This window comes from Hippopotamus amphibius, chromosome 9 (assembly GCF_030028045.1).
Source record: "Hippopotamus amphibius kiboko isolate mHipAmp2 chromosome 9, mHipAmp2.hap2, whole genome shotgun sequence".
Lineage (NCBI taxonomy): Eukaryota > Metazoa > Chordata > Mammalia > Artiodactyla > Hippopotamidae > Hippopotamus > Hippopotamus amphibius.
The window spans coordinates 117,123,076-117,177,897 of record NC_080194.1 but is presented as its reverse complement, the minus strand read 5'-3'; the positions used below and the strand labels follow the sequence as shown (position 1 = coordinate 117,177,897).

The 54,822-nt window shown below is 39.9% G+C and overlaps 1 protein-coding gene and 1 long non-coding RNA gene across 3 annotated transcripts; one reads left to right on the top strand and one right to left on the bottom strand.

Annotated features, from left to right (window-relative positions):
• Positions 1-24,302: 24,302 nt before the first annotated feature.
• LOC130829326 (uncharacterized) lies at positions 24,303-29,821 on the bottom strand. Its single transcript, XR_009047486.1, has 3 exons — positions 28,616-29,821; positions 25,557-25,732; positions 24,303-24,542 (listed from the first exon to the last, which is right to left on the bottom strand). It is a non-coding gene; the product is annotated as an uncharacterized LOC130829326 (long non-coding RNA).
• Positions 29,822-30,011: 190 nt separating this feature from the next.
• Positions 30,012-53,809, top strand: CDR2 (cerebellar degeneration related protein 2). 2 transcript variants are annotated; one of them, XM_057750425.1, is made up of 5 exons: positions 30,012-30,424; positions 38,258-38,370; positions 50,101-50,249; positions 50,507-50,671; positions 51,879-53,809. In XM_057750425.1, the coding sequence occupies exons 1-5, from the start codon at positions 30,346-30,348 to the stop codon at positions 52,741-52,743; spliced, it is 1,371 nt and encodes a 456-aa protein (XP_057606408.1). In that variant the 5' UTR covers positions 30,012-30,345; the 3' UTR covers positions 52,744-53,809. The 2 variants fall into 2 exon arrangements, with proteins under 2 accessions (XP_057606408.1, XP_057606409.1); XM_057750426.1 differs by lacking the exon at positions 30,012-30,424 and adding an exon at positions 47,649-47,744 and having other exon boundaries at positions 38,318-38,370.
• The last annotated feature ends 1,013 nt before the right edge of the window (positions 53,810-54,822 follow it).

Genomic DNA, 54,822 nt, shown 5'->3' with positions numbered 1-54,822 from the left:
GAGTTAAAGTCAGTATTCTTTAATCTGTTATTTAGAGAAAAGTCATTTCCTAAACTTTTGTTGCAAGTTTAATTTGGGAAGTATCTATTGTGAGGCTTCCAGACAAAAGAAAAAGGAAAGCTGCACCTATAGTATTTAAAAACACACTTGTATATATAGCAGATTGATCTAGAAGACTATTCTTGTGTGTGTGATGGATTTTATTTAGGCTTCCTGCAAAGTCTTTACAGATGACACTGTAGTTCAACAAATAAATTGGCAGACTTTGACCACCAGGAAAAGGTATCCTTTTTTTTTTTAATTAATTAATTAATTTTATTTGTTTATTGGCTGCTTTGGGTCTTCGTAGGCTTTCTCTAGTTGCGGTGAGCGGGGACTACTCTTCATTGTGGTGCATGGGCTCCTCATTTTGGTGGCTTCTCTTGTGCAGCACGGGCTCTAGGTGAGTGGTCTTCAGTACTTGTGGCACACGGACGGGCTCAATAGTTGTGGCACACGGGCTTAGTTGTTCCTCGGCATGTGGGATCTTCCTGGAGCAGGGCTCGAACCTGGGTCTCCTGCATTGGCAGGCGGATTCTTAACCACTGAGCCACCCAGGAAGTCCAAAGTTATTTTTCTAATGCAGAATGTGCAGCCAGCAGCAGGAATCTGGCCAGGACTAAAAGACAGTGCTACCACGTCAGTGCAATGCCAAGCCACTGAGGCCTGAGTCTGTGCTCCTCCTGCATTATGTGCACATCTCAAACCTGGACTTGGCTCATTGCACTGGACTTTCCCATCTGCCTCACCCACTAGTGCCACGTGAGCTCCCAAAGGCAAAAAGGCAGCATGTCTTATGACTCTTTTATCTCAGCTCCCAGCTCAGTGCTAACACCCAGTAGGTACCCCACAAATGTTGACTGATAAAAGCATGCAAGCATGCTTAATTGACCAAATAGACAGAGCAGTCCTTTTTCTATAATATACTAGAATTTCATTATTGTTGATTTTGTAGTAAAGTGTGGACTTTGTTGCAATTTTTAATAGACACTACTTGTATAAACTAATTAGGTGATCAATTTCTAATATTACTATATGAAATACCTTATCCCCTATAGTTAGAAGAGATTACAAGTTGGTTTTCTTGCCCAAGTACCTCCCTTATGAATCTCCATCAACCGTAAGTTTAACCATTACATTTACAGGCTGCTGAATAGATCTACTAAACTTAAAAAAATAATCTATCCTGCAGAACAAACGTTTCTCTAACTATATCAAGGAATCACAGACTGTCTTTCAAAAATCGCAGGGAGGAGAATAATACCCCTGAAGCCATACAATTCGGTATATTGTAATAGTAAAATATTAATCAGATATTGGAAAACTCACTTGAAAGTATGAAATTTATTTCAGATAAACATTTTTGCTAAAATTTGTCATACTGGTGACTCTCAAAGCACTCTCTGATCATCAGACCACATCCTGCTAAGTATACAGTTAGCCTCTGGACTTCAGTCGGACAGTTTCACATTGGCCTTAACTATGTGAGGCCACAGGATGCCAAACGCTAAATTATCAAAGATAAGTGATACTTGAGTGCCCTGAATAAGTTTATAACTCTAAAAATGCTTATAGTATCATGACACTAGACTGCCAACGTGTCTGGTTGTCAACACATTTATGCCTGAGTCAACAAGAATTAGCCTCCAGAGCCTCTGTTTCCAAGGAAGTAAATGTCCGTGTTCTCTACATTGGCTGCACACTAGAATAAACTAGAGAGCTTTAAAAAAAATACTGATGCCTGGATCTAACCCCAGAGATTCCGACTTAACTAGTCAAGGGTATGGCCGGGGTATCAGGACTTTTTCAAGCTCCAAGTGATTCCAATGTGCAACATGGTTAAGAACCATTACTTTAGAGCTTCTGTTTCTCAAAGAAAATTTAAAGGGACACAAGCTAAGCACACCCTTTCTTCCTCCATTGCCCTCACATCTGCCACCAAATGAGCTTTGAGTCCTTTCTACCCCAGAGTCTGTTCCTCTCCCCTTTCAGTCACCATGGTTTTCTTCTACAACATTGCTTGAGGCTTTTAATGCTGCTTGGATTTTCAGCAGCTTCCCTATTACAGGTGGAAAACATTCACTTAGTAGATGCAGAAGCTAAGACTGAGAAAGAATTTCTTCAAGTTCTGCAGAAAAATGTGTTCCAGAACAATCCACATTCACTTCTTTCATATACTCAAACTCAATTCTTAACACACAGTTACCCAATTATCACTCATGCCTCCAAATCCAAGCATCACTAAAATCTGTTAGTTCTAATGGCTTTATCTCTCTTGTGTCGCTCTCCTCCTAGCCTTCCACATTACATTGCTTTAGCTCAGGCTCCCACCAGCGTTTCCCATAAAAAACCAACTCTGGTCTTCAAACTGTTCTTTCTCTGTGATTTGGCTAACCGCCCTTCAAACCATTCTCCACACTGCAGGGTGATGTATTCAAAGGCAAGTATGCTATTATTATCCCTTAGTTTAACAGTAATATCCCGTTCCTTTTAGGATCAAATCCACACTCCTCAAACTCTGCTAAACCATGCACAGTTCCTCCAGGCTTGTCACGTGATCTCATGCCTCTCTGTACTTGCACAGATTCTTACTACATTTTCACAGTTCATCTGAGAGATCATTTCTTTGCTATCCAGTCTGAATTATACACTCAAACAGTATACACTTCCACAGCATCCCACACGTACTTACATCATTAACACCTAACACATAGCACTGTGATTTTCACTATAATTGACTGTGAGCTTATTCCGAGCTGGGACTACATCTCTTGTCTTTTTGTTCTTTGGGCTCAGCACAGGAGCTGGTATATAGTTAAGTGCTCAGTAAATATTTGTCGAATGGACGCCCCATCACTTCACATGTCCACACTTTGTGATACTGTTCCTCTTCCCTGGGTACCTCCAATCTTCATTCATAGTATTAATGCCTCCACTGAAATAACTGAAGCATCTTTTCCTGTGTACAGCCTTCCTGGACTTGGCTTCTGAGGAAGTGTCTATCATGCCCACCTTTTAGCTGTTACATGGTGCATATATTTCTAATCACAGCACCTACCACTCTGTGCTGCAATTACTTGTCTTATGTCTGTCACCCTTACAAGACTGTAGGCAACCTATTTTATCTATCACTGTATTCCGAGCACTTTTTCTATACTAGGTGATTAGTAACTAGGCTTTAATTCCCACCCCCATCCTTGTTTTATACCACTGCCAGAATACTCTAAAACAAAATCCAGATTATGTCTTTCCCAGGTTTAAAAATTGTCAACGACTTCCTTTACCTACAGTAGTCTTACTCAAAGCACAGCATCTGTACTCCTGGTAGTACGTGTGATGATTTTCAGATGATACGTGGTAGTTCTTTTTAATTTAATGGTTAAGTATTTTAACTGTGTTAGAAAAAAATGAAACCCACTTTTTAATATTTTATGTATACTTTTTAGTATTTTATTTATTTATTTATTTTGGCTGTGCTGGGTCTTCGTTGCGGCACATGGAATCTTTTTAGTTGTGGCACGCGGGCTTCTTAGTTGTGGCATGTGGACTTCTTAGTTGTGGCGTGCAGACTTTATTTATTTATTTATTTATTTATTTTATTGGCTGCGTTGGGTCTTTTTGCTGTGCGCGGGCTTTCTTTTAGTTGCGGTGAGCAGGGTCTACTCTTTGTTGTGGTGCGCGGGCTCCTCATTGCTGTGGCCTCTCTTGCTGTGGAGCACAGGCTCTAGGTGCGTGGGCTTCAGTAGTTGCAGCACATGGGCTCAATAGTTGTGGCTCATGGGTTCTAAAGCGCAGGCTCAATAGTTGTGGCACACAGGCCTAGTTGCTCCGCGGCATGTGGGATCTTCCTGGAGCAGGGCTTGAACCCATGTCCCCTGCATTGGCAGGCGGATTCCCAACCACTGCCCCACCTAGGAAGCCCCATGCAGACTCTTAGTTGCAGCATGCATGTGGGCTCTAATTCCCCAACCAGGGATCAAACCTAGGCCCCCTGCATTGGGAGCATGAAGTCTTAACCACTGGACCACCAGCGAAATCCCTATACTTTTAAAATAATTTAACTTAATTCAATTTTGGGGGGCATGCTGCATAGCATGCAGGGATCAAACCCATGCTCCCTGCATTGGAAGCATGCAGTCTTACCACTGGACCACCAGGGAAGTCACAATTTAATTTTTACTGCAGTATAGTTGATTTACAATGTTGTGTTAGTTTCAGGTGTACAGCAAAGTGATTCAGTTATACATATATATCTTGTTTATGACACAAGATTTTTCTAAGTTTGTGATTTAAAATAAAGAAAAATATTAACTAAATAATAGTGCAGAGAGTACTCATATAACAAAAGTAAAAAAGTCATCACATTTGGGAAACCCTGATGTACAGGATTAAGAAAATTTAAATGCAGCATCAGTCCCTGACCTTTCCAGCCTCACTTCCCTCCAGCTGCCATCAAGCACAGTATACCATACGTTACTAAAGTACAGGTTTCCCATGTCTTACTCCCCTCATTCATCTATTCTCTCACAGCAGCCAGAGGGATGCTGTTAAAAGATAAGTCAAATCATGTCATTACCGTGCTCAAAAGTCTTCAATCAGAATGCTTTTATTTCTAGGAGATGTAAGCTAAAGTATAAGATGTACATAAGCTATAAGATGTACGACATGCTACTATATCTAACTTAACCTTAAAATGGTTCAGAGGACAAAATACATACATGCAGATAAAGCTAATATGGCACAATGTTAAAACTGTTAAATCTAAAAAGTGAGTGCATGGATTTTCTCTGTATCTTTCAATTTCTCTTGTGTTTAAAATTTTTCATAATAAAAAGTTGTGAGGAAAAACAAAATGACGATATATAGAGAGAGGGATGGACACCTTGATCAATATGGGCTAAAACCAATATAGTAAGATATAAATAGTTGAATCTAGGTGGTAAATATATGTCTTCACTATACAACTTTTTCAAATTTTTTGTATATTTGAAAATATTTATAATAGAAAAATGGGGGGGTTGTAAGAAAAACTTTAAAAAATAAATTCTTGTCTACGTAGAAAATCCAAAAAAAGCTAACAGCCAAAAAGCAAACAAACAAACAAACAAACAAAAAACCAACTTCTGGAACTAACAAAGCATTTATAGCAAGGTTACAGGATACGAGGTTAATATACAAAAGTCAACTGCTTTCCTATACCAGCAATGGAACTTGAAACTAAAAGCATTACACCATTTACATTAGGACCCCCACCCCCAATGAAATACTTAGGTATAAATCTAACAAAATATGAAAGAAATCAAAGACGAACTAAACAAATGGAGAGATATTCCATGTTCATGGATAAGAAGACTCAATATTGTCAAGATGTTAGTCCTTCCTAACTTGATCTATAGATTCAATACAAGCCCTAACAAAATCCCAGAAGGTTATTTTGTGGGTATCAACAAACTGATCCTAAATTTTATATGAAAAGGAAAAAGTCAAAAATAGCCAATACAATACTGAAAAAGAACAAAGTCAATGGACTGATATTACCTGACATCAAGATCAAAGCTATAGTAATGAGACACTGTGTTGTATCTATATGACATAATGAATGTTCATGAAACTTATTGTGGTAATCATTTCATGTTGTAAATAAGTCAAATCATTTTGCTCTGCACCTTAAACTGTATAAGTGCTGTATGTCAATTATATCTCAATACAGCTGGAAGAGAGGGAGTGGCTAAGACTCCACACTCCCAATGCAGGGGGCCCAGTTTTATCCCTGTGGTCAGGGAACTAGATCCCACATGCCACAACTAAGAGTTCGCATGCCGCGACTAAAAGATCCCACATGCTGCAACTAAGACCTAAGCCAAATAAATAAATAAATAAATAAATATTTTTTAAAAAACTGGAAGAGAAAAAATACATTGTCATATTGGCAAAAGAATAGACAATTACATCAATGGAGCAGAATGGAGAGGCCAGAAATAGTCCCATATAAATAGAGTCAACTGATCTTTGACAAAGGAGCAAAGCCAATAAAATGGAGAACAGCCTTTTCAACAAATGATATTAGAGCAGCTAGACATCTACATGCCAAAAATCAACCTAGCCACAGACCTTATACCCTTTAGAAAAATTAATTCAGGATGGATCACAGAACTAAATGTAAAATGCAAAACTATGAAATCTCTAGAAGACAGGAGAAAATCTAGGTGCCAATGACTTTTTAGATACAACATGAAAGGCACAATCCATGAAAGACATCATTGATAAGCTGGACTTCATTAACATTAAAAACTTTTGCTCTGCCAAGGACAGTGTCCAGAGAATGAGAAGACAAGTCACCAACTGGGAGAAAATATTTGCAAAAGGCATATCTAACAAAGGACTGATATCCAAAATACACAAAGAAATCTTAAAACTCAACAATAAGAAAACTAACACCCTGATTTAGATATGGGCAAAAGACCTGAACAGACACCTCACCAAAGACATACAGATGGCAAATAAGCCTAGGAAAAGATGTTCCAGATCATACGTCATGAGGAAATTGCAAATTAAAATGACATACCACTGGATACCTATTGGAATGGGCAAAATCCAGAATACTGACAACACCAAATGCTGATGAGGGTGTGATGAAACAAGAACTCCCATTTCTTTGCTGGTGAGAATTCAAAATGGTACAGTCACTTTGGAAGACAGCTTGGCAGTTTCTTAGAAAAATGGAACATACTTTTATAATATGATCCCACAATTGTGTTCCTTGGTCTTTACCCAAAGAAGCCAAAAACTTATGTGCACACAAAACCCTGCACATGATGTTTACAGTAGCTTTATTCATAATTCCCAAAACTTGGAAGCAACCAAGATGTCCTTCAGTAGGCGAATGAATAAACAAACTGTGGTACATCCAGACTATGGAATATTATCCAGTGCTAAAAAAAAAAATGAGCTATCAAGCCATGAAAAGAAGTAGAAGGATCTTAAGTGCATATTTCTAAGTGAAAGAAGCCAATCTGAAAATGTATGTTTCCAACTATATGACAATCCGGACAAGGCAAAACTATGGAGACAGTAAAAAGATCAGTAGTTGTCAGGGTTGGGGGGAAGGAGGGATGGATAGGCAGAACACAGAGGATTTTTAGGGCAGTGAAACTGTTCTATATAATCCTACAGTGGTGAACACACATCATTATACACTTGTCAAAACCCGCAGAATGTGTAACACCAAGCATGAACCCCAATGTAAACTATGGGCTTTGGTGATAAGGATGTAGGTTTGTGGATTATAACATATGTACCACTCTAGTGGGGGATGTTGATCTCGGAGGAAGCAGTTTGTGTGGGAGGGCAGAGGATTTACAGGAACCCTGTATCCTTTCTGCCCAATGTTGTTGTGACCCTAAGACTGCTTTAAAAAACTAATGTCAAATAGACAAATGAATAAATCCTCCACTGCCTCGCCATCACCATTTACCTCCTAGTGAAACCAAAGTAACAGAGGCGGGCTGCAAGGACCTATGGGATTTGGTCTCCTGCTCACTCTGTTCCAGCCACGCCGGCAGCCTCCTCGTCAGACCTAGTCCCAGGCATGCTGCACTCAGTGCTTCTGCTTTCACTTTCTGCCGCGAATGCCCTTCCCTGAGAGCACCCTGGTTCCACCTTCAGGTTTTTATTCAAATGTCACCTACTTGGCTGTGAGCCTTCTCATTACTTTATTTAAAAATGCAGCTTTCCCCAAGCCTTCCTGTTTTTGTTTTATTTTTCGCCAGGGGACTTCTCACCAACTAATACACTATGTATTTTACTTGGCTAATTTCTTGTCTGCCTGCCTCCCTCCCACTAGAATGTAAGCTCTGTGAGGGCAGAGGCCTCTGTGGCTTTGATCCCTGATGTTCATTGCCTTATCACGGATCCTAGGATGTGGTAGGTTCTCGACAATGTTTGTTGAGTGAATAAGTGAATACCTTAGTGCGACTTCTCTCATGCTTCCAGACATATGCCATGCTGTTTTCTCTGCCTGGAACGTTCAGGAGAGAAAATCCAGCTCAGCCTCCAAGATTCAGCTCAATCATATACACACTACGAAATGTAAAATAGGTGGCAAGGGGGAAGCTACTACAGAGCACAGGGAGATCAGCTTGATGCTTTGTGAAGACCTAAAGGGGTGGGATAGGGAGGTTGGGAGGGAAGCTAAAGAGGGAGGGGATATGGGGATATATGTATACAAGTGGCTGATTCACTTTGTTGTACAGCAGAAACTGACACAATACTGTAAAGCAATTATACTCCAACAAAGATTTAAAAAAAGGGGAGGGGGGGAATGTCAGTGAAGAAGCCACTGAAGAGTCAAAGCAAACAAAACAAAACAAAAAAAATAAAATTCAGCTCAAGAAACCCTGCTTCTGCTGGGCTCCTGGACTTTAGGCAGAAGGAGGCAGGAACCTCTTCCTGCATTTGCACAGTGCCCCATTCTCACCAAAGGCTGGTGGGGCCTTACCCAGGATTTCACAATCTGTGGGGCTCCTTGCAGGCTGCTTATTCATTTTGTATCCCCAGCACCTTTGAACCTGGCAGATAAGAGCAGGCCCTCAGAAACATTTGTGGAATGAAATAATAAATGAGTGAATGACTTAGAAAAGCAATCAATACGTAGCTTAGTGTGAATTACATAGACATTTGTAGCATACACCATTTAAAGAATATCCTTAAAGATATTCCTATTGAAGTTCCTTTGACATTAATACTTTTTTTTAAGAACTTTTATTGAGATACAGTTAACATACAATAAACTGCATATATTTAGAGTATACAATTTGGTATCCCAGTCTCCCAATTTATTTCTCCCCAACCAACCCCACTTTCCCCACTTGGTGTCCATATGTTTGTTCTCTACATCTGTGGTCTCTATTTCCGCCCTGCAAACTGGTTGATTTGTATCATTTTTCTGTATTCCACATATATGTGTTAATATACGATATTTGTTTTTCTCTTTCTGACTCACTACACTCTGTATGACAGTCTCTCTAGGCCTATCCATGTCTCTACAAATGTCCCAGCTTCATTGCTTTTTACAGCTGAGTAGCAGTCCATTGTATATATGTACCACATCTTCTTTATCCATTCATCTGTTGATGGATATTTAGGTTGCTTCCACGTCCTAGCTATTGTAAATAGTGCTGCAATGAATATTGGAGTGCATGTGTCTTTTTGAATTATGGTGGTCTCTGGGTATATGCCCAGTAGTGGGGTTGCTGGATCATATGGTAACTCTATTTTTAGTTTTGCAAGGAACCTCCATACTGTTCTCCATAGTGGCTGTATCAATTTACATTCCCACCAGCAGGGCAAGAGCGTTCCCTTTTCTCCACACCCTCTCCAGCATTTACTATTTGTAGATTTTCTAATGATGCCCATTCTAACTGGTGTGAGGTGATACCTCATTGTAGTTTATGTTTGCATTTCTCTAATAATTAGTGATGTTGAGCAGCTTTTCATGTGCCTCTTTGCCATCCGTATGTTTTCTTTGGAGAAATGCCTATTTAGGTCTTCTGCCCGTTTTTGGATCTGGTTGTTTGTTTTTCTGATATTGAGCTGGATGAACTGTTTATATATTTTGGAGATGAATCCTTTGTCTGTTGATTCGTTTGCAAATATTTTCTCCCATTCTGAGAGTTGTCTTTTTGTCTTCCTTATAGTTTCCTTTGCTGTGCAGAAGCTTTTACGTTTCATTAGGTACATTTATTTATTTTTGTTTTTATTTCCATTACTCTAGGGGGTGGATCAAAAAAGATCTTGACGTTAATACTTTTTATTGTAGTTTACCCAACATCTGTAAGCTAATGTCCGAAGTCCAAGATACTGCCTAGTAATCAATGCAGAAGGCTGAGTTTGTGTTCATATTTCTATTACATTATTTCAAAGTATTTTTTACTTTACCTTTTGTTTGGGTTTCCATAGCCATACTGGCTTAGCCTAGAAAGTGTCACCATGGGAGCTAAAGACTGAGCAGGTTTGGTAAATAGAGCATTGATGCCAAAGACCATTGACGAAAGGGGTGACCTGAAACAGAAAAAAGTAGCATGGCTCTACATCACATACAAATTACATGTGTGTGTATATATGTATGTTTATATGCATATATATGTATACGTATACAAGAATCAAAGACCTTTTCGTCTATTAAGTCCTCCTTGAGTCTAAATAGACAATAATAGAAATAGTCTGAAAAATGTTAACCATCATCTGATGATGCAGAGTTGCCACAAACCTGCATTGAACAAGTCTATTCGCATCATTTTTCCAACAGAATTTGCTCACTCGGTGTCTCTGTGTCACATTTTGGTAATTCTTGCAATATTTCAAATATCATTATTATTATTATATTTGTTATGGTGATCTGTGATCAACGATCTTTGATGTTACTATTGTAGTTGTTTGGACATTTCATTTTTTAAGCAATAAAGTATTTTTAAATTAAGGTATGTACAATTTTTAGACATAGTGCTATTGCACACAATAGACTACAGTATAGTATAAACATCACTTTTATATGCACTGGAAAACTAAGAAACTTATGACTCGCTTTATAGCAATATTTGCTTATTTGTGGTGGTCTGGAACTGACCCTACAATCTCTCCAGTACCAACAAGTATTATTTCATTTAAGCGCCACAACAATCCCATGGGGAAGATAGATATTGTCACTCCTATTTTAGGGACGGGAGGACAGACTAACTTGTTCACAGTCACACAGCTAGCAACTAGTCCAACTGGAATTCATATCTAAGACTTTATGCCCAGATTTTATAAAGGATTATTTTAGTATGTTCTCAGAATCCTGCCACATCGTTTTTTGATAGCTGTTATGTCATATAAAATAAATCAAGTGCATTGACTGAATAAACTGAAATTTTGTCATATTTCAACTAACAATGGAAACTGCCACTAAGGAAGAAAAAGAGAAGAAAAGGGGGAGGTGAAGAAAGGGAAGAAAAAAAGGAAAGAAGATGAGTCCAGAGAATTGGAAGAAGACTGATTTGATAGTAAGAGCTTGAGTTTCATTCCCAGTTCTTCAATCTGCTGGTTACATTACCTTGGGAAAGTTAACCCCCCAAGAGTCTTAGTTTTCTGAAAATGGGGATAATTATGGTTTCATGATAATATAATAATACAACTGCCATCTGTATCCTCCACTAGACTGTCCATGCCATAGGGCAAGGGCTACATCTGCTTTGGCTCCCTGCATTAAGCTCTTATCTGACATGATCAGGATGACAGTTGACTGACGCCAAAAAATCATTTTCAGAAGAGACATTGACCATTCTATTTCCACATAACTATACTAATTCACCAATCTTCTCTGTGAGTACAGGTCCACTGATGAAAGTGCTTTGTCATCTTTCTGACATGTACAGTATCCATAGGACATGATCTACGGTTTCTAGTGTCAGTTATAGAGAGAACCTAAAGTTGTTTACAAGGCAGTCTGACCACAGAATACCTTTAGATTTTTATGACTTTTCTCCAAAACATTTACAGTTCTCATCACATCGGATTTTATAGTAATTTTTTTACTTAATCTTTATTAACTCTTTCTAAAGCATTCAACTTAGTTTTCATAGAAATAACTTTCATTTCATACTTATGTTTCCTAAGTTTATAAAATATAAGTGTAATTAAATGTAATTATAATAACAATTCCATCTGACATTAAGCAGTTTGAAACAGAAAGTACTGATTCTAGGTAAGGATATAACTTACAGGAGCAGAAAACATGTGTCTTCAAGAGTTAGCCATTGAGCCAGAAACATTACAGCATGTGCATAGGAGAGTATGTTTTTAGAAGGAATGTGTTACAAGAACTGCTGTGCATAGACAATGGTCTTGAGGACACGGGGGAGGAAGGGAGGGGAAGCTGGGACAAAGCAAGGGAGTAGCATTGACATACATACACTACCAAATGTAAAATAGATAGCTAGTGGGAAGCTGCTGCAGAGCACAGGGAGATCAACTTGATGCTTGGTGATGACCTAGCGGGATGGGATAGGGAGGAGGGAAGGGAGACTCAAGAGGGAGGGGCTATGTGGATATATGTGTAAATACAGCTGATTCACTTCGTTGTACAGCAGAAACTGCACAACACTGTAAACCAATTATACTCCAATAAAGATCTGAGAAAAAGAAAAAGCTAGCTGTATTGTATCCCCAGCATTGACCACTATGCCTGACATATAGGAAGCAATCAATAAATATTTGTTGAGTCAGTAATATCTACCACACATGGCTGGTGTGACACGTGAATGAGCGAAAGCCACACAAGTGCTTGCACACACTGGCACTGGTAAATGTCGGTGCCCTTCCCTTTCCAACTGTTTAAGGCATTTTATTCATTTGTACCCAGTCTCATTCAAAAAGAATTTGAGGGTTATGTTTACTGACGTTTCTTCTGGTTAACTTTTTCATTTTTTTTTAAGTGATTTGAGCTGGTCATTTTTCTAGGCACTAGGGACACATGATCCTGAACTGTAAGGAGTTCACCACCTTGCTCATCACTCCAAATATGACTTAGCAACAAATCCTGAAACAGGAAAGAAATTATATAAAGAAGAAACCACCAAGCTGGATTGGTAAAGCTTCCTTCAATGTAAGTTGCATTAAAAAAAAAAAAAAAGCCATGCAGTTTCTACAAAGCTAATAAAGACTGTGCCGGTCTTAAAATAATACATTCCTCTGTAATCCATAAAATACGGCACACATCAGAAAATATTTGCCAATCAAGTGAATTTTATAGCTGATCTAAAGTGCTTACCATAACCATACCAAAGAACAAAACCTCTCATCATCAGCTTACACTTTTTCAAGTAAAAGAGGATAAGATGGACTTTGATTTTCAGTTTCAATTCTTGTGATGTCACAGAGCAAAGGTCGTGTTGCCTGGTCATCCAGTGTAATAATGCATATTGCAATATTATAACATAAAGCTATCTGAGATTTCACTTTGGTTTCTGAGATTTAACCTTGTCGTAGCATTGGCTGTGTGAAGCTGAGGGGTAAAAAATTACAATGCCCTTCCTTTTTTTTTTTGTTTTTATTTATTTGGCACACAGGCTTAGTTGCTCCGCAGCATGTGGGATCTTCCTGGAGCTGGGATCAAACCCATGACCTCTGCATTGGCAGGTGGATTCTTAACCACTGCACCACCTAGGAAGCCCTACAATGCCCTTTCAAAAGCAGGGAAAAGTTGCCCAGGGTGACCAATGATGAATATACTATCATGTTCTGCTCTGATTCCCAATGGTGGCTCTCATGATCATCTCTTAGTTATGTGATTTCTAGTGGCAATATAACTGAGATATGGACACTCTGATAGGTCCTACCTCCATGTGATATTTGCATAGCAAATATTTAAAAAAATATACTTACTGCCGATTGAACTTCAGTAAATCTGCATCAACCATGTCAGCAAGTGGCAGGTTAAATAAGCAAAAAGAAGCTTGCACAATCACCCTAGAAACAATTTGAACATACACATGTAAAAATTCTATAACTAGGAGGCACAGATTTGTTTAAAAACCAAACATCAAATGAAAGTTGACATTTGGTTTGCAAAAAGGAAAAATGAAATAATATACTATAAAAGTAAAGATATATTAGGCACACTTCTATCCTCCCAAAGTATATCTATGAATATGTAATTCTCTCTTAAAAATAAAATAACTACATTTTGAAAAATTTACTATGCTTTTCCTTATTCCCAAATGACTACCTGCTCATTAAATCTGCTTAAATTATGGGTAGGTTCTAAAGAACAAAACATGCCAGGGAAATTCATCAGACATTTTTTCTCTTTATTTTTCCTGTTTTTCCCTTTTATTTCCTATAGTTGATCGCTGCCTTAATTAAAATGAACTTTCTAGCTTTATGACCATGGTAATAATGACATGGTATTTTGGTTTATATTTCAAACAGAATAAATATTTTGTAAGCTGCACATTAAAACAGAAGAAATGAGAATAGATTCTCTCATTAACATAAACATATAATTTTTAAAATTATCTTTGATAACAGAAGGCAAGTATAGCAGATATTTTAAACTTTTTTTTTCAGTTGAAATTTATAATCTACTACTTATGTTTGCTAATTCTTTACCATAAGCTAAGGGAAGGTAGAGTATCTTCTTATACTTCTTTTGCAAGATCTTTATCCCATGCAAAAAAAAAAATTGAGCTAAGTAAAATATTATATATGTAATAAGTATTTAGTAATATAAATTCCAATATATTTTAACTGGAGATGCATTTAGAATATCTTCTAGTTCAATATCACATCCAATACAGAAATCTCTTGATATCAAGATAGGAAAATTAAGAACTATAAAAGGACATATAACATTTTGATTATGATAGAAGAATAAAAATGGGGGAATAGTTTAAGTTAAAAAAAAGCATATAAAATTTTTCATTCTAAAAATCACTATAAAAATGTCCTTTTAAATGAGCTATAGCCAGAGCCACCATTGTAGATTTATAGAATAGTTATCTATGTGGAGTTCTAATATCTTGAAGCTTCACAGAGATTCAGTCCTTTGGGTTAATTACTATACTCTCCACTACCAATTTATTCAAAATGCAAGTAAGTCTGCATGAAAAAATTCTCAAATTGTTCTAGTGGGGACCTGGAGTAAGAATTTATTAATTCATTCACCCAAAACACATTTTCTAAGGACCAACTATGTGCAGAAACTATAGCAGGTAATGGGGCCACAGTAATAAGAAACTAGACCTTATTCATCATAAGCTCAGTCCGGTGGGGGCACAGACAGTCACAGACAGGGGGATAAATGCTACAGCAGAGGTAAGCATCGGGTATTGGGGTCACGTAGGAGGGACAACCAACCCAGATGAGGAAATCGAGGAAAGCTTTGCAGAAAACACATCCCTGAGCTGCAGCCTAAAGAAACACTAGGAGAGAGCCATGTAAGAAACAGTAAAAGCTTTCCAGCCACAGAATGCTGCATGTTAGACGTGGGGGTGTTTGAATCAGTCACTGATGGCAAGGAGTTCACTGTAACTAGAGGAGTAACGAGAAATGAGGATAAAGAGGTAAACAGGGCCGGCATAACAAAGGACCACGTAGGTCATCATTTGCATTACATCCTGAAAGCAATGAGAAGCTACTTAAGATTGTTAAGCAAAGCAATGACACGTGATTCTAGAAGCAATATGGAAGAAGGGGTTGGAGGGACTGGGTACTAGAGGCTAGGGGACCATGTGGGAGGCTATATGGAAATCAGGTAGGAGACAATGAGGACCTGGGCTAAAGGAATGGCAATGGAAACAGGGAAGGGATGGATTCAGGACATATTAGAGAGCTAAAACTACTAGTAATTGGTAGCTTATTGGATGTAGAAGACAAGAAAGAGATGGCAAAGACAACTTCTCAGTCTCTGACTTGGGCAACTAGATAGATGGTAGAGCCATTTTCCAAGATGGCAAAGGCAAAGAAATTTTGGGGGGAACAAGATTATTATTTGGCAGCAGCATTTACTGAATGATGCTCTTTCATAGGTTAGAAAGAGGAACTTTGCTACAAAATTTAGCATTCGAAATCTCTGCAAAAAAGGAGTTAACATTCCGTTTGACAGAAAGGTATAATGACTCCACCTAGACGTGAAAACTAAACACATTTCAGATCAAAGATGTTGCATCGCTTGAAAGGAAATGGCAAGACCTACTGTAATTCTGGGATTGGCACCGGCATTTACTTACGTGATAATAGTGAGATAAAGAGCCAAAAAGTAATAGCACTGCTGTCCAACAAGTAACATGACGATGGAGGCTGTTCCTTCTAGGTAGAATGAAAACAAGATAATTCTATAGTAACCGAACTTCCTCAGCCAGGCCTGGCTGGTAAGCATAAGGCACTGAAATGGAAACAGATCAGCATCCTGTTAAGATGGTATCCCATGGTGATGCTTACTCTTCCTGACAATGAAATAAATGTTCTCAGCAAAAAATAAATGTGCTTCTTAATTATAATGTCAGTTGAAACAGCTAATACCTATCTATCATGGTTAGGAATATTATCCATTTATATCTGTAAAAGTTGACTAATAGCCTAAAAGTAACAAAGAAATAGCTATTATTTCCTATAAAATGAACAAAGTGGGAAATGGTTTCATGCATTTTTGTTTTCACACTAACACGAGGAGGTTTTACTTAAAACCAACTCTAAACGAACCATCACTTTGAAACAACCAGCATGGCTTTATTGTAATGTGAAAAGGCCAACTCAAATCGAAAATAAAAGATTTTAAAATTTGGAATTAAAGCCCAGAATTCACCTAGCACACAATAGTAAATAGTAAAATAAATACTTTACTATTCTTCTTACTGTAATATGTCTAAAATGTACTTTTTAATCCTAAAATCAAGCACCAGAGATAAATAATAGTTTATGATTCTATCTACATTTCTTTTGGTTGTGTTTCCTTCCTAATCTTATATACCTTCATAATTCTCATAGATTCAAGTTGAGAGCTCAATCACATTTTTTCCTGCATTTCTTGCTACCAATGAAAAAGTTCATTGTTTCAGACCCAAAACTTAGTGCTAAATATACATATGTACATTAACAAAGATTAGAAGATATTCTTCACTTTCAATTTTAAAAAAAGGTAAGGTACATTGTTTAGCCTTGAACAGTTTTCACTAACCAAATGTACATACATTACAGTTAGAAGAGAATTTTTAATGATGTACGTATAATACCAATATTCTCTAATAAACTAAGAGGTGTTCCCCCTGACTGATTTTTTGGTTTACTTCTCTACTTTCAAGGAACAAGAGCACTTTTTTTTGGATACCAAAACAATGGCTCAGTGACTGATGGGATCCCAGGCATTTCTTAGAGTTTTATCCGATAAAGTATGTAAAACACCCCAGCAAGCCCCCTTATATTCCTATATATAATAATAATATTGTAAATTTACACAGTTCTACATATTGAAATGAAGCTTCTTGTTCTCAATCTCCATTACATAAATATTATACAAAATATAAGAAAGTAATAATGTAAGAAATACGTGGTAAAGTGGAAAGTGAAAGATTTTGAAATCAGATGTCCCTAGGATTGAATTCCAGCTTTGCCACTTTTACCAGCTGTGCGTTCATAGACAAGTTAGTTTACCTAAGAGGCATTTCCTCCCACTAGCACTCCCTCCCCGTCTCTGTCTCTGTCTCTGCCTCTCTCATCATATAAAGGACTTAATAATTATTAGTTACTATTATTCTGTCCAGTGTAAAAAGATATGAGCTAATGATGAGTAATATAACAACAAAAAATAGAGACGTTTTCTTTTACTAAAATAAAGCCTTCTACAAACTGATGATTTTGGTTCTCCATTCATGTGTTTATTGAGCAGAAGCTTGTGAATAATGTGTCCCATCACAAGTGCCGGCAAACAGATGCCAAAGAAGCCTAAATCAAAACAGAGATAAAGGCAGTGCAGTGTTTACAGTAAAAGTTTAATAAATATTTGCTGCACTGAGATTTAATAATAAAAGCTAACATTTCTAGAGTGTTTATTTTGTGCCAGGAACCATCTTAAGTACTTTGCATGTCTTCATTCATTTAATCCGCATAAGAATTCCAATCTTTAGGTACCATTTTTATTGTCTTTTTACAGAGAAGGAAACTGAGACACAGAGAGCTTCAGTAACTTACCCAGGGTCACACAGCTAATAAGTGGGGAGGCAGACTTCTCCCTGGCAGGCTCCATGCCCCTAACCCATTTACTATTCTGCCTCTTGGAGGGGAGTAGGATGTGGAAGTCACAGACCTATTAAAACAGCTATCAGAGAGAAAGAGCACTTGCTCGTTCTTTTCTCCTTTATTTTTTATTTATTTTTTGAAATTTTTATTGGAGTATAGTTGCTTTACAATGTTGTGTTAGTTTCTACTATACACCAAAGTGAATCAGCTATAGGTACATATATATATATAACCCCTCTTTTTTGGATTTCCTTTCCATTTGGGTCATCACAGAGAATTGAGTAGAGATCCCTGTGCTATACAGTAGGTTCTCATTAGTTATCTATTTTATACATAGTATCAATAGTGTATATATGTCAATGCTCATCTCCCAGTTCATCCCATCCCCCTTTTCCCCTTGTATCCATAGGTTTGTTCTCTACATCTGTGTCTCTATTTCTGTTTTGTAAATAAGAGCGTATATACCAATTTTTTCAGATTCCACATATATGCATTATACACGATACTTGTCTCTTTCTGACTTCACTCTGTATGACAGTTTCTAGGTCCATCCATGTCTCTACAAATGACTCAATTTCATTCCTTCTTATGGCTCATATTCCATTGTATATATGTACCACATCTTCTTTATCCGTTTATCTGTTGATGGACATTTAGGTTGCTTCCATGACCTGGCTATTGTAAACAGTGCTGCAATGAACATTGGGGTGCATGTGTCTTTTTGAATTATGGTTTTCTCTGGGTATATGCCCAGTAGTGGGATTGCCGGGTCACATGGTTGTTCTATTTTTAATTTTTTAAGGAACTTCCATTCTGTTCTCCATAGTGGCTGTATCAATTTACATTCCCACCAACAGCACAAGAGGGTTCCCTTTTCTCCACACCCTCTCCAGCTTTTATTGTTTCTAGATTTTGTGATGATGCCCATTCTGACGGGTGTGAGGTGATATCTCATTGCAGTTTTGATTTGCATTTCTCTAATAATTAGTGATGCTGAGCATTTTTTCATGTGTTTGTTGGCCATCTGTATGTCTGAAGCTACTGGGAAGAGAGCCTGAGAAAATGAAAATACAGTACTTAGCCTTCATTACCAAAACCAACAGGTAGAGTGTTAAAGTGACTTAGCCAAATAAATAATAACAAGTTCCAAAGGCTGTCATTTTTTTTATTCCAATATGTGCCACTTCTCTAGAAATTAAGAATAAAATTTAAGGCAACTTTGGATTTTCATTTTATAATGATTTTTTTATTGGGATTAACAGAAATTCATATGTTACTATGAAGTCTTAAGAAAAAGGATCGTTGAAATCTTTTGGCCATACTTCTCTTAAAATTTAATAGCCAAGGGACTTCCTAGGTGGCTCAGTAGTTAAGAATCTGCCTGCCAATGCAGGGGACACGGGTTCAAGCCCTGCTCCAGGAAGATCCCACATGCCGCGGAGCAACTAAGCCCATGCGCCACGACTATTGAGCCTGCGCTTTAGAGCCCATGAGCCACAACTATTGAGCCCATGTGCTGCAACTACTGAAGCCCACGTGCTGCAACTACTGAAGCCCACGTGCCTAGAGCCCGTGCTCCGAAACAAGAGAAGCCATGGCAATGAGGAGCCCACGCGCCACAACGAAGAGTAGCCCCCACTCACCTCAACTAAAGACCGTGCACAGCAAAAAGGACCCAACACAGCCAATAAAATAAATAAATTAAAAAAAAAAAGTTAAAAAAAAAAATTTAATAGCCAAGAGAGACTGAGAGTAAATATTGCTGAATATATAACCAACAAAGCAATTTTATCAAGAATACATAATATGTTGAATATATAAAGTACTCTTACAATTCAACAATATACAATTCAATTAAAAAAATAAAGATTTGAACAAATAACTCACCAAAAAGATATGTGGGTGGCAAGCAAACACATTAAAAGATGCTCAACATCATTAGCAGTCATTAGGAAAATGCAAATCAAAAGCACAATAAGATACTGCTACACACCTACTATTATGGCCAAAATTAAAAGTCTGATATAGTATTGATGAGAATGTGGAGCAACTAGAAAACTTATATATGACTGGGAGGAATATAAAATGGTACCACCAGTTTGGAAAACAGTTTGGCATTGTCTTTAAAAGTCAGACATACACCTACCACGCACTCCAGCCATTTCACTCCTAGGGGTTTACCTAACAGAAGGGAAAGCATACGCCCATACAAAGACAAATGTTCATAGCAGCTTTATTTGTAATAGCCCCAAACTGGAAGCAACCTAAATGCCCATCACAAAGTGAATAGGTAAAAAGCTATGGTACAATGGAATGTTATTTGGCAATAGAAAAGGAATGAAATATTGGTACCACAACAACATGACTGAAGAATTCAGACCAAAAAATAGTGCATATTGTATTATTCCATTTATATAAAAATCTAGAAAATGAAAACTAATCTAGAGTAACTAAAAGGAGGTGGGTGATGACATGGGAGTGAGGGAGGGTAGGGAGGGATTAGAGGGAGGGGTTACGAAGAGGCAAAAGGACAATTGGGAGAGGGATGAGTATGTCTACTGTTTAGATTGTGGTAATGGTTTCATAGGTCAAAATGTCCCAAGTCATACAGTTTAAGTATGTGTTGTTTAGTGAGAGTCAATCATACCTCAATAAAACCGTAACCAAAAAACTACCTTATTTCAACTCTTACTTTTTTTTCGGAGATTATGAAATGTTCTAAAATTGACTGTGGTGGGAGTTTCCTGGTGGCCTGGTGGTGAGGATTCCTGGCTCTCACTGCTGTGGCCCGGTTTCAGGGAACTGAGATCCCGCAAGCTGTGCAGCACAGCCAAAAATTTTTTTTAAAATTAAAAAAAAATAAAATTGTGGCAATGATTGCACGTGTCTGTGAATTTACTGTAAACCACTGAGTTGTATACTTTAAATGGGTGAATTAATTGTACAGTATGTGAATTACATCTCAATGAAGCAGCTTAAAAATATCTATCTATTTAAAAAAAAAAAACTTACATAAGAGTTTAACAAACTTGTTTTTACCTGGAGGAGAGGAGATACTACAGGCAAGCACATGATTAAAAGTGGGAATGTATACATAGCCTAGAATCTAACAATAACAAGTTGAGACAAGAACTCAAACAGCTCCCCTTTCTGAGTCATTCAACACAGCAACAAACAGCTTGAAAAATCTCAAGCAGGGATGCAGGGAGAGCATCATTTTATTATGTACACACAGTACCTGGGACTATACCGATAAGCCAAAAATGATACTCTATTTGGTAAACTCTGCTAAACAGACCATGTAAACACAACACACTTTAGAGACAGAATCTTAAAAGTGCAAGACTCTAAAGGCCTCTGAGCCTCCCTTTTCTCATTTGGAAGCATTAGAGTTTTTCTCTTGAAGGTAGTTTTCAGGATTACATGAGATAGTGTATACAATGTACTTGGTATAGTCCATGGTACATGGTAAGCACTCAGAAGATGTGAGTTATCAATATTATGGTATAGACAGTAACCAAAGGATCATAAAGGCCTTGAGCTAACAGCAGAAAGGCAAAGTCTAACCTATATAGCAGGGTGAGTCAAAAATTATCTGTACTCTGGCTGTAGAATTTATTTTAATTAACTTTTAGAAAAGACAAATACATCATTTTTTGACATAATCTCCTTGCTTTTCAATACACTTTGTCCATCTGTCAACGAGCTTTCGTATTCCCTCATTAAAAAATGTTTTAGGCTGAGCTGTGAGCCACAAATGCACTGATATCTTCACTTCTTCATCAGAAGTGAATCTTCATTCTCACAGGGATGCTTTCAGGGGACGAAACAGGTGAAAGTCCGATGGAGCAAGATCAGGGCTTTAGGAAGGATGCTTTTAGCACCTCAAAATGAAGTTTTTGCAGAGTGTCGACAGTGTGGGCAGAAGCGTGAGGATGTGTGTTGTCATGCAAGATCACAACACCCTTGGATAGCAGTCCTCTGCGTTTAATCCGAAGTTTAGGCTTCAGCTCTTCAATAAACATCTCACTGTAATGAGCACTCTTGATTGCTGAAATTTTTCCTGATAATGTTCCAATACTGGCCCTTGAGAATCCCAGAAAACTGTAAGCATCAATTTTCCAGCTGATGGTTGACTTTTGAACCTTTTCTTGGTCAGCAATTGAGGATATTTCCATTCCATACTCTGCTGTTTACTCTCAGGCTCAAAGTGATGAATCCATGTCTTGTCACCAGTAATGATTCTCTTTAAGAAACTTTCACCTTCCTTAGAGTATCAGTCCAAATTTTGTTTGCAGATATCCAAACACTTCTGTTTATGCTCTCCATGAGTTGTTTTGGTACTTATCTCACACAAACTTTTTGAAGCTTAAGTCTGTCATGGATTACTTCGTTTTGAGGTGTTAAAGCATCCTCCCTATAGTCCTGATCTTGCTCCATCGGACTTTCACCTGTTTCGTCCCCTGAAAGCAGCCCTACGAGGATGAAGATTCACTTCTGATGAAGAAGTGGAGACAGCAGTGCATTTGTGGCTCACAGCTCAGCCTAAAACATTTTTTTTAAATGAGGGAATATGAAAGCTCGTTGACAGATGGACAAAGTGTATTGAAAAGCAAGGAGATTATGTCAGAAAATGATGTATTTGTCTTTTCTAAAAGTTAATTAAAATAAATTCTACAGCCAGAATGCAGATAATTTTTGACTCACTCTCGTACTTTGCTTAAGAAAGTGTGACAACACAGAACATTTCAGAACTATTTCTACCCCACATGGTTTAAATCTTTTTGAAAGTTAGTAAACAGTAAAAACTTTGTCTATCTAGAATAACTTATCCTGTGAAGAGCAGAGATAATAGATTTTAATTGTGAAAACAGGAAAAATCCATATCATAGGTAGGTTAAGTCATATTTTTGGAGGATATATTTAGGTTAAGGGAGGCAATTTTGTTCACCAACTCTCCAAATCATGTAACAAACAACAAGCTGGTATGTTTTTTGAAGGAGGACACACCCTCTACAATAATGGTCATGGGCACAGAATTTTACTAATGCTCTGGAATTCTAGGACTCAGTCTTTTAGCCAAGTGTTTTTGAGACCTGGCTTCAGGAATCCGTGATCAAGTAACTCTTCTTCCTTGTAACAATCACAGGAATCTTAAATGTCAGGATTAAGCAAAATGATATGCTCACAGGAAGCCATGTATTTTCTTCTGTATCTCTGCAGAGGTTTAAAGGAGGAAACTCAGGGAAACAAAATTCAGAAGCTAAAATGTTTAAAACACATTGCTATTACTCAGCTATAAAAAGGGATGAGATGGAGCTATATGTAATGAGGTGGATAGACCTAGAGTCTGTCATACAGAGTGAAGTAAGTCAGAACGAGAAAGACAAATATTGTATGCTAACTCACATATACGGAATCTAAAAATGGTGCTGATGTACTCAGCGACAAGACAAGAACAAGGACGCAGATGCAGAGAATGGACTGGAGAACTCGAGGTTTGGGGGGGCGGGGGGTGAAGGGGAAGCTTAGACGAAGTGAGATAGTAGCATAGACATATATATGCTACCAACTGTAAAATAGCCAGTGGGAAGCTGCTGTATAACAAAGGGAGTTCAACTCGAGGATGGATGATGCCTTAGAGGACTGGGACGGGGAGGGTGGGGGGGAGTCGAGGGAGGGAGGGAATACAGGGATATGTTTATAAAAACAGATGATTGAACTTGATGTACCCCCCAAAAAATAATAAATAAATAAAATTTAAAAAAAAAAACCACATTGCTCAGCTTTCACTGGGTTCGCCTTCCTTTTTTCCTTGCATCTCTTGTTTCCATTATATTTCTACTGAATCTTAAATAATGTCTGGGAGTCTGAATATTTGGGTCTCTTAATAAATGTGAATCATTTTTTCAAACTACTGATATAATCAGGTTTTTAATTCCTCAGCCAGGGAAGAGTTATACCTTTAATCCCTGTAGGAAGATACATGAAGAATCATCACATACCTGTGGGCAGATAAAGCCTGCCCCGTACATGATGCTCCTGATGAAAGAAGGAAGAACATCCTTGGGAATGAGATGATCAACAAAGATCATCATGAAGTTATTGAAGAAGGTTAAATGGAAGACTTGGAAGAAATTCATTATCAGAAAAAGGCGGAAGTTTTTCTGGGTCAAGAGTTGTCTCATCAGTGAGACGACGGAGGTCCAGGGGAGATCCTGTTCAGCTGCTGAGAAAAGGTTTTCACTGGGGCTTCTCGTCGGTTCTAAGCGACTCATGTGGCACGTGCCAGTATAAAGGCTGGCAGTAGCAAGAATGGCAATGACAACAGCGATGGCCTGAAAGTTGAGCAAATTTTCCATGTTGTCAGAGATGAGGCCACAGAAAAGGACACTGGTAGATCCCACCAGGGACGCCACTTGGTTGATGTTAATGAGCTGAAGCCGACTTTCATATGTAGTGAAAATGTCTGCAAACAGTACACACTGGGCCTGCTGAACAAAGGTCAGCGTGCTATCAAAAGCACATAATGACACCACCAGGTGAAGCCCACTCAGCCAGTCACCTTCCTGGTAGTATTTCCAAGGGAACCAGGGAAGCAGGAAGGCTATTGCATATAAAGGGGCACCATACAAAACAGAACGGTGACGACTGGAACAGCAGTCAGCCTTAGAGTTGTTGTGAAAATACCCGGTCAGGTCATTAAGAGCATTCCAGATCATTAAAATCATCTAGGAGGAAAAAAAAAAACAAACCACAGGATTATTTTAGTGTAGTTTGTACTGATAAAAATGACTCTTGAATTTTTAATTAATGTGAAGTAACCAAAGTTGATCAGTTGGGTGGAAAATAAAGCTCATTGCTTCCAGAATCAGCAGGGAGTGTACATACTGAAATATTAATATTAATAATAATAACAATAACAATAACAACTAACACCACCCCAAAAAGGCAGTGTGCATTCACTTTGTGTTTAGGCTTTGAACCAGTTTTTACATGAATTATTTCATTAAATCCTTAAAACAATCTTATGAAGCACATACTATTATTATTCCTACTTTATAAGGAAACTGAGGGCCAGAGAAGTTAAGCAACTTGCCTGGCTAATAAATGACAGAGCCAGGGCCTGAGCCAAGGCAGATGACCCCAGAGTCTGTGCTTTCAATCATTATGCTACACTGTCTCCCCACAAGGCACAAGGCCATGCCTCTGAAGAGTGATGGCCTGTTTACAGACCACGGCACAGTTTTATATAATTTCATTAGGAAAGGTTAAAATATTAGTGTTTGCCATCTCAAAATGGCAAAAGCACTTATTAGATCAAGGATATTGTTGTTGGTAATAAATAAGTAATATTATAAACCATATAGGTTTTTAAGACCATGAACTTTATCCATCCTGACCATCTAATTGGTAATGAGTTACAATTTGTGAATACCATGGGCTATTTCAAAACATAGAATATCTTAACAATAATTCTAATTTTTCCAGATAAGGGGATTTTCCAGATAACCAAGAGCTTACCCTTTAAGCTCTAAAGCCGTTATGTTTTAAGCAATCTTAAAACATGACAATCTTTTAAAAGTCTCTTTGCCCTTAAATAGAGGATCTTGGACATGGATAACCTTTTCTTGATAACTCTTTTAGCTCATGAAGAATCAGCTCTTTGGAAAATCACAAGTCACAATTATGAGGAAGGAAAAACTCTGTCCTAAGGTGAAAGGACAACAATGGCTCCATCTCACCTGGGCTTGGTAAAAGGCCACTTCTGAAATCTTGTATAGATGTAAAAAAAGCTTTACATAGTAGAAACTGAAGACAGAATTTAGCATTTCAGTCCCTAATGTTATCATAGAAAATGCCCAAGCAATGGGTTTGATATTTAAAAATGTCATTTTTCCATACAGAGGAATTCTTCTTCCTTTAGTTTAAGAAAAAGAAAGAAAGAAAGAAAATGGTTAACATTCACTACTTGCATACAATAGCTGATGGGTGGCAAAATTCCACTGGACACTAGCTAATTTTAGTTAAATAAAAGTCCAAAACCACTAGCTGTGAATATGCAACCTGATTTAACACTTTACTTTCTTAGCCACTTACTTAACTTTACTTATCCACAACAATTTTTGAGGTGTTGCCAAGAACACTAAGTTGCATAGAGTGTACCTTTACTTGAATGTATTTTTAATATCTCTTCTAACTTATAAAAGTGATATATACCCAAGAGTTTAGACATGTTTAACTAGTGGCCAGGGAGATGTGTTTACGGCATTATTATCCTCCCTACTTGGGAGGGTACAACAGAAAAGGAACAATGAGGTGACATCCTTTAGCTAGTGTCAAAGAGAAGGAATAAAAGCAAGCCCTTCATGTTAAAGTTGTCCATTCAGTACTATAGGCTTGCAGTGGGAGATTAATTTTTGATCTTCTCCTGACATCCTATATAACTTTGGCCCAAAGGATATAGCTAAGATGGATACAGAAAGAACACATTTTGGTCCTTGCTCTGATGTAAATGTTCCTCTTAAATCTGGCCTATTGTCTTGCCCTTTCCGGGACTTGATTTACCCAACTGGAAAACAGGAAAAGGTTAACCGGGCAAGAGGTAGGTATAGACTCATCTTGCTTTTTTAATCTTGACTATAGTTTTAAGATAACACCATGATTTTCCTGTTTTATAATGGCAGGTCTCCAAAATCTTACTGAAGCAGAAAATGCAAATATTCAGATAATCTGAGAGATATTACTTGCTTAAATAGTCCTTGGGAATTAAGCAGGCACCTCAGTCTATATTTTCCAATTTCTTAGGGCAGCGGAGAGCAAGTTAGAAGGGGGAGGTGCAACAGTTGGCTCAAATGATCAAATTACCCAAGGCCAGCCTCATTTTGCATCAGGTAGATAAAAGAATGATTTTAATTCTATGGGAAGTAGAGCCCTAGAATTATCAAAAGGGGTTATTAAACTGATATGCAGACCAAGCATTGTCTGTAAACAGAATAAAGAATATTTTGTCCATTTGCGTACCAGTTTTCTCAAAAGGTTTGTAGATTCTGTTGTAATGATAAAATAAAAATACGTGAACTTTTTTGTCATTATTCATACTCAAACTCTTGAAAAATACAAGTACTATTATGTGGAGGTCAGTCAACATTTTTGGCTTTAAAGGTAATTCTCAGTTTTGAAAAAGCTGGAAACTACTGTTAAAGATCTCACTCTAGGGACTTACTTTTGGCATAAGTGAGAATGAAAATTGAAGCTAAGGCCACGGGGTTACTAAGAGAGCCAAAAAACAAGGGAGTCAGTAGAACCAAAAGCCAAGATACAAACAGCCCACCAAAATCTAGGCACTCTTCTTTTTCTTAGTTTTACTTTAGGCATGCTAAAACAAGAAGCATGCCACACCTTCTGAATTGATCTGTCATTAAGTCAGAAGGCAGGTATTTATAAACTCAGAATTTTACAAAGAGTCATAAGCTTTCTTAGTTGAGTTCAAATTTTTTTAAAAGATTTTGAGCTAAGCACCCATCCTGTCTGAAACATAAGGTTTATGAGATATATATATATATACACACATATATAGTGAATATAAAGTTTTTTAATTTTTAAAAAATTTTTAAATTAATTTTTATTGGAGTACAGTTGCTAGAATATAAGATTTTAATAACATTACAAAAAACTCCATAACCTGAACTTCTGTTTATACATATTGAAAGGCGGAAGTAAAAATCTTCCTTATTTCTATCTGCAAGAGGAACTATCAATATGTTGCTTTAGATTATTTTCATCATAATAAACACTTATTTCAGTAGGTATCAAACTGAAAATCACCACTTACAATCCTTTTAAAGCCATCACTACTATCTAAAAACTCTATTTACCTGATTTTACTATAGCAACAAAACACCAAAGGACAAGAATAGTATATCTTTACAATCAGGAACAAAGGACTTCTGAAACTGGTTCTTCTTTAACACAAAATGTTTTATACAGACAAGTTTAAAAATAGCAAAATAGTGTAACGATTAGGCTGAGCAGATGTACTAAATACTGGTGAATTATTAAATGAAAACCCAAAACCCTCCTTTGAGAATCAACTTGGGTCGTTATTCACTAACCTATTACTAAACCTAATAATAATGTTACTGAAGAGGCTGCTTGTGCTTGCTTCTCATCTATGACTACACAGACTTTAAAAGAATGATGGAGACCCCTCCAAAGCAGGGCTTTTAGCGCTGAAAGCTAATTTGTCTTTTTCAGTGCAATTTTTGTTCAAACTTTTCCAGGGGGGAAATGTTTCCCCAAATAACATCCTTAAAAAGGGTATACTAATACCAAAAGGCATAAAGTCTGGTGTGTGTGGGGTTTTTTGCCATTTAAATCATCCATAACTTTAATTTCATTGTTGTTTGTTTTTTGAAGAATGTTAAAAAGCATTTCAATACAGTTTCCCTTTTGATATGGAGTCAAAACAAGCTTTTGCCGTGGAGGAAAAGTCAGCACTTTCAATCTTGCCGACTAGTGGCTATGAAAGATGAGTCTCTTGAAGGTCGGAGGCATGATTCTAGCCCTTCAACTTCCACAAATCACCATCAGCAAATCCTAAATCCAATCATCTCTCTTTCCAAAGAGCTTTATCTGTAGTGACTTACTTGTAAGTTAATATAGTTGGTTTTAGTTACTTTCTTTTGGCTCTGGACTAATAATATCTCTACCAGAATTTCGACAACTAGGGCAGTACAGGCTATCCAGGGGAGCTAGCTTCTTTCTTAACCCAGCAATAAAAAGTAGATCAGTAACATTTTACCTTTTAGTATGCCTGGATTCAGAAGAAAAGGATTTGTGAGCTTACCCTCCCTTCCTTTTTTACTTTTTTTAAATAAGTTTATTTATTTATTTATTGGCTGCATTGGGTCTTCGCTGCTGCGTACAGGCTTTCTCTGGTTGTGGTGCACGGGCTTCTCACTGTGGGGGCTTCTCTTGTTGCAGAGCACCGGCTACGGGTGTGCAGTCTTCAGTAGTCATGGCTCACAGGCTTTAGTAGTTGTGGCTCGCCAGCTCTAGAGCACAGGCTCAGTAGTTGTGGCGCACAGGCTTAGTTGCTCCACTGCATGTGGGATCTTCCTGGCCCAGAGATCCAACCCGTGTCCTTTGCATTGGCAGGCGGGCTCTTAACCACTGCACCACCAGGGAAGGCCCTTCCCCTTTTACTTCTAACACCATTATTCCTTCTACATTTGCTGGCTGTCATTCTACTATCAGCTGTCTTCTGTCAGCTGTACCTTTCCCATTTCATCAAGGTTGAAAACATTGACCTTCCGGTCTGTCACCCTATTTTAGAATTTCTGTGTTTGGTCTGCACAATAACTGTAAAAGCCACAACTCATGAGCAGTATTTATTTTGTTATTGTCTGTGGAGAACAGCATTCACTGCCCTGCAGGGGCCATGGAGTGCTAGGGCTGCATTCTCCTCTCTCCAGGTGTAACGTCATGACCCCAGATGCTTAACTTAGTGATCTGAGAATCTTTTAAAAAGTACGCAAATATGCTTGCAATTTTTTTTCCATGCTTCAACTGAACCCCTTCCTCCCCTCAAATACTCAGGTGGGTCTCAGGCCCACCGTTTCAGGGGAAGTAAGTACAAATTCTCAGCGGTTTGGAGATGAGGGGCAGCTATCAAGGAGAAAAAACAGCTGACTCCCCTGAACTTCCGACCCACCCTCAATTTCCCTTCATTAAGCAGAGCAAAGCTGGGAGTCAAAGCGCCAGCAGGGGCCGGCGGGGCGGCGGAAAACCGCGGGGTCCCGGCGCGCCTCGCGCCTCCCGCCTGCCACCACCCACGGCTCGCAGGCCGCACTCTCGCCCCTGACGCCCACGCAGCCCGTCCACCGGCCAGCCCGCCGGACACCCACCACAGGCGCCGCGAAGGCCGCCACCTCCACACCCCAGCACCCCGAACGCACGCCCAGAGCAACTCAAGGCGAAGAAGGGGGCGGGGCCCTCGGCCGCACCCCTTCGTCTTTTCCCGCCTTCTTTGTTTCCTTCGGAGTCGCCATTGGCTGTGTGCCCTCGAGAACGGGAGAACCGCGGGCCTGCGGTGACACGCGATTGGACGACGTCGCCGCCGCTCGGCCGGCGGCCCTCTCGCGATTGGCCGAGGCGCCGCCGGGGGTTTGAATCGCAGCCCCGGTCGGGGAGGGTTCTGCCAAAGTGCCACGTTGGGCCCGGCTGCGGCGTAAGGAGCCGGCTCCGGGGCGCCGGCCGGGGCGCTCGCGCCGGGGCGCCGGCCGTTGGGGCCGTTGGGCGGCGCGAGGCGAGTTGGGAAGCCGGTGCGCGGCGTGAGCTGCGGGCCGCCCCGCGGCGGCGGCGGCGGCGGGTGGCGGCAGGGGTCGGACGGCGCGGCGGAGCCTGGGGGCCGGCGCGTCCCGCCCGAGGGCGGCTCTGGCTGAGGGCGGAGGGGCCGGCGGAGAGCCCGGAGCAGCGGCTGAGGCGGGCCGGCGGCGGCGGGGGCCGCTGCCCCCTGAAGAGCCGGCCGCGATGCTGGCGGAAAACCTGGTGGAGGAGTTTGAGATGAAGGAGGACGAGCCTTGGTACGACCACCAGGACCTCCAGCAAGGTGAGGGAGCGCGGCCGCCAGGCGGGGCCTGGCCGCCCGGGGCGGCTTCTCCCGACCGCGACACCATGAGAAAGTTGCTTTTGCTCCGGGCCCCACCGCTGCCCGGTGCGGGGAAGGTGGGGTGCTCCCCTGGCGCGGGGCCTGTGGCGCCTGCCCGTCCCGCGCCGGAGGACTCCGGTGTGCGGGGCCCGGGCTCCTGCGCGGTAACCATCACCAACCGCATCGCCCGCACTGCTGCGTGCGCGGGGCTCACCCGGCACCAGGCACCGTTTGACGCGCTCTCCCCGGATTAACTGACTTAATTCCCACGGCGTTCCTCGAGGCAGAGAGGGGTGGCCCCTTCCCGGGCTCGGGCCCCGCTGCCTCTCCGCGTCCGGGAACAGCCCAGCCGGTGCTGACAGCGAAGTGTGAGCTCCTGCAGGTGGTGGTCCCCGGGGGCCAGTGCTGTGGGGCAGGAACCGTGCCGAGCCCTTTGCGCACATTTGACAGGCGCAGCCACTCCGTGAGCGGGTAACTTGTGCCGTCCCCATTTTCCAGATGGGGAAAGCAGAGGCTCAAGCGGCCAAGTGACTCCCCTCCAGTCAAGTGTGTTTTCTTAAGCTAATGTTCGTTGGAGGATAGTTGATTTACAGTGTTGTGTTTCTCCTGTAGAGCAAAGTAGTTTTGAACCCACACACTCAGAATGAGGGGTCGTCATAGTCACTGCCCTAACCCTATCTCTTCTTCACCACCTGGTTTACAGCTTTTTCAGTTGGTGTTAGACTGTTTAGGGGAAAAAAAAAAAACCAACGACAGCGACAAAAAAAGAAAGAAACTGTGTATGCGTATTCGTTTACCAGATGCTAAGTGCGATCAATGACTTGAAGGCACTTCTGCCTCTTCCACTTCTACCTCTGCCACTTCCTTCACTTCGCACCCTGGCTTTTTAGTTAAAAACAGGCATTCCTATCTTGGCCTGCCTTGGATTTCTTGTCTCCAGAGAAACCTTAGAGCGGCCCTCAGTTTGAAACCAGTGCCACCCAGCTTTTTGCCTGTTAATAGCAGGAACGTGGGGTTGGGGAACAACCTTGGTGTGCCAGACACTGGAGGGCCCTTCACACAGGTGCTCACTCAGTCCAGCAAAGCTTCAGAAATAGTAGATACTGTTATTGGGGCAGCTAGGATTCCACTCCAAACTCCGGAGCAAACTTTCTCAACCACTATACTGAATCCTGAATAATCCTCAGGAATTTTTTTTCAGGCATCTTCTGTTTCAGCAGTTCTGTGTAAGTCAACTTTTTCAGCTCTGAACTCGCACAAAAAATTAACACCTCATTTAGTTGAATAGTAAATGACCATGGTGTTTGTTCATGCTAACCATTGAACTTGGCAGGGAGGGGGGGAAGAATGTAGGCTTAAATGACTCATACTTAGGAAAGGAACATAAGGAATTCTTTTGGGGGAAGGTGATTTCTTAAATCAATATGTCATGGCCTGTCACTTAAACCAGAGTAGTTCACTGTTACACTTTTATAGTCTGTAAACTGTTCAGTGGCTGCAGTGCAGTGCTTGCCATCCTGTTCACAATGTCCACAAGGCAAATGTGTCTTTCATTTTAACCTGTTTTCAGAATTCCCCCTAAGGATTGATGGCCTAGTTTGATACTTTCTCCAGGATTTATGAGGCAGCCATTGTGCAATTTCAACATTTCCCTATAATAAATTAAGCAGTTTGTCCTATAATCAAAGCTGAATATTTTTTCTGTACTGTATTTAGAAAGTATAGATTTGTACAATGTCTTTTTTTTTAATCTAGCACAATACTTAGAACATAATAGAAGCTGGATTTTAACATCTGTTGAACTGAACAGAGGCACTCAACACAGGATTATTGTTTTCATGGCTCTCTTCCATCGGGTGCCTTAGTCCACACTGCACTCCCCCTGTGGGAGGTTGTTAGGAACAACCAGTTGTAATATTTCAACCTACTGAGGAGCACATGCAACGCGTTGGGGTTCGAGGTGGAACTCTGTAACCTCTGATCAAAATGAGGTCATCAGGTGTTCAAGTTTAATGAAACCTTAAAGAGCACAGGTCCAAACCTCCTTAATGCCAGTTTGGAATTTGTTCTATGCTTTCCAAAGGACTTTTACATCTGTTATCACAATGGACTTTGACATAACCCTGTGTGTCATAACCAAGCGTGTGGGGTAGGAATAGATGTGAAATTCCAACAATCGTAACTGTGAATATGGCCTATTAAAGAAAGAAGCCTACAGTGTGAATAGAAGGCTATCTTTGTCTCAGTTTCATTAAATTATATCGTAAAGAACTCCTAAACTTTTAACAGATTTTTTAATTTGTTAATTTCTCAAAAATTGTATGTATTCTTGCCAGCGGTTCATTAAGGCACTGGGGCCACAGGGCCCATCCACAAGATAGGATAGGCAGGATCCTACTCATTGACAGTCTAGGAATCTGTTGACTGGAGATGCCACCTCCTGGTGTGTGCCCACTATAGTGCCTGGCACAGGGTGACCCCTCACTAGATAATTTTGCTGCTGAATAAAATTTGGGAGCAGGTCTGTTCTCTTGGGTTGATAAGCAGATCTAGTGGGATTTTATCAAGTGCAGACACATGTCTGTTCATTTTTTAACATCCTCACCATTAATATTACCGAGAGGTTTGTTTGGAGGGAGCTGCTAAAACAACTTTCTAAGATCCTGTTCTCAAAATCATAGAACTACACTTTTTTTTCCCTTTAGCAATAGAAGCATTAAGTAAATTGAATCTCTGTGCCAAAGTTCGCTTGGGGCGTTCTTTTTAAAAATTAAAATTGCTGAAAGTTTCTAACCTTGGAGGGCTCTGGTCTTCCATTCATACCTTGTTAGAAACATGTAAAGCCGTGTGCAGGCAGAAGGAAAAAACCCTTCGCTTTTATAAAACACTTTGATGAAGAGACTGTCTCTTGTCAGAGGGCTGAGTTGGCACAGTAGGAATACTGACAGTGATCTCTGTGGGTAGGATCTTTTCTGGGACAGCAGGAGCCTTCTATGCAGGTAATGATGGTGCTAGCTTTGAAACATGCCCCTGAGAACAAGGTGGAAAGACTTCAGAGACTGGGTTTTCTTTCAGACCAGCTGCTAATGTAATTGTCCTTTGGTGAGCGGTGCAGGCTTAGGATAAGGATTCGGGTTTGTGCCCTACGAATCAGCAAATGAAATCTTAGTTTAAATGTAGCCTAAGGTTTCTACTTCTTTTTAAGATGAGTACATTTTCCATGTGAGCAGCTAATTTGCTGAATCACTGTTTGGAGGGTCATTAAACTGACACCATCATTTTTCTTGATGTTTATATTCAGGTTTTTTGCTTTCCCAATTATAGTATCGTTGGCAACAGGAGTTACACAGAAGCATCACCAAATGACGCATTTGGTTTTGTAATAGGAAAAGCTTTCAGCCTTAACATTACTGAATTACTGCTAGAGACTACAGCTAACATGGGAATATGTTGTCCTCATATTTTTGAAAAAAACTGAAGTAAAATAAGAAGAATGTAATAGCAGTGGGATTTGAAGATTTCAGAATTCTGGAAGAAAGATCTTTTTTAAAAAATCACTTGACTGCTAGAGCTAATTTTTTGCCTCGGACATAGGGCTGAGTAGAATATCTGTTTCAAGCTAACAGTTTACCCTGTTAAAATAGATTATTATCACTTGCAAAGACCGATTAGTGAAAGAATATTAACCATGAAGGTATTGAAAAGTTGCAGTTCTCAAGCCTGCAATAAATCTATGATATTTTTAGTGGCCGCCTACACCAGTTCAATAGGATTTAGAGAAGACAACCTCTTAGTGAAAATCCTTACTGTAAAGTGAGATGAACAGGCACATAAGGCTTCAAAACTATATTGTTTTCTTTTGTGTGTTAATTAAAAATAAAGGACATTAACTATTCTCCCACTCCCCCCACTGATTATTTAGAAAACCTTCTTGGGCTTACTGCCAGCTTTCAGCTCCTTTTGGTTATGGAAGCCAGATGCTACACAACAGGAAATAAACTTTTTTTTTTTTAAGACCAAAAAAAAAATCTTGTCTTTAAACTAACAGATGAAGTAATATCCTATTATACAGTGTGACTTCACAGACGCTTTCTTGTAGTTGAGACTTGTTTTGCCGGAATTCTATCCTAAACATCCTATGAAATATTTAGGAGACTGCGACTTCAGGTTACTGAGCCAGGCTGGGGCTTTGTTTAACTAGAAATAAGAATTGCGATAAGGACGAGTCTCAAATTCTTCTCTGTTTGCTATTTAGTAGAAGAGTGCTGTACTTGGCACCTCTTTCTGCAGCAGCAGGAGCAGGAAAGTTGCTCCTGGCTGGTATTAAGTGGCATAGGTAGTTTCCTAACTGAAGAAAATAGCTGAAGATGGTCTCAAGTTAGTCTTGATTCTGGAAGCAGTTTTGGCTAGGGTTTTGATTGCTGGATGAGAATATCTTTGGTGAGTCTTTGGTCCTTCCCAGTGAGGAATCACTCACCACTTTACAGTGGCCAGGAGAGACTTAAGTAATATCTAGGTAATGTTTATATGCTTTGTCCTTAATAATTCAGCATGGTGGTTCCTATGTGGGGCGATGTATACACATTACATGCCCTATGAGTAGAAAATAATTATTTCTGGAACATCTCAGCTGTATGTAGTTCCTTTTTCACTTAGCGAAAACAAGATATTAGTTTGCCTGGGGTTGTATATGCTTTCACTGGCAGTTCAGGAAGTAAAAGCCAAAGAGCTCAACTCTAGGTTCTCATTGCCATCTAGGAAAACAAATGAAAAGATTAAGTACTTCAGCTAGGAAGATTTGTACTCTCTACCTTAAACAAAGATGTATGTGGACATCCCTCTCAATAGACTTAAAATCGTATGGATATTAGTAATAGAGGATGGTGCTGAGGGTGAAAGTTAGAATCTATTGACAGTGGTTTCTCTTTTGCTTGTGACTCACGATGTGGATTTGATGAGGTCGCTTAACATCTTTGTGCTTCACATTTGAAAATCTGGGCTAACTACCTTGAAAAATATAAAAAATTGTCTCTTAAAATGCTTTGAACAGTTTGTAAAGGGTTCTATGTCTTGTGAATACACGTGTGATTTCATAGACTTGGTATCTGAAGTCTTAGGTACATTAATAGATATTGTTAATATTTAAATCACAAGAGAATGTATTTTAACACCTATCTACCAGCAGTATACTGTTTTATTTTAAATGGGTGTAAAATGTTTTAAACTAAGCTGGAGTGGTATTTGGTAGGTTTTGCTGCTTTGTTTTTCCTAATGAGGGAAAACTACCCAAGCGCAATGCTAATTATGCACTCAAATGGACAGTATTAGGTGACAAAAGTTGTTGCTTTTCTGCTACCAGTTCTTCTAGGTGAAGTTTTAATATCTCTGTAATGAATAAATGTTAAACCTTATTTGTCAACCTCTAAAAATTGTTTTAAAATCATATGTGGTGAGGTTCCCGGTTTTCATAAGTATAATAAGTGTATTTTTCGACCTGAGTGAAATAACTTTCCATCATACTTAAAATAACATCTAAACTTTCTTTACCATGGCCAATAAAATTTTGTGTGATCTGATCCCTACCTACTCCTCCAGCTCCCATCCCACCCTCCCTCAGTGTGCTTCTGTCACACTGGCTTTGTGTTGGGCTGTACAGTGTGCCAGGTTCTTTCCTGTCTTAGGGCCTCTGCCTGGCGTGTACATTTTAGCTTTTCGCTAGAACGGCTCCTTAGAGAGTCTTTCTTTGTGACCTCCCTTTCTAAAGTACATCCTTCATGCACTATCACAAAACCCAGAGGTTTTTTCCTTCTCTCTCTCACACACCACATCCAATTGATTAACAAATCCTTTCAGCTCTACATTCAGAACATATCCAGACTCCTACAGCTCTATGCATCTCCACCTCTGCCACTCTAGTCTAAGCCACCACCATCTCTCACCCAGATGGTTGCAGTATCCCTGTCACCCTGCCTTCACTTTTGTCCCTTTCAATCTACGTGTTTACACAACAGCTAGAGTGATCCTGTCAAAAGCCTTTGCTGGGTTCCATTTCACTCAGAGTAAAAACCAAAGTCTTGACTTCCAGTTAGGCCCTAACAAGCTGGCCATTGTTGGAGCCGTTGTTGGAGCCCCTTTTTCTCCTACTACCCCTGCCACAACACACACACACACACACACACACACACACCCCCCTCAAGCCTCATTGGCCTCCTTATTAGCTCCAGTCATGCTTCCTCCCAGGGTCCTGCCCTTGTTTTGCCTCTGCCCAGAATGCCAGTCCCCAGAGTAGATCTGTGTTGGTCACTTATTCACTTCCTTCACATCTTGAGTCTAATGTCACCCTTGTTTCCTGTTCTTAAATTTCAGCCTCCCACATCCATACTCTTCCTGCCCTCTTCCTTCCTTTTTTTTCTCGTTACCACTTTTTGCTCTCTAGTATATAGTTTTTCATGCTATTTCTCCCGGTAGAGTATAAGCTCCATGAGGGCAGGGAATTTTTTAGCCGAGTTTATTCCTGTGTCCCCAGCACGGTGTCTGGTATTACTGAATGTATGCATGCATGTATGGATACGTGGCGTTTGTCACAGTTTGCAAGTTTATTTACTTATTATCTGTCTGGCTTCCCCCATTAATCTAGGAGTGTCAGGAAAGCAGGAAATTCATCCATTTATTCACCATTCTAGCCAAATCTTATCATGGTGCCTAGCAACAAAATCATTCATTTGTGAATCAATCAATACTAATACTAACTGTGCCTGTGTATTACAGCTTAGTTTGTAAAATACTTGCTTATGTATTATTTCATTTGATTTTCACAATCATATTGACTAGACAGTCATCTCTCTACACAAGAATACTAAATATAGGGACATTTAAAGTCACTATATTGAAAGCGTTAACCTGGTAAATGGCACTCAGAACTGGACTCCAGACCTTCCTACTCAGTTCACTGCATTTCCCACTATATCAAAAGACCTCTTAAAGAAATTTACTACGCAGATAAGTGTTTTAGTCACCTATGTTAGAACTATTGTCCTTTTTTGTATTACTAAGTTTTTATTTCTGGGACTGTGTATAACAAACAAATCCTGTCTTATGTGTGTATATGCCTAAGAAGAGAAAGCATTGAAAAATGAGGTTTAAAATAGAAGAAATACGGTTCTGTGCTAAATGAAAGTATGAGCTATGAGAAAGGATGTGGAGAGAAATAGAAGAAAATGAGAGAGGCTTGTGGCAATATTCTTGTCACTGATGTATCAGTAGTTTTCCCTTTTTTGACTTAATTTTTAGTCCACTTAGGAGGCCAGGATCTTTGACACAGGCTGTACTTTGCTTTGACAGTTGCATTCACACCAGCCAGATTCATGGGAAGTTTATAGATACTGTTGAAAGGTTTGCCTGTACTTTGGCTTAACAGTCCATCCAAAAAAGTAGACAGTCAGGATATGAATAAGTGCCGTCCCTTAGCAAATAATTACGATCTTAGATGTCACAATGCTGAATGATCGTTCCTAAACAAATGAATACACCTCCATAAAGTAGATCACTATTCTTCCCATCTTACAAGTAGAGGTACATAGAGAGTACATTACCTGGTAAAAGGCCGCAATGCAACTGAATTTTAAGTAGAATCCAGGTTTCCTTCTGTGCCATTCCACCTTCCATTGGGATCTGACTTAAACTTTATATGTAGGGTAGGGTCTTGGTTTATTCTTATTTTAAGGACTGGGTTATGTAAAACTTTGAAGTGAGATCATTTGCACTATTCTAAATAAGATTTACTTTTTGTGCTAGATCTCCAGCTTGCTGCTGAGCTTGGGAAGACCTTGCTGGATCGGAACACAGAGTTGGAGGAGTCTCTTCAGCAGATGTACACAACCAATCAGGAGCAGTTACAGGAAATCGAGGTAATTTATTCAGCGGGGGATTTACCTTTGAGGTGTGGCCTGTCACTGCTCTTGTACCAATTGATTCTACTAAAATATCACTTGCAATTAAAAGCAATGTTTAATTTCTAATATAGACTTTTTTTAGAATGAAGAACCATTGGGAAGTGTGTGGAAGCTGATTTTTACTTTCTCTAAGCTTTCCCAGCGTGAAGTCTACTATGATGAAAGAAATTTCTCTTCATCCTTGATGAAGTGTACTGGAAGTAAATGGTCCAGTATTTACCAGTATGTGAAGCAAAATAAAGCTGTGAATATTGTACTTAATTTTTCACTTTTTTATTTTAAAAGTGAATTTTGCAATATTTAAGATATGCAGAGAGGTACAAGAGAATAATACAGTGAACACCCGTGTACCCACCAACCAGATTAAGAAAGACAACCATCCACACTGTTGAGACTTCCTCTATAACATTACCCTTCTGGGCTGCATCCTCTTCCCTGAACCAAACACCAACCTAAATTTGATGAAAATTTTTAAAATTGTAGTACCTGATTTCATAATATGGAAGATGCTAGATTAAGGCTTTAAAATGGAGGTCCTATCTTGTAAATGGTCCCAGTAAAGTAGCCCAGTTATGTGTAGACCAGGTGACTGTAAAGATAATAGTTATGGATATTAACCAAACAAATGTCCCATTAGAACACTTCATACCCCAGACTACCCTCCCACCCCTCAAAAGCCTTGCACTTAAATTACAACTCCTTCCTGTCAAATCGGCACAGTAGAACCAGGACTCTTATGTCTGTGTGCAGAAAAATGTAAAAGACCTTAGAACACAGAAGGCATTCATCATGATCAGAACTTACTGAGCTCTGATTTTATCCTGAACCAGGTGCTAGAAATGCAAAGAAGTAGAATAACATAATCCTTGACTTCAGTCAAAATTACACAGATTTCTGTTTTTGAATACAAATAAACCTATCATCAAAACTAAGACAAATTTTATCACTTCAGTATCCTTAATTTTACATAGTAGCCATAATTAAGATGCAGACATTAGATTCCCCTCCCCCCTTCATTAGGATTTATGAATTTAGCCAATGATGTGACTGAAATATACTTTTATAATTCTAGGAAGGTGTATCTTGTAATGATATTGAAGTCACCAGCTATCATTTTTAGTATATTCTATATCAGAAGAGCGTAGAACATGCCATACCTGAAATTGAATTTATTACTTGTAGAATTGGGCAGAAACCTAAAAATGCAGCAAAACCAGGTATTTTTAAACTATTAACCTAGCCAAATGTCATACATGGTCAAGGAACTCATTCCTGTTTTGTTTCATAGACTTTGTTTTTCAACTCATTGAAAAATTTCGTAGAGTGATCCTAGGGCATGTATGTGAAGATTATCATATACCATGAGGTACATTTATTTGTATTTGGGTAGAAACATAGTCTAATACAGTGTATTGATGTTTTCCATGAAAATATCTATACATCACTATAACTGAATTCTACAATGAATACTTATTTATCACATCTCCCAAATATAGGTGAAAAAAGTCCAAATATTTGTGTAATTAGAGAATTACTTTATGATCTAAGTTACCTGTCTTTCTACCTTTTGTTTTCTGTGGTATTGAAGATGGTTAAACAGTTAAAACAGATCATTGATATTCTGAAAAAAATCCAAAGATCTTTGAGATTCTCCAGATCTACAAATAACATTCCACCATCTAATGTCTTCTGTAAGATTTTTTTTTCCTTAAAAAATGTTTGGAATCAAGCTTTTACATGGATGTGGTTCCTTGGCCCCTGTAGTCAGCTCTCGCCAACTCCTGATTCTTATAAGATGTTGAGAAACATAATAGAAGTGAAGTATCCAGGTCAGACCTAATGACTGAATAAATATATAATTAAATATATGTATAAAGCTAATAAAATAAATTTAGCCTGGAGTACTTCCAGAAACATTTCCATGGACCTCTTGTTTCTGTAATAGAGCACATGGTCCACTATTTCATGGACTCAGACGTTGTAGCCTTCAACATTTTACTCTTTATGCAAAGCCATTTTTTGACTAAGAACAACACGGTCTTAGATTTCTTCTCTGCCATTGCGGTTGGCTTTCTTCTTTCTTTCTTTTTATAAATCACTTCCTGGAAGTCAACAGGAATGGGATGGATCAGGGAGATGAAATGGCAGTTCTGGTTAGGCCTGATTACCAGCCAGAGGCCTCCCACAGACCAGCCTTACTGGCTGCTCAGTTCCCACCTGTGCCCAGGCAGACTTGCAGGTCACAACAGACTTACAAGGTCTCTCTCCAGTAGTCTGAAACAAGGAAGGCCTGATGCTCTTGTAAAAGGAACCAGGCAGCTGAAGAACCTGATTCTGTACTAAGAGATGACCCTTGCAATATGTATAGTGCCTCTTATCGTTATGCCATTTGGAAGCTCGCTAAACTTTATAAGGACTCTTTCCTTAATTCAAATGTTATGTCTTTTTTTTTTCTTTTAAGTAAACTTTTTTTTTAAAATATACATACAGAAAAAAGCACAAATGCTGAGTATATAGTTCAGAGAATGTTCATACACATACCCGTGCAGTCAAAACCCAGATAAGAAATGAGAACATTTATCAGCTCTTGCAGTCACCACCGCCATGAACCAGCACTCTAACACCCTAGATTAGTTTAACCTATCTTTGAACTTTACATAAATGGGATCATTTGTACAAGTTTTAAACTAACTTTTTAGAATGTTTATTGGGAGTTCTCCTGATTCAAAAAGTAATACATGATTTTTTTTTTTAATTTAGCAAAATATAGTTGAAAACCAAAAAGTAAGCTCTTATCCTAACAACCCAGAGAAATTTTAAATCAGCCAGAAAAATGGTCCTGGAACAAACTACTCAGAGTAGATGAAGAATAGTGCAGAACTGGTGAAAATGCTATGATAAAATCCCCCAAATTGTGACTCATTATGGAAATAGACAACTAGGAAACTGTCAAAGGATATTTTGTCAGTAGAACTACAAGTATGCTTTCAAAGACTGTTACTGGGTTTCCTCGTAAAAATTGATCAGTATTTTGTTAGGCATTGTTTTAATGTTAAAAACAAAAGATTAAATAAACATTGACAGTAATAATTGGCTTCAGAGATGCCTATAGTCTGTGTGGCTTTTACTCAACATCTAATTTTTCAAGATTCCAGAGCAAGTTTTTCTCTCCTGGATGAGGGGGATGAGAGAAGCTTTGGAGAGTAATGAGATCTGACACCATCAGACACAATCGTATTCTCTTCAAGTTTCCTACAATTGTGTGAGCAGCCTACAGCATTGTGTTTCTCTTGCTTCTCTGCTTGGAAACCTGCATTATCCCCACAGGAGTCACAGTAGTCTGGCCTTAGGAAATTTTAAAGCATTTTGTGCTTCCCAAACTACATTTATCAATATTCTACTGTGTATTATACTTACTTCTTGATTTGTTTTATCCTCCTTCTCCCCCCCCCACCCCCCTTAACGGAGAACAGATAAGCAGTTTATGAAGCTCTGCCAATAATTCCCAAACTGTGGGTTTCCACCTCTGGAGATTTTGAAAGGAGGTGGAAGCAGCTCTGGCCTCAATGTTAAAAGATTCAGACTTAAGCCCTCAATTCTATAGCAAATAGCTGGACTTCAGGCCTGTGAATTCTCTGAGTCTCTTTGCTCCACTGTGTAATGGTGGTAAGAATGCTCGCACAACATTGGTACAGGCTTGTTCTGGGGTGATGAGATTATGTAAGTGTATATATTGTGGACAGTATAAATTGTTGCACAGTTTATCCATGTTTTAAGAATTTTAGTAATGAAAGAATCTTAATTCTGGAAAAAAAAAATATTTTTCAACTACTGGAAAATAGATCTTAAGAGCAAGCCAAGCTTTTAATAGTGAGATTATAGGTGGTTTTTATTTTCATATTCATACTTTTAAATTTTTTCCTAAATTTCCTTCAGGGGAAATATTAATATTTTAATCAGGGGGAAGAGGTTTTTCAAAGGTAATGGGAAATATTTCTTCAGTATTGTGGAAGGTCATTTTGATACTAAATTCAGAGGATTGGGGCTGTAATCCTTAATATAAGGATAATCCCAACATTGCATAAAAGCCAAATTTCCATTCCTTTCCTTATAAGTTTTTAGTTTGGTTGTATCTGTCTTTTCCAGCATTCCAGGTCAGGGCTCTACGGTTGCAAATGGGTGTTAATATAATCCTGCTGGCCTTTTTCGAAGATTTGCCTCAATTGTAAAGGTGGCCTATTTATAGCTTTTTCACATAACCCGAACCCTATACTCCTGGTTGAGGTAACATTCTGTACAAATTCCAAGACACATGGGAGATAACCCACGGGACTTAAACTTTGACACTGTTGCCTATAAGTTGACTTTTTGCCTATGTTCTTGCTACCCCCGTGTTTCTCTCCCTCCACTGTTTTGCTTAAATATCCCCTCATCACCCACCCCTGTTTAATATGGCAAATACTTCTGTACTCGAGCTCTTTTTGGCACTTGAATTTTAGGATCTCAGCAGTCTAGTCAGATTCATTTGAGGCTGTGATCAAAGATTCTGAATTGAGAAAACCAGAACATGAGAAGAATAGCCATACCTCTAAATGAAGGGTGGAAAACAAGCTAACCCATTTCCTTGTAGAATCAGAAAAAAATTGATTAAATACTAATTTGAAGTTTTAGAGGCAAGCCTTAAAGCAGTGTGCAACTACATGGGTTCTGATTCTCGGGCCTCACATCAGGGCTTGCTGAGAGAGCTAAAAATTTTCCTTTCAAGCTGCTGACCAATTTAGTCAGACTCCTTTGTTAGGTAACCTGTCACAGATTCTTGGAGAAGTGAAGGGCTTTTCTGATTAGTTTGGATTTAATAATAATAAGATTAAACTCCTACCACGTGAAAACAAGCTCCCTGCCATTCTTTAGGTTGTCTTTAAAGCCAAGTCCCCTGAAACCAAAATATCACAAGTTCTTCCTAAACAGTTTCATTGTATTCCACCCCCCGCAGGTTTTTTTAATTTTTTAGTTAATCAGTTTATTTATTGGCTGTATTGGGTCTTCATTGCTGTGCACAGGCTTTCTCTGGTTGCAGCAGGTGGGGGCCACTCTTTATTGTGGTGCACGGGCTCCTCATTGCGGTGGTTTCTCTTGTTGCGGAGCACAGGCTCTAGGCGAGCGGGCTTCAGTAGTTGCGGTGTGTGGGCTCAGTAGTTGTGGCTTGTGGGCTCTAGAGTGCATGCTCATTAGTTGTGGCGCACAGGCTTAGTTGCTCTGTGGCATGTGGGATCTTCCTGGAGCTGGGATCAAACCTGTGTCCCCTGAATTGGCAGGTGGATTCTTAACCACTGCACCACCTAGGAAGTCCCCCCCCTACAGGTTTTTAATATAGCAAATGAGGGGGACCTACTGTAGTTTTCTAAATAGCTTCCTTGTACTTATTTACATATTGACTTGTTTCCTTTATATTGGCCACAACTCTAATTTGAATATTATCTTTAAAAAGGGACAACATATTGGGGCCCATGTAAGAGAGACTGGTGGAAAAAAAAAATGTCTCTTTCAGATTACTGGGGTGTACCTGTGCTGTGGGAATAAACACAGAAATTGTCCATAAATGGAGCAAGAGGGGAAAGAATTAGTGTCTAATAGGGCCTTTTCCCAAAAGGGCTATAGCCAAAGCCCTTCTCAGATCTGTGAGTGAACACTCTTCATATTCCAGCATTCTGAGTTGTGGTACCAAGCTGTTGTGAAGAGAGGTCTAGAAATTGCCATTTAGCCAATATTTTTTTAGTCCGTACTGTGTATCAAGAATTGTGCTAAATGGATTGGATGTATAAGGGGCTTCTTCAAGGAGGTTAAAAAGACTATGACATTAACAAGTAAGCAATTTAGTTGTTTATTATTAAGCGTGAAGTGTTTTGAGGGAAATTAATAGGGTGCCTGGGGAGTGGTGCTGCTCTAGACGAGGTGGTCTAGAAAGGCCTCTGAAGCCTTTATGTTTGCACGGAGGCCTGAAGGATAAACTTGAGATTTTTAGCCATTTTTGTGCTGTGGATCCCTTTGGCTATCTAGTGACTCTGTGATGAGCCTCTTAAAATACATAAAATACAGAGGATTACAAGGGGAATGGGTTATATTGAAATGACTATCAAAATACTGAAAAAATAAATTTTGATATATTAATGTGTTTATTAATACATGAAATACCAAGGTCTAATGGCAAACTAAAAACTGTAATTTCAAATAGTGATGAGATAAATCAAGATTTCTGCAACTGCTGTCATGTGATGTGAAAACATCTGTGATTCCTGTTGGTGGTGAAGGCCTAAGTTCTCCTCATACTACTGGTGGTTTGTTGCCTCCAGGCATAATTGAAGAAAATGGTAAATTTCAATTAGAAGTTAGTGAAAATGAAGGTGTAACTTTTCTCCCATCCAAGTTAATGGACCCTCTCAGTTCTACCCATGAACTTCTGGTCAAGAACTGCTGGATTAGCTGGAGCCAGTCAAGAAGAGTGAGGCCCCTGGGAGAGGGGAGATTAAGGTAATAAAGGCCCTACAGGAAGGGGGAGCTTGCCTTAGAGTGAGGCAGCTCCACAATTTCAAGATAAAGGTGCCCCCTGAGAGTGAAGTAAGGACTACAGATGAAGCTGGAAAAACATTTAAGAGATGGGAAAGTGTTAACAATGAAACATGATAGATGATATTAAGGAATTGTTGGGGGTTTTAAAGGTATGATTGGAATTGTGGTTAAAATGAGGTCTTATTGCTTAGAAATATATAAATATGTATACTTAAATGAAGATGTCTTGGATTTGCTTTACATTGATTGCAGATGAGAGGAGTAGAAAAGTAGAGATGAAACAAGATTGTGTATCGATAGTTGTTGAAACTGAATGATAGATGACGGTTCATTAAACCATTTTTTATGCATTTATGTGTTTGAAATTATCCATTTTAACAAGTTTTTAAAGTGCATTAGATAAGATTAGCCATCTGTAGAGAATCAACATTTGGGTGGACTGAGAATTTACAAAGGAGCGCTCAAGGTTAAGGTAAACAGTATAGGACTTCCCTGGTGGTCCGGTGGCTAAGACTCTGCACTCTCAATGCAGGGGGCCCGGGTTCGATCCCTGGTCAGGGAACTAACTAGATCCCACGTGCTGCAACTAAGAGCTCACATGCCATAACTAAAGATCTCACATGCTGCAACTAAGACCCAGCACAGCCAAATAAATATTTTAAAATATATATCTATTTGGGATTTTTTTTAGAAAAAGATAAGTAGTATATAATTTCAGGGAATTATGATTGTAGGAACATGTCAAAATATAACAAGATAAAGAATGCTATTGTGATACAGTGAAAATACAGCCTAATTTTAGTAAATAACTGCAACTAAACTACGAGGGTGAGTCAAAAATTATCCACACTCTGGCTGTAGCATTTACTTTAATTAACTTTTAGAAAAGACAAATACATCATTCTTCAACATAATCTCCTGCTTTTTAATACACTTTGTCCATCTATCAACAAGCTTTCGTATTCCCTCATTTAAAAATGTTTTAGGCTGAGCTGTGAGCCACAAATGCGCCGCTGTCTTCACTTCACTTCTTCATCAGAAGTGAATCCGGCTCCTTCTTGGTAGCTAACAGTTGTGCGACCTTCCTTGAACTTCTCTATCCATTCATACACACTTCTTTGCAACAAAACACTTTCTCCACACTGTGCACGAAGTCTTCAATAAATAATGGCACCAGGTACACCCTCAGACCACAAAAGCCAAATCACAGCACGCTGCTCTTCTTTCGTGCAGATCACAAGTGGGGCATCCGTTTTTGCTCACACCACAGTTACAGATGAACTGATGTAACACGTTCACACCTGCACAGCAGTGACTGGGGAGACCGTAGCCTTGAATGGAAAGCACTGATAAGGCACTGCAGCCAATAGAAGTTTTAATATAACTGGAGCGTGGATAATTTTTGACTCACCCTCGTATGTCCTAAGAGGGGAAATGGTAAACATTAAGCTTAAGAATCATTGTCGATCCAAGTGAATGTTTATGTCTCCTAGACCCAAGAGAAAGAGACACTGGGGTGGGGGAGTTGAGGCTTCTGGGATTTTCCATGTCCAGGATCAACATTTCTCTAGTAAGTGTGATCCATGGACCACTTGTACTAACGTCACCTGGGGTTTTTATTAAACATGCAGAATCCTGGCTCTACCCCAGTCTCATTGACGCAGAATTTTAGGGGAAAGGCACCCAGGTTCCTATACTTTAATATATCCCCCAGGTGAATTTTAGCACATGTAAAGTTTGAAAACTGGGGGATTTAATAAAAACTGGGATGAAACAGCTGGTCTTATCGAGCAGTTTTACCATTTGCAAGATACCATGCTGAACCCCTCCCTTATATTAACCTCACAGCAACCTTGTGAGGTAGGTGGTGAGGAAATCTCACCTTAGAAAAACTAAGTTACTTATGGAAGGTCACCCAGTTAGAATTGGCAAAGTGTGACTTTAAACCAAATTCCAACCCCACAGCCTGTGCTCTTAGCTGCTGTTCTGCTGCCTACCATCAGGCCATCTCTCTTCTCTGATCCTGTGCCCACCAAGACTTCCGTGGGAATTGGCCTCCCACCTGCCCTCTATGGGGCAGATGTATCCTACAGAGGATGCAAATATTCTAATCACTGGGCAGGGACAGCTCCTGTTGTAAGTTAATAATTAGTGTCTGGTCTATGCATTAGACTTTTTTTAGGTTGTTGTGAATCAGTCCCAAATAATACTTGAGACCTTATACTTGATATAAAGTATGCAGAATTTCTGCAGCTATTATATACATTCCTGTATTCTAAACCTTTTTTCTACTCCACTGTTCCGAAGAGATTGAACACATTCCCATAAGTGACAGGAACCTACCAGGACATTGACAGCCAGAGGGCAGGATTAAGGGCACACTCCTAGAAGAAGCTGGTAGGGATTGAGGGAGTGAAGAATAAACACAGGCTTTTACAGGCGCTATGCTTTGTGCTCACTCCATCTCATTTAATGCCCTACAAGGTAGGTACTAACGGAGCCACAATTTATTTTCAATTCTGAACCCAAAAAGCTCTATAAAAGCAAGAATTTTTCTTAAGTGTGGAACAAATTCACTTGGCAGCAAACCCTAACCTGAATTCATGTGAGGCTGTTTGTAATCTTTATTCATACTTTTTGATGAGAATATTAATGCTTGATTACAGGGTGCTGCCCAGCCCTCACTGGGGATGTTATAAAGTGTGTGCTGTCTTCCTAAAATGTAAAGAATTTTCCAAAACGCTCTTGGCCAAGAGTTTCAGGTGAGAAAGTGTGAGAATTAAGTGTTTTATCAACACAGTGCTACCGAGGTACATAGCTAGATTTGAAAAAAGGCCTTGGGGCTTTCCTGGTGGCGCAGTGGTTAAGAATCCGCCTGCCAATGAAGGGGACACAGATTCAAGCCCTGGTCCGGGAGGATCCCACATGCCGCAGAGCAACTAAGCCCGTGTGCCACAACTATTGAGCCCATGTGCTGCAACTGCTGAAGCCCACGCACCTAGAGCCCGTGCTCCGCAACAAGAGAACCCACCGCCATAAGAAGCCCACACACTGCAATGAAGAGTAGCCCCCGCTCTCCTTAACTACACTCACAGCAACAAAGACCCAATGCAGCCAATAAGTAAAAAAATCAATTAATTTTTAAAAAAAAGAAAAAGGCCTCATATACTTTTTTCAACTCAGCCACATTGCCATTTAAAGAGCCCATTGAAAGCCACATAGCCCTTTTCTTGGAAAGAAGTCTGTTAGCTTTGTGAATACTTTTGTAGGTATGTAAGAGAAACTTCAGGAAAAGTATTTTTCAGGTCATGTCTTTGGTCTGTTACCATTTGGTCATCGGTAGTGCTTCAGACCTACTGCCTTTTTCCTCTTTCTGGTTGTGCCCCAGAGAAATATTATGAGTATTGCATTTGAAATATATGTTGTATTTCATCGTCTTCAGGTAGAGTCGAGTTGGGGAGGGGGGAATCAGGTAACATAAGGTTGTGATCAGTCCCCTCTCTCCTTGGCCATGTAGAAAGCAGCCTTAACAGGACCAAAATAAATAATCTGGCAAGTTTCTCATGGATAAGGAGGATTGTGGTGACAACATTCTCACAGAATTAAAAATATCTTTGAATAATATTAGGTTAAAATATCTTTTTCTGGTTAAATCAGTATTTTTTTCCCTATTCTTTGTCCAGAATGTCTCACCCAGGGAAAAAAATTTTTTTCAAGCAAAAATCATCTAAAATCCTCCCCTTTAGGCTTTTCGTATTTCTGTAAAACATGTTTTTGCTTAAACATTGATCACGTGTTCCATGCTTTTTCTCTTGCGGGATTATCATGTCTCACTTAGATTTTCCTATCAAATATTAATTTTATATGTGTTTTGTGCTTTGTAAGAGTAGAGCAGCCTTATGATACACAGACATTGGTGAGCTTTAGGGGAACTAAGCATGTAAAGGATGGCCTGTACTCATTTCGTGTTAAGAAAAGTAATTTAGGGGCTTCCTAGGTGGCGCAGTGGTTAAGAATCCACCTGTCAACGCAGGGGACACGGGTTCGATCCCTGCTCCAGGAAGATCCTACATGCTGCGGAGCAGCTAAGCCCGTGCGCCACAACTATTGAGCCTGCGCTTTAGAGCCCATGTGCCACAACTGTTGAGCCCATGTGCTGCAACTACTGAAGCCCATGCACCTAGAGCCCGTGCTCCGCAATAAGAGAAGCCACGGCAATGAGGAGCCCACGCAGCACAACGAAGAGTAGCCCCCACTCACCGTAACTAAAGAGAGCCCGCACACAGCAAAAAAAAAAGACCCAACACAGCCAATAAAATAAATAAATAAATAAATTTATTTAAAAAAAAAAAAAGAAAAGAAATTTAACTGAGATTTAAAGTTTTATTCATAAAATAAACCTGTGGTATTGTGGTATAATGAAAATTATATATTTGACCTTTGTCCCCATGTGCTGGTATAGTGCTCCTAAATCCCTTGGAATTTCCTGAATGATTGGATAGAGACTGGTTGCCAGAGGAACCAACCACATGATTAGAGGGTTAGAACTTTCAGCCCAATCCCCAGCCTCTGGAGAAGGGACAGGGACTGGAGATTGAGTTCAGTGACCAGTGGCCAATGATTTAATTTATCATGTCTGTGCGTTGAAACTTCAGTCAAACTCTGAAATGAGGCTAAGGGGGCTTCCGAGTTGGTGAACAATGGATGTGCTGGGGAAGTGGTGCATCTGGAGAAGGCAAGGCAGCCCCGCACTGCTCTCCACCCCCCATTCCTGCCCTATGTACCTCTTCCCTTTGGCTGTTCCTTAGTGGTATTCTTGATGATAAAGCAGTAAGTGTGAGTAAATCCCTTTCCTGAGTTCTGTGAGTTGTTTTAGTGAATTATTGAACCTGAGGAGAGGTCATGGGAACCCCCAAATTTATAGCTGGTTGGTCGAATGTATGGGTGGTCCCTGGGACTTGCCACTGGCACGTGAATTGGGGGCAGTTTTGTGGGACTGAGCCCTTATAACTCCAGGTAGTTAGTGTCAGAACTGAATTGCAGGATACGGTTGGGGTTGAAATGCTGCAGGTATCTTATCTGTTTAACATGTAACCTGGTCACAATCATCTCTTCCAGTATCTGACCAAGCAGGTGGAGCTTCTGCGGCAGATGAATGAACAGCATGCAAAGGTTTATGAGCAATTAGATGTCACAGCAAGGGAACTGGAAGAAACAAATCAGAAGCTCGTTGCTGACAGCAAGGCCTCACAGCAAAAGATTCTGAGGTAAAGTTTTTAGAATCCATTGAAGAAGCCCTAGGGGAAGTCATTTAGTATAAACTAGAGTAGAACATGGCTGTAGTGGGTTTGGGTCAGTATGGGGTAAGGTTTAATTTAAATCTCTATGGAGAATAGAGATTAAACAGAAGTCTTTTCCAATTATGAAAGCCCAGTTTGAGGGGCTGGCAACTAATCTCTCCTCACTGCTCACGCCCTTAATTTACTATGACAAGCAGCAGTTGGCTTCTCTCTGTTCCTCACAGTCTGACTGAAACAATTGAATGCCTACAAACCAACATTGATCACCTCCAGAGCCAAGTGGAGGAGTTGAAGTCATCTGGCCAAGGGAGAAGGAGCCAGGGGAAGCATGACCAGGAGAAATCGGCACCCAGCTTCTCGTCTCTGAAAGAGCTTTATGACCTCCGCCAGTAAGTGCCTGCCTTCCTGTGGCATTTGCAAGCAGGAGAGCATCTCATGTCGTTGGCACATTCTGGATTCCAGTAGATTAAAAGCACCCTTTTAGGAAATGCCACTAGGCTATTAGACCACCAGTGGTTTGAACAAAGCCACTTAATTTAAACATACAAATGATAGAGTTCTTGGGTATTAGTAATTCTATGAAAACTTTTTTTTGAAAGTCTTGGGAGTATTTATTTTAGTGCTTTTAATGTGTTAAATTTTTAAAATAAGTTGCAGTACTTCTGAAAGACTACAGATTTGGGGCTTGTATTTCACATTCCAGTGAAGAAGAAAATTGGAATTTCAGTAAAACAAAAATCCAGGCAAAAAGAAGGTTTGTTTGCCTGCAGAAATGCCTTTACAATTTAGAGTTATGAGACTGAATCTTGAAGAACGATTTCTTGAGCACCTGCTGTAAGGCTGGTGCTGTACCAAGTGTGGGCAGTGGTGAGCGAACCAGACACAGCTCCTGCCCTCACGGGGCTTTCAGTCTCATGAAGAGGCAGATAAGCAAATAATCACACAAATGAGTACAGTTACACGTTGCCTAGGACTTTGAAGAGGAGAGAGACCGGCTTATGCATTTGGTGGTCCTCAACCTTGACTGTTCATCAGTTCCCCTGTGCAGTTTTTCAAACTGCAAAACCAGTGACGCCCTCAGGCCTACTCAGAATCTCTGGGTGTGAGTAAAAGGCTGCTCAGGTGACTCTGCTGTGTGTTCTTGGTTTAAAACCACTGCAGCAGTGGTTCTCAATCTTAGCTGCATATTGTGAACCACATGAAGAGATAAAAAAAAATTACAATAAACCTCAAGTCCAAGTGCCAGACCAGCTAGGTCAGCATCTATGAAGGCAGGACCCAGGCATCCCCAGGTGATCGTAATCTATAGCCAAGGCTGAGCATCACTGGCTGTTCTGATGTCTTTGAACAGTATCAGTCGTACTGCTGGTCTTTGGGATTGGACGTTCTGTAGTATTTTTAGTGTTTAAAAAAAACTAGTCAACCAAAGTTGTGTTTTCTTACATGTGTTCTAAAATGCCACTGCTCTAGTGTGGAATAGGCAAAAAATCAGTCACATCACAGCTCCTCAAAAATATGTAGTTGAAAAAAATCATCAGTCTCTCTCTCTGCATTCTCAGTCGACCCACGTAATAGATTCTTTCAACATTTCCCCAGGCACTTTGTGTACGATCATGTGTTTGCCGAGCAGATCACTTCCTTACAAAGTCAGCAAAGCCCTGGTGAGGAAGAAAACGAGCATTTGAAGAAAACAGTGGCAATGTTGCAGGCCCAGCTGAGCCTGGAGCGGCAGAAGCGGGTGACCATGGAGGAGGAGTACGGGCTGGTGCTCAAGGAGAACAGCGAGCTGGAGCAGCAGCTGGGGGCCACGGGGGCCTACCGGGCCCGTGCTCTGGAGCTGGAGGCCGAGGTGGCAGAGATGCGGCAGATGCTGCAGTCGGAGCATCCTTTCGTGAATGGGGTTGAGAAGCTGGTGCCGGACTCTCTGTTTGTCCCTTTCAGAGAGCCCAGCCAGAGCCTGCTGGAGGAGATGCTCCTGACCATGCCTGAAGCACACAGGAAGCCTCTCAAGCGCAGCAGCAGCGAGACAGTGCTGAGCAGCCTGGCAGGCGGCGACATCGTGAAGGGCCATGAGGAGACCTGCATCCGGAGGGCCAAGGCGGTGAAGCAGAGGGGCATCTCCCTTCTGCACGAGGTGGACACGCAGTACAGTGCCCTGAAGGTGAAGTACGAGGAGCTGCTGAAGAAGTGCCAGCAGGAGGAGGACTCCCTGTCCCACAAGGCTGTGCAGACCTCCAGGGCTCTGGCCAAGGGCCCAGCTGCAGTGAATGCCCAGCCCGAGCCCAGCACCCTCGGCTGGGAACCGGCCTCTGTCACCCCCGAGCCCATGGGTTCCCCCACGACCTCAGCGCCGCCAGAATACAAAGTGCTTTTTAAGGAGATCTTTAGTTGCATCAAGAAAACTAAACAGGAGATAGATGAACAGAGAACAAAATACCGACCCCTCTCTTCTCTTTCCTAAGTGAACCTCCAGCTCCACTACTAATTGGCCTATTTCCTGTCACCTCTTTCTCCCACTCAACAAGTGTGTGTAGACCCCAAAGCCTGATGTTGTTCCTGACGTTTGCCTCATTGCTTTGCTTATTTAGCAAATGCATACAGTGAGGGAGGAAGGTGGCTACTGGTGGCAGTTATATAATCCAGGTCCTTCAAGCTCCTCAGGAAATCCCATGACAAACTGGCCTCTGGCTGGCACGATGATTAGGTTGCGATTCCTTGAAAAGCCCCAGAACCAGTGGAGCGAAGATCTGTACACCTGGAGAAGTAGGCCTGGAGTAACTGTACTATATAGTATATATATATGTATAGGGTATATTATAGAGGGGAAAGGGCAGAGTTGAAACAAAGCTGAGGCAATTCCTACTGCCTCCTTGCTTAACTTCTCAAAAGTATGTAGAAGTCAGATGGCTGCCAGATGAAACTGTCTTTCACAAACACTGTTGGATACTGTGAATTCATTAAGAAGAATGTTCAGGAGAACGCAGGGGTCTAATCAGAAATAAATGGCATTAACAAATACTCCAAGCCTTTGATTTTGTTACATTTGCTACCGTTGAACTGTGACTGACAGGTAATCCTAATACATCTCAGTCCAACTGAATACCAAACGGAAAGGGCAGGCTCTGGTTGGCCCCGTTAGCTTGTTAGCAGAGCCCTGGCGGGCCTCCTTCCCACATTCAAATATTTTTACTCAAATCTGTAATGATTAGGATAGGCAAATCATTCTTTTCTTAAATTCAGACTAAACAGGCGAGATGAAACCCTTATCCCCACTGTGTTGTCTGAGCTGGCTATCCTGCTGGCCTCAAGCTGTTCCTACTCACTGCCTACCATTCCTGTAAATGTTTGACTTGCTGCAGAAATTCCTGTCTGCCACTTTATATTAAACAGTGTTGATGTCCTGACTGTGGAAATACACTCATCCTCTCACTTGCATACTCTTAATTTAAAACTATTTAAGAGAACTGAGATTCCATTTATTGTATATATTTTTCTAAAAACCAAATAAAACTACCTATGAAAATGAACAAATGGATCGATTGCTTGTTATTTTAAGCTTAAGCCATTTCACTGTTATTACCAACTATTTACTTTTCTTCCAACAAATCTCTGGGAAGAATTGATAGTGATTTTTTTTTCCATTTCCATTTTTTTTCCCATTCCATTGTGTAATAGCACAGATTCTGTTCATATTGATAAATGTTCATTAAAATTACTATGACTGAAAAGCATTTTCAGATTTATTTGCTCTATATAATTTTCACTATTTTAGAAATGTTAGACTTGGTTCTAAATTTTTTTTTAAAGCTTTTTTTTTTTTTTACTGTCCTCCGTATGTTTTATTTATTTATTTATTTTGGCTGCATTGGGTCTTTGTTGCTGCACCCGGGCTTTCTCTAGTTGTGGTGAGCAGGGCCTACTCTTCCTTGTGGTGCTCGAACTTTTCATTGCAGTGGCTTCTCTTGTTGCACGGGTTCTAGGCGCACAGGCTTCGGGGGCTTCAGTAGTTGCAGCACGAGGGCTCAGTAGTTGTGGCGCATGGGCTTAGTTCTCCACAGCATGTGGGATCTTCCTGGACCAGGGATTGAACCCTTGGCAGGCGGATTCTTAACCACTGCACCACCAGGGAAGTCCCTTGGTTCTAAATTAATAGCATTTGACTAGTTGATTCTCTAAACATTTGAATCTAATTTTGCTCAATGGCAAAATTGTATTAGTGGGTAAAACATTTTTTCAAACAGTACAAAGAGTTTGTAAATTGTCTCATCTTCCCTGACCTCCCCAGAATCAACTAGTTACCAATTTGTTGGTATATCCATCCAAAATATTCTGTGCTTAGATCAGTACATGAGTGTGCTTATAATACCCCATATTCTTAGGTAAGAGTATACTATATCTTCCATTCTTACTGAACCATGTATCTTTTTAAAATGTATTTTATTTATTGGCTGCGTTGGGTCTTCATTGCTGCTCACAGACTTTCTGTAGTTGCAGAGAGCGGGGGCTATCTTCATTGCAGTGTGCAGGCTTCTTATTGTGG

Bases quoted from the DNA above. Each gene is read 5' to 3' on its own strand.
- CDR2 (XM_057750425.1), top strand. From the start codon at position 30,346: ATGCTGGCGGAAAACCTGGTGGAGGAGTTTGAGATGAAGGAGGACGAG. The intron at 30,425-38,257 runs GTGAGGGAGCGC...TTTTTGTGCTAG, and splicing joins CCACCAGGACCTCCAGCAAG to ATCTCCAGCTTGCTGCTGAG. The intron at 38,371-50,100 runs GTAATTTATTCA...CATCTCTTCCAG, and splicing joins AGCAGTTACAGGAAATCGAG to TATCTGACCAAGCAGGTGGA.